General features: G+C 42.1%; 7 protein-coding genes, 1 non-coding gene and 1 pseudogene across 9 annotated transcripts in view; 6 read left to right on the top strand and 3 right to left on the bottom strand.

Annotated features, from left to right (window-relative positions):
* Positions 1-353: 353 nt before the first annotated feature.
* LOC127754579 (uncharacterized) lies at positions 354-13,950 on the top strand (annotated as a pseudogene).
* Positions 13,951-16,038: 2,088 nt separating this feature from the next.
* LOC127754578 (V-type proton ATPase 16 kDa proteolipid subunit) lies at positions 16,039-18,239 on the top strand. The gene is made up of 3 exons (XM_052280155.1): positions 16,039-16,273; positions 16,588-16,873; positions 17,820-18,239. Exons 1-3 carry the CDS (start codon positions 16,195-16,197, stop codon positions 17,950-17,952), a joined length of 498 nt encoding a protein of 165 aa, XP_052136115.1. The 5' UTR covers positions 16,039-16,194; the 3' UTR covers positions 17,953-18,239.
* A 131-nt stretch (positions 18,240-18,370) lies between these two features.
* LOC127754577 (long chain acyl-CoA synthetase 9, chloroplastic-like) lies at positions 18,371-23,985 on the bottom strand. Of its 2 annotated transcripts, none has more exons than XM_052280153.1 (12): positions 23,735-23,985; positions 22,777-23,300; positions 22,256-22,336; positions 21,792-22,064; positions 21,527-21,658; positions 21,263-21,436; positions 20,942-21,171; positions 20,646-20,763; positions 20,034-20,165; positions 19,818-19,952; positions 19,538-19,744; positions 18,371-18,960 (listed from the first exon to the last, which is right to left on the bottom strand). In XM_052280153.1, the coding sequence occupies exons 2-12, from the start codon at positions 23,221-23,223 to the stop codon at positions 18,796-18,798; spliced, it is 2,094 nt and encodes a 697-aa protein (XP_052136113.1). In that variant the 5' UTR covers positions 23,224-23,300; positions 23,735-23,985; the 3' UTR covers positions 18,371-18,795. The 2 variants fall into 2 exon arrangements, with proteins under 2 accessions (XP_052136113.1, XP_052136114.1); XM_052280154.1 differs by having other exon boundaries at positions 23,748-23,985.
* A 1,406-nt stretch (positions 23,986-25,391) lies between these two features.
* LOC127755414 (aldehyde oxidase GLOX-like) lies at positions 25,392-27,361 on the top strand. The gene has a single exon (XM_052281089.1). It carries the CDS (start codon positions 25,507-25,509, stop codon positions 27,235-27,237), a length of 1,731 nt encoding a protein of 576 aa, XP_052137049.1. The 5' UTR covers positions 25,392-25,506; the 3' UTR covers positions 27,238-27,361.
* A 39-nt stretch (positions 27,362-27,400) lies between these two features.
* On the top strand, positions 27,401-29,091 carry LOC127753695 (uncharacterized). The gene has a single exon (XM_052279106.1). The coding sequence runs from the start codon at positions 27,497-27,499 to the stop codon at positions 28,778-28,780; it is 1,284 nt and encodes a 427-aa protein (XP_052135066.1). The 5' UTR covers positions 27,401-27,496; the 3' UTR covers positions 28,781-29,091.
* A 1,956-nt stretch (positions 29,092-31,047) lies between these two features.
* LOC127756126 (small nucleolar RNA U3) lies at positions 31,048-31,270 on the top strand. Its single transcript, XR_008013165.1, has one exon. It is a non-coding gene; the product is annotated as a small nucleolar RNA U3 (small nucleolar RNA).
* Positions 31,271-36,259: 4,989 nt separating this feature from the next.
* LOC127755051 (uncharacterized) lies at positions 36,260-38,801 on the bottom strand. Its single transcript, XM_052280684.1, has 3 exons — positions 38,025-38,801; positions 37,167-37,530; positions 36,260-36,747 (listed from the first exon to the last, which is right to left on the bottom strand). Exons 1-3 carry the CDS (start codon positions 38,677-38,679, stop codon positions 36,471-36,473), a joined length of 1,296 nt encoding a protein of 431 aa, XP_052136644.1. The 5' UTR covers positions 38,680-38,801; the 3' UTR covers positions 36,260-36,470.
* Positions 38,802-50,598: 11,797 nt separating this feature from the next.
* Positions 50,599-52,594, top strand: LOC127754611 (putative auxin transporter-like protein 4). Its single transcript, XM_052280187.1, has 2 exons — positions 50,599-50,972; positions 51,064-52,594. Exons 1-2 carry the CDS (start codon positions 50,775-50,777, stop codon positions 52,306-52,308), a joined length of 1,443 nt encoding a protein of 480 aa, XP_052136147.1. The 5' UTR covers positions 50,599-50,774; the 3' UTR covers positions 52,309-52,594.
* A 3,258-nt stretch (positions 52,595-55,852) lies between these two features.
* Positions 55,853-60,948, bottom strand: part of LOC127754610 (sec1 family domain-containing protein MIP3) — a 7,020-nt gene continuing 1,924 nt past the window's right edge. Inside the window, exons 4-7 of the mRNA XM_052280186.1 lie at positions 59,887-60,396; positions 58,256-59,791; positions 58,106-58,174; positions 55,853-57,162 (exon numbers count right to left, since the gene is read on the bottom strand). Of these exons, the coding sequence (XP_052136146.1) occupies positions 57,034-57,162; positions 58,106-58,174; positions 58,256-59,791; positions 59,887-60,396 (2,244 nt within the window). The 3' untranslated portion in view covers positions 55,853-57,033. The remainder of the gene's footprint in view (positions 57,163-58,105; positions 58,175-58,255; positions 59,792-59,886; positions 60,397-60,948) is intronic.

Genomic DNA, 60,948 nt, shown 5'->3' with positions numbered 1-60,948 from the left:
TATAAACTTTACATCATCAAGAAACTTGTACTAGACACTACTCTTCCAATGCAAACACCACTATTCCATACTTTAATTTAATGTTACTTATCTTACATGATGTTTTGGATGTTGTGTAGATGCAAGACATGGTTTCCTTCTCTTTTCTTATTTATTCACTTGCCACATTATTTTTTTTTAGATGATAACTTATTTAATGCTATGCACGCCATCTGGTCATTGGGTTAGGAATACCATTACACACAATAGCAGCAGACAGTGCCAGTACTCTCTGCCCGGTCAAAGACAGGAAGTATTTATCAGTATACAAGTAACAGCTGCGGTAACAACATTTTTTTTTCTTCTCCCTTCTCCCTTTTCTTCTTGAGATGAAAGTGGTAGCAGTACAGGTAGTACTAGTAGTACTACAATAATCACACATTGAAGAGCAGTAGAAGAGGAGAGGAGAGGAGGGGAGGCAAGAACACCAGCAGCTGAAAGTGAGTCCTGGTTTGAGCTGCCTGGGCGGGAAAGAGAGGAGGCGAACCGCGAAGAAGAAGAAGAAGAAGAGAAGAGAGAAAAAAGGAAGCAAAAAAGGAGGCGGTTTTTGGATTCTTGCTGCGATTTCTACGCACTCGAGGCTCATCTCGTCAAAAGCAGTGGCCTTTTTCCCTCCTCCTCCTCCTTTCTTGGGCATGGTGTCATTCATGGTGATGCTGCTGCTCTGGTACAGTAACCTCCTGCTTTTTTACCTCCTGTGCTTGCTTCTCTCTCATCCTTCTCCGCGTGTGTGCGCTTCGATCTGTGATTGATTTTGTGGGCGAGGTGAGCAATGTGAATCTGCGGCTGTTCTTCCCTCTGATCTTTATCCCAAATAAACTACTAGGAGAAAGGGGAAGAGATAGAATAGTAGTAGCAGTAAAGACAAAAAAAAAACTGAACTTTGGTCTGGTGTTCACATGGTTCTTGTGGTGGTTTTGCTGTTCTCCAGGCGACGGGTTTAATTCGGGGGGTTCTCAGAGGTATTAATTGCTCCCTGTTTCCCCTTCACCTGCGCCGATTTTCTGAATCTCTCTTCTTTGTTCCCTTTCCTGTAGGTTTTTTGCTCTGTATCTTGTGCACTCCACCCGTCGTAGATTTGATTTTGATGAGATTTGATTGCGGGTGCAGTTTTTCCAAAGATTGAAAGGGGGGAGATTTTGATTTGCGCTGCAATCCAGTTTACGCGCGGTGCTCTCTTCGTTTTTGGTGGTTTCTTAATTGTTCTCTCTCTCTTTTGTTTTTGCGTTATGCGAAGTGATTTTGATTTCTTGGCTCGTTTTGAGGCCTCGGAGTTGGGTAAAATCTTCTGCTTTGGCATGCATTTTTGTAGGGTTTTAGGTGCTGCCAGATTTGGTTTTGAAGTTTTAGGAGTATTTACTAGCCACATTTTGATCTTTGATGTGTTCGTTTGATGCAAAGATTTGTCTTAGAAAAGGGTAGGATAGGGTTTGTACTTTTTACGTTTGCTAAAAAAAAAAAACTTTGATATTACCGTGCTTTGCAGCAAGCATATATTATTTTTCTCTTGGTTTCTGGAATCGTACTCAATGCCTTGTTGGATTTTGTGTTCCTTGGTATCTTTGTTTTGAAGTGTTCATTAAGTTATAGACATTGTATATTACAGTGGAAAATCGGATCCTGTGCATTGCTCATATTTTGGTAATTGCAACGTTTTAAAGTTTTACTTTTACTGCCCTAGGACGATTGTAGTTACTGCCTGTTGCTCAGTTTACAACATTACATTATTAAGGAATCCCATTAGTAATATGCAATGTGATGTTTATTGATGAGATTTCTCTCCATTGGTTTGTGTTTCAGACTTCAGTGATCCAAACCATGCTTTTTGATGGTGGCTGGTAGACCAAGTGATCACTATTGATGCTTTGATTGTCTGATGACCGGTGGTTGCAAGATGGATCTCCAAGAGTTGACTCTGGAGGCACAAGTTTGAATGCCCTGGTTCGATGTCATTGCACTCCGGTGATCAGGTTCACCTCAATAGTTAAATTCTGTCTGAATGGGATCCATATCTAAGAAATTTTGAATTCAGTTTTGAGAAAAGAAATTCTGAATTCTGTTTGGCTATTCATCTGCACTTCTGTACTAGAAACATCATGATTTGGTGATAGTTTAGGTGTTTGCGAATTAGACTTGGGGAACAAACTTTTCTTAAGTTGGGATTTCTGATTTTAATAAACATAACGGTTGCTGTTGCCTGTTGGCATCTCTAGCTGAGATGTCATTTTTTCTGCTTTGGACAGATTTATGGAACATGCAGATTTGCAATTTGATCTGTTGCTGTTGGGCCAGCCATTACAGGGTCACTCGTTTGTCACACGCTTGTCAATGAATAAATTTGTAGAAATCAGACATCCAGTAACCAATAGCAATATAGCATGCCAGTTTTAATATTTGGAAATAGACTTGAGTAGTTAAGTTTGTACTTGATTCGTCCTGATTATATGATTTTGTAAGAGACTACTAAGTACTTCCAAACATATGGTTACACAATCTTTAAATGCATCAAACAAGATATAAAGGTTCCCAAGACTTCTAGCGGGTTCTTTATTGGGCCCCTTTTCCCTGATAGGGACAAATGGGCTTTGAGTTAAGCATGGGTTAATGTTCTACTTCGTAAGCAACATAACCTTGTCACAAATGGTTTTATTATGCTTCATGTGGTATTGATGCATTCTTTATGTAGTTAGGTGCCTGGATGAAGTGCAATTGTAATTTGTGGATTTAACAAACTAAGGATAATGTTACGCAAGTAGTGGCATTTGGACATAATATTTAAATTGTAAATGAATGTAGCACTTAACTGTCATGTAATATCTTGTTCTTTTATTGCTGTGTCGAGGAGCGATTTGCTCGCTGAAGTTATAAGTGATTCTCAAATTAATAAATTAATAGCTATCTGACATGGTTCTGGAGTTTTGCTTCAAAGGCTTATGCCTCAATTTTGTTCCTAGATAGTTATATTCCAGAATAGCACACTGCATATAGAAAGAACCACCATTAACATCTGTTACCCCCTCAGTTTTGCATGGTTAACTTGAATGTTTTGATAGTGCTGATCTCTATAGCTCTGTTGAATGTTTTTGACTTGCAGTTTTCCAGAGGATAGAATGTAACATATAGATTTTTTTTCAGAATCCTGTGGTATCTCATTGTTAAGGAAGTTAATTCTTATGTAACAGGTCACATGTTTGATTTCCACTTTGGTGGCTTGAGAGCATACTCTAGTTGTCTGAATCAAGTTCTCTGAAAGAGAGACCGGAGATGAGAGAGGAGGGAGGAATTGCTTCTCCGGTACAATCATTAAATCTCTTACTTTTTCTGTAGACTATTTAAAATTTGAAATTATTGGTAAGTGCTTGCGGAAAATACTCTCATTTTTTCTGTCTGGCAAAACCAGGGCGAAAAGCCTATTCCGAATGGTGCTTCCCCAAATCATAGCCAATCACCTAAAATTTGCTCAAGAATTACAGATAATGAGACTCAAGGAACTGCAACAGCAAAATCTTTAAATGAAAAGCTAGTGTTGGAAACTGTGTCAGATGATTCTTCCACACAGCATTGTCAGTCACCACAGCCAGATGTCTTCACAAATGTCAAAGATGAAGATATGCAAGATTCTGTGAAGAGTTTGAGTGAGAAGCTTGCTTCAGCCCTTTTGACTATCAATGCTAAAGATGACTTGGTGAAGCAGCATACAAAGGTTGCAGAAGAGGCTGTTGCAGGTAATCTTTCTTTTCACTATGATTTTAGACATTTTGCATTATTGTGATCCCATGCATTTATTGAGTCTGTGGCTTCCCTTCATTATTCAAAATTAATTTTATATGTGAGGACATCAATAGAACTAAGTAAGAGGAAACTCATTCAAATAGTTCTTTGGCAAAGTTAAAATAGTAGTATCAACCAATAATTCTGTTTGTCTGCACATGCGTGTTAGTGTGTGTGGAGTGAGTGTGTCGTCTGTCTCCTCAGTTGTACCCTCTCAAGAAAATCATAGTTTTATTTATTCCAATATGGAACCAAATTCATATTGAACTTTATTTTTGACTTACTTGTAGGTTGGGAACAAGCTGAAGCTGAAGTTAGTACCCTGAAGAGGTTACTCGAAGCTTCAACTCAGAAGAATGCCTCTTTGGACGATCAAGTGAACCACCTAGATGATGCTCTCAAAGAATGTGTCAGGCAGCTTCGCCAAGCTAGGGAAGAACAAGAGGAGAAAATTCGTGATGCAGTTGCTAAGAAGACTCAAGAATTGGATTCTCACAAGTCTGAGCTCCAGAACCATATTTATGAGCTAAAGCAGCAGCTGGAAGCCGCTAAATTAGAAGCTGCCACTGTGGCTGTCCAGCATGATCTGCAGGATAAACTTCAGGTTGCAGAGAAGGAAAACAAGGGCCTGAAGATCGAGCTGCTCACGCTAGCCAAGGACTTGAAGAGACTGTCACTGGAAAGAGATCTGAGCAATGAAGCAGCAGAGACAGCAAGTAAACAACATTTGGAAAGTGTGAAAAAGATTGCAAGGGTTGAGGCAGAATGCCGTAAGCTGCGCCATCTGACACGAAGAACTTCCTTGGCCAATGATTCTAGGCCTGCGCCTAACAATGCTTGCATGGAATCTCTCACTGATAGCCAGTCTGACAGTGGGGAGCGTATGCTGACTGTTGACAGTGAAATGAGAAATTCTGATTCATGGGCCTCGGCTCTGATAGCCGAACTTGATCAGTTCAAGAACAGTAGTGCCAGCTCAAGAGATGTTGTAAACAATCATGTTGAGATTGACCTGATGGATGATTTCCTTGAGATGGAAAAGCTGGCTGCATTGTCTGAAGTAGAACGTGTAAGCTCTAGCTTTGGAACAGAAACTGATTCTGACCAGGCTGTGGCTATAGATAAAGCTTCAAAAGTCGAAACTGAAACACTAAAGAGCCAGGTCACAGATTTGCAGGCAAAGGTTGAAAAGCTTGAGACTGAGAAAAGGGATCTTGAAATGGCCCTTGCAGAGGCTAGAGTCCAGCTTGACGTGTCGTGTGATGCCCTGATGGCAGCCAACAACAAGTTGGCAGAATTACAAATGCAGTTCAACTTGGCAAATGAGTCTAAAATTGCTGCTTTGGGACAAGCTGATCAGTTAGATGCTGAGAGAGGATCTTTGGCATTGCAGCTTGAGTCGAAGTCAATAGAAGTTGAGAAACTTCAGGCAGTTGTGGCTTCGTTGGAAGAAAGTACAGATAAGAAAGAGCTGGAGTCACAGTTAGAGTCAACTTCTGTAGAGTTAGCGGATCTTCGCAAGACAGTGGCATCCTTGCAAGAGCAGATTGATGCCGAGAGAACTCTGTCTTTGCAGCACAAAGCATATGCAGACATGGCAGATGCAGATAAAAAGTCACTAGAGGCACAACTGCAGTCCGCACATGCGGATATCGGGAAACTGAGGGGATCTATTGAAACACTGGAGAGCGAGTTGCAAAAAGAGAAAACCATGTATGAAGAACTTGTGGTCCAAATGGAGTCAATGAAGATTGAATCAGAGAAAAAACTTGGCGTGGAATCTGCCAAAGAAGCATTGGAGGCACGGCTCCTGGTAGTGAACTCAGAAATTGCGAAACTGCATGGAACAGTGAACGATCTGGAGTGCGATGCAGCAAAGGAGAAGGCATTTTCTTCGGAACTGAAGATGCAACTAGAGGCAGTGGAAGGCATCCGAAAGATGTTGGAGTCTGAGCTTGAGAGTTCACACCAGGAAACCATGAAGCTCCAGGAGAAGATCTCATTGTTGGAAGTGAGACTTAAGGACCAGACTGCATTGTTGGTAGAATTCACTGCCAAGGCCGAGGATGCAGCGGCGGGAAGGAAGGCAATGGAAGGCCAACTTGAAGGAGCTAAACTGGAAATCACAAAACTTACAAATAGGGTAAGCTTGCTGCAAGGTAAGATTGAGCAGGAGAAGCTGCTGTCAGAGGAGTACGAAGCAAAATGCCGCAAGTTAGAGGCTCAGCTGTCAAGAGACAGTCGGGAGGCAAGGCTTTGGCGACTGGCCAACACAAATGGTGACCTGAAGGTCAAGCAGGTAGTCTTTTTATGCTCTCTCTGCTGCATATAAACTGGAAATTTAACCACCTCACTGTTATAACACTATAGGGCTTAGAGTTGCAAACATCAGGCCAAAAGTACAAGGATTCTATCTCCTATGGTCCAATCTACTTGCTAGTTGCTTCGCTTGAGGTTGTTTGGACATCCAAATGGCCATTTCTTTTGCTAAGTGTATGTTATAAAAATTGCTAAAATATTGAACTTGTAAACTCTTCTAGGGACATCTAACTATTGGTATGTAGTTTTGTGGTCCCTAGACACATTCTATAGTGACATGTAACCGAATGGATCTAGTACTGGTCAATGATCTAAGCACACCCAAAGGATTTACATACCTGTATTTTAGTTTGTGCCTAAGGTCCAATCAGACCTGTCAGTTGAGAAGTTTCTATTAACAATTCGTCTTCTGTAACAGGATAAAGAGCTCTCCAGTGCTGCTGGAAAACTCGCGGAGTGCCAGAAGACGATTGCGAACCTCGGTCGTCAGCTAAAATCGCTGACCGATCTCGACAGTGTAACAGCCGCGCCTGAAAAGCTAGAGTCTGGGGATGCACTTCTGGACTTTAGAGAACCCGATGTTGAGGTGCCACCAGCAGGCTTTGCAAATGGCCTGTACGATTTGGATCTTCCAAAGAGCAATGGAAGCTGCCTGTCACCCATTCCTCATGTTCAGTCGTCTTCCACACATTCGCAAACGTCAGTGTTCTCCGGCGGTTTATCGTCGCTTGGTAGCTACAGGAGCAAAACAAGAAAGTGAAATCTGATGAAAAAGATTTGTGCATAAACTTATTTAACAGTTCGTGGATGTTTGTCAGTTGTCACCTGATGCTTAGATCAGTGTACATTTACAGGAAAATGATGGTTACTTGTGCTTGTTCCGCCTGATGATTTTACTGCTATGAGCTCAGCCTCTCATTTTCTTTACTTTTCAGCGTTCACCAGTTTCTGATGCAAGTCTTGTTGAAAGTTGAGACTGATGTTTGTCATATAGTACCATTCTCACAAGCTAGTCAGTTCGAGCTGAAGATGTACTGAACATATAAGTAGGCAATTCACTGAATGCAAGATAAATAATCTGTCACTGAAGAAATGCAGCTTGAAACTTGTATAGTGCTTTGCTCGAGTTTATAAGCATGGAAACTAAATGCTTGAGATATATAGCTCGAATGTCTGAAAGTGTTGAGAGCTGGTTTTCAGTAACTGTATGTTCCGTACGATTGAATTTACCTCTCTAAGATGCAACCACCTCCACACTACCGTCCAAAACTGCGACATGGAGTACTACATAAGCTGTGGCATGGTTGCACTCTATCGCACCCTCGAATCGTCTCCCATTGTTGAGCAAGCAAAGGTCTTTGTTCTTCTTGAGCTCAGCTGAGCTCATCAGCTTCCATCCATGGGTGTCTTCAGCTCGGCTCCCAAGGTGTACAAGCCGGCGTCGGAGGTCAATCTCGGCGCCGACAGCAACGAGTTCTACATCAGCCCCAACGTCAAAGGTTACAAGCTCTTGCTGAATTTTCTGTCCATTTTCATGTCAAAGAGCTTTTGCATTCAGAATTCAGAATTTCAGTTCTTGGAAGTGATTTGTATGCTTATGTCTGATCATTTTTGTTTTATTGCTTTCTTCAGCTCCACGGGTTGCTGGGCTTCTGGTGAAGATCTTCGCATGGGTTCTTGAGGCGCCGATCATTGGCTCCATCGTGCTCTACATCCTCAAGAGAGACAATCTTGTCAACAAGGTAGATGATCATCACTTCTTCTGCTTGGCACAGTAAAAAAACACAAGTTGAAATGTTAGCTGAAATGCTGTAGATTATAATGGCACTTGAACTGTGATCAGATTGTTTGGATGCTGATTAGTTGCTGAAAATTTCACTGTAGCTTGTCTCGGATGCCGAAATCCCGGAGCCACCACTGTTCACTGCAGCTCACACCTGGCAAGGTCTGTCTTCTGTTCCTTACCTTTTGGGATTTCGGCCCTACCATTTCGAGCCGTTTTTGTACTTTTGTTCACAGTAGAACTCACATTTGAAAATCAAATTTAGATTCAGCTAGAACCTGAAAATACTGCTGCTCCTGCTGCTGTTGCTTCATTGCAGACATCCCTGAGCAGAATGTGAGCCTGACGAAGCCGGACATGTCGCCGGCAGAGCGCGTTCAGGAGGCCGTCGTCTGCCTCCCGGCTCGCCTCGAATCGGTGCTCGCTGACCCGCCATCGCCGGGGTTCAGGCGCTGGACAATCCGGGACTTCACCAGTGCCTACATCTCAGGAGAGATCACTCCTGTCATGGTAAAACATTTAGTACAGTTTTACTGACAGTAATATGTTCGTGTTTAATGGTTTTTGTATCAGTAGTTCAGTACAATGCAATGCATTATGACAATGTGTAGTGCATTGGGGGTGTGAATTACTCACTGAATTTTAGTAGGTTAGAGGTATTTCTTGTTCATGAATGCTACCCAATTAGCTTGTACTGCATTGCTGGCAGGTTGCGAGGAGATTTCTCGCTGCAGTGAAGGAGTGTTCAGGCCCTGATCTGAACATGGCCTTGTTCATCAGCTGCAATCCTCAGGACATCATCAGACAGGCCGAGGCATCCACCCTCAGATACCAGCAAGGTAAACAAAATTAACTACATTTTCAGTGTACATTATGCCAAAGAACCGTATCAACAAATCAAAATCAATGAATCATTCGAGCATTAAACAGTAATTATATCATACTAGCAGTACTCAGCAAGTGCCTCAGTGTCTAGCCTTCATCACCATTGACATTTAGGTTCAGAGAATCTGCAGAAATTAAACTGTCATAACCACCATGTTTACTTCTGTATGCTACTAACAACTTGCATGCTTCCGGCCATGAGTTTTTACTTGTAGTACTGGTGAAGAAGTACTACTATTACTGCCATTGCAGTCTGGAACTGACCAGCTGGATGAACAGTATCAGCAGATGCTTTACAGGAAGGCATTGTCAGAGCCTGCCAATGCACGGACTGGTCTCTGAAAGAGATGTTTCCACAATGAAACAACACGCAGCTTGCAGCAGATTCAGGGCTCGAACTAATCTGACATGGAGCAAAATGTTCAGACTTCGAACAGAAGGGGCTTTCTGATGAAAGATTCCATAGAAATGGCATCGGCATCATCCCCTAATGATCATGCATTGACTAGACTAGCTCTTTGCTTGCTTGATCGAATCTGAAAGCATTGCATGGTCCTGATCCAGCATTGATAGCTCATAGGGACGGTTAGTTGCCACTGCATGTGGTTGCACGCAGAGGCCAATACTACATTCCTTGCAGGGCTTGGCCTGCTGATCTGTTGCAATTGAAGGCATCTCGTTGTGCTGATGCATCTGTTGTTGCAGTATCTCATCGTTTACTCTTTGCATTCATGCAGCTTTTACCTGATCGATTGCATGCACCATTTCATTTCTTGGCTTCTGTTAACTGTTAATTGTTCTTGGATTATGTCAAGTGTTTGACTGTTCTTGATGCTAATTAACTGCAGGAGCTCCTCTCTCTGCCATGGATGGCGTCCTGGTGGCCGTCAAAGACGAGATCGACTGCCTGCCATACCCAACAACAGGTAAGAACATCACAAGATCAGGTATCATCAACGGTGCTAAGGTTGTCGAATCATATATAAGAACAGGAGGTAAAAAGCAATCGGAATCAGGATTTAATCAGCTGCAGGACGGTAGGTAGAGCTGCTGCCGCCATGGAGAGGAGGCCCCGGTACGGTCGGATGATTCTGATGACACTGTTCATCGCCGTACACACTGTCCGTCGATCGTTTGCTTCTTGCAAAATGAGTGCTGACAATTGGCATGTGTGTTTTGGATTGATACTGTTCATCAACAGAAGACGTGATCCGATTTGTTGCAAAAAGAGAGAAATCGGTGCTTTTATTTTTTAAATTAGTTACATTAGGCTGTACTAACTCGTTTTTTGTAGGGGACAAAATAAATTATTGCATTGGCCATGCTATGAAATACTGTTTGCAAATTAAAAACATTTTTTCTGAAGAAAGAGAGTGTATGAATCTGAAGATTCTAACTAATGACAGGACCAAATCTATGTCGACATAGCAAACATTATAAATAAAGACCAGTTCAGATTACTGTCAAAATGAACATTTCCAAAATTTGGCAATACCAAAATTTTGATAGGTTGGCAACATTGCCGAGTTTTGGTATGATAGGCTAAATGTGCTGTCAAAATTTTTTACACATTACCAATATTTGATAACAGACTAAATTCATCCACATGTCTGTCAATTTTACCCCAAAATGGTATGGTTTAAAGTGAGACCAATACGATACTAGGGTGGGCCCTAAATCATATATACTAGTTTTATATTTAGGGGTGGAAATGTTATGTCTGATTGGTTGTACTGTACCCTGAAACTGATCAAAGACGCATATGAACAGGAGGAACGAGATGGCTGCAGAGGATGCGGCCGTGCGTGCAGGACGCGGCGGTGGTGGCGCAGCTGCGGGCGTGCGGCGCGGTGCTCGCCGGCAAGACCAACATGCACGAGCTCGGCGCCGGCACCAGCGGCATCAACCCGCACCATGGGTACGCATCACTTGTCGTCGTCCTGTTCATCATCCGCGCGGTCTCCAAATCACAATTTTTTTACCCTTTTACCAATGGGTTTCTTACCTGGTTTGATGGTTTCAGATCGACAAGGAATCCGTACAACACCGGCAAGGTGGCCGGCGGCTCGTCGGGCGGGTCCGCCGCCGTCGTCTGCGCCGGCCTCTGCCCCGTCGCACTTGGAGCCGACGGAGGCGGTAAACCTACTCAACTCGTACATGCAAATTGGGAATTTTTCTGAACCCTAAAAACATCCTGCTCTGACAATACAAAACATTGTGTTGCTCTGGCTTCTGTTATCTGATCGGATCATCAGTACACGCAAAATGGGTTTTTTTTTTTAATCTGAACAATGAAACTGAAAATGTCTTGCTCTGACAAACAAAACATTGCTGAACTAGCTTGTGTGATACAAAACATTCAGAACATAATGGGAAAGTGATTTCATCCGTCGAGGGGATATCTCCTCGTTTCGATTATGTCACCTAAATAGTTATAATTTTTTTTAAAAAAAAATTGTCAAGATAGATTAATATGAAATATAGGAGTATCACTCTACAAACATGCAAGTTAAAATTCAACTTCTATAGATTGTAACAAAAATAACAAATATAAATACGAATGTATGATAGCTATTTTCAGTTTAATTTGTTCTTTTTGTTGCAACTTATAGGAGTTGAATTTGGTCTTGTATGTTTGTGGAGTGATATATTTCATATTAATCTATGTTGTCAATTTTTTTAAAATTTTTTTATAACTATTTAGATGTCATGCAAACAACGACGGAAGATGAAAATCTATATCCGAACATAATGAATGATGTTTGGATTGAATTCTGCCAAATGTACGACAAGAATATCTGCATGCAGTATTGAGTTATTGTTTTCTTTGTGCATTTTAATCAGGATCTGTTCGCATGCCGGCCGCGCTCTGCGGTGTGGTGGGCTTGAAGCCGACGGCAGGGCGTTTCTCCAAGGATGGGTTCGTCATGCTCCACATATATATACTTTTCATTCTACAAGATCAATCTCAATCACTAGCCAAAGTAGCCATAGCTGCAATGGATGTGCATTGTTCAGATGAACTGACACACCTGACCTGGGCTATTTCTGATCTCAGGCTTCTTCCTCTTAACTGGACCGTCGGGATGCCAGGGATCTTAGCCGCGACAGTGGAGGATGCGCTTATCGCGTTAGTAATCTCTCTTGTTTCAGAAACTAATTTAGCTTTCAGTGATCTTGTTACACTTGATTGTGTATATATGTTGTAATGTACTAAAAGTTTTGTGTTGCTGTTTATCATTCAGCTATGCAGCTATTGCTGATCAGTCCCAACCAAGCCACTTGCAGGCAAATGCTCGAACTTTGTATTTTCTCTTACACGTTTGGATGTTCAGTGAGACTGAATTTGCAGAAGATTTGATATTTTTTGTTTGTTTGCAGCCTGAACTGAATCTTCCCCTGCTGAAAGCTGCAAGCTCGATGCCTACCATCAGACTAGCAAGATATGCAAAGGTGAGTGCTTCAACACTGTAATAAAATCGTGTCATCTGAACCTGAACATTGTACTGATATTCGCCACAAAAACAGTGGTTCAATGACTGTTCTGAAGACATCAGAAGTTGCTGCTACAAAGCTGTCCATACGCTGCGGACTCGATACGGTTGGGAGGTAGTAAGAACAACTCTACGCTTCATCTGATCCTGAAGTTAAACAATGCACTCAGTGACATGATTTTGAGGAAATACACTACAGTTCATGCAATCTGACATTTTATTTATTTATTTTTGCAATTGTTTGTGCTACTATCTGCAAGACTGCTGATGTGACAATTCCTGAGATTGAGGAGATGCGGCTCGCGCATTACGTGACAATGGGTTCAGAATGCACCGCCTCCTTCGATAAGTATCTGAAGAAGCTGTAAGCGTATCATAAATTTTGTCATATGAAATCATTTTTCAGGCTGACATGCGTATGAATTCAAAATGATGATCAATTCATTGTACACTCAAACCATGCTGATGCAGGAGCAAGTCTGAGATTGGTTGGGATGTGAGGATCGCGCTGAGCGCCTACGGGTCGTTCAGCAGCAGAGCTTACCTGAACTCGCAACGTATCCGGTGAGCTATCATATCTACCATTCTTCAGACATTCATTCCACCATCAAACTTAGAACACTATCCACTCTGAACTCGAAATGAATGAACTCTTCTTTTTTTGCAGGAACCGTCAGATGTACTTCCACGACAAGATCTTTGAGACATTCGACGTGATCGTCACACCAATGACAGGGTACCTATGCAATCTTGCATGGAAAAAATCACTCACCACTACTACTGAGTGTAGCAGTGACAGTTTCAGGGCCTAACTGTGTACTTCTTGTACAGAGTGACAGCGCACGAATTGCAGGACAACGCGGGGCACACCGGAGAGCTGGACTACATAAACGGAGGTGATTATAACTCAACCAATCACGAGCAATTAACTGAAGAAAAAAGAGTTCAGTTTCAGAATAATTAAGCTGGCATCTCACTAACTCGTCAGTGTTGCATTGCATTGGATCGATGCAGCTGCGCTGGTGAGGTACTCGATCGCCGGGAACTTCCTGGGGTTGCCGGCGATCACCGTGAAGGTTGGGTACGACAGGGAAGGGCTCCCCGTCGGGCTGCAGTTCATCGGGAGGCCGTGGTCGGAGGCCACGCTGCTGCACCTCGCCTACGCCATGCAGGTCACCGATCTGATGCTGGAAACGAACTGATGTTAATTGTTCTTTCCAAATCCTGCATTGCATGTGGGGAGGGAAATGTGTTTAATTATCTACACAGAAGTGATTATTTTTAATTTTTATATATTTTTTTGCAGGAGGCGTGCGGCAAGAACTACAGGAAGCCCATGGTGTACTACGATCTCCTCAACAAGAACAAATACTAGTTTCAGTTTCAAAAGAACAAATAGTAGCTATATATGTTGTGAGAGTTGAGTGACAGTTTGATTCTGAGAGATTTGGACTAGGGAGAAATTTATCATCGATCATTCTTACCATCCCAAATACAGAATGTGATGGACATTATTATTGTAATTGTTGTTATGTTTGTTGTTGTTGTTGCTGCTGCTTGACATAAGCATGCATGTAAGTCATATGCATGTCGCTGTATATGTTTACTATTATTGAATGTGCCTACTGATTTACTAAACATGATATTTCATTTCTTTTACTCTAAACTACTACTACTTACTACTAGTACAATTGTTTTTCTCACTCAACTCTCCTAAGAATATCGGTGGACACCAAGCTTAGCTTGGTAAAATTCTGTGAAACACAAAGTCGAGTGGAAATGGTGAAGGGCCCATGTGGCCTATGGGCCATGGCCCATCATCCTTCTTGGAGGAAAATTAGACAGCACTTCTGGTTCCCGGACGAGCCTGGTCCACATGTCATTTACTATTGCACCCCTGTCAACTTTAGAATTTACAGTTAGCTCGTTGATATCGTAGCTTTTATGGACTAGTATGTCCTGGGGAGATAAATTTTCTTTCTTATGGACTAATCCAAACCAGAGTAAAGATAAGATTTATCTTCTCCTAAGACAACTGTATATAAAGGGGCAAGGTGAGACATTTGAGATTTGCTTGTACTCAATATCATATCTATAATTAAAAGAGAACTCCACCCTATATCGTTGTCTACTTCTACAATGTTGTTGAGGGCAGAGGAAAAGGCACAGGTATTCTACATTTTCTCACGTCTCTACTGCGGCGGGAGGGACAGAGAATGGATCCGGTGATCTGCTAATAGACGTGTTGGTTTACAACAGTAGCTTCACAATCTGCACATGTTTGTTGTGGGATATATGGGCTCCGGTTGGATGAAGAAATATCTCAATCATCCGTTAAGCACCTTGATTGTACTTGTAGTTTTCATGATCTAGTTGAATTCATGGCTTTTTCAGCACAAAGATTGATATACTTGATATGTTGATTTTGAGATGTTTGGTAGCACTCTAAATCCATAATATGCTATATTAGAAATTTATGGCTTCCTCAATACAAAGATTGGATGACAAAATATCTCCACCACCGTCAAATCTTAGGAGTACAATCTGCATTCATGTCGAGAAGAGTCAGATAGATAGTTCACACTCAACCTGAATGGAGTTATCAACATGGTTAATGCCAGGGTGAATTATGAAAAACTTCGCAAAACCCCACATTGCCTTAATCTTGAAATGGCTTAAATGATGACTAACAAACTATTGTCTTATTATAGTTAGGCGGAAGACAATAGGGGAGATTGAGGAGGAGATGACCTACGAGTGGCTTTGCACTATATTGTTTTTTTCGGCTCCCCCATGGCCCCAAGACATTATCCATGAGACAACCGAACAAACAAGAAGCATCAATACCGGTAGCAGAAGCACAAACCATCGCTCACCCTGCTGACTGCTTTGTACTAGCCGACCGCCACTAGCCGTTGCTACCGTATCCTTCATCTAGACCACCCACGAATTAACTGAAACCACCGTCGTGTATGTCCTATAAAATGGTCTACTTAGGATTATATACAAGTACACATGTTGATCATGAACATGAAATTTTGAATACAACAATGGTATTTGATCAAATTTGGATAACTTTACATTCATACACAAGATATAAAATAATATTGCTATAATATGTTACTCATAAGCATGAAGACAATAATACTAGCGCTACAAAATGTCACTCGATGAAACCACAATTGATGTTAACACATAAATTTCTTCCCTTCCAATTTGAATGCCCTAGATTAACATGGAGAAAATTTTTATCTGCAGACAACACTAAACCGGATCCAAAATTTCCCATACCGAGGCTGTGTTTAGTTCGTGTGCCAATTTTTTTTTTAAGTATACGGACACACATTTAAGCTATTAAATGTATACTAATAACAAAAAAAATTGGTCACGCGATTTACATGCAAACTGTGCAATTTAATATACATTATTAGTATATTATCAAATCATGGCGTAATTAGGCTCAAAAGATTCGTCACGCGATTTACATGTAAACTGTGCAATTAGTTTTTTTCGTCTACATTTAATACTCTATGTATGTGTCCAAACATTTAATGTGACAGAAAAATTGGAAGTTCGAAGAAAAAATTTTGAATCTAAACAAGGCCCGAATGGAAATAATACCGCAATGGGCTGGCAAACTGTCGATTTCAGATAATTTTTTTAGTACGGACAAACTACAGGGACCTAAACGAAAAAGAAAGAAAACCGTGACGTCGCTCGCTTCCAGAGACCTTCAGATCAGATCAGAAATCCCCCCAAAAAAAAACACAACAAAACCAAACCCGACAGATCTTCTCTTCTTCCTCCTCCCTTTCCCATCTTCGACGAGGCGACCCGGCGCGAGAGAAGAAGAGATCGATCGATCGATCAACCGATCTCGCCGGAGAAGGAAGAGGAGCAAAGATGTCGTCGGTGTTCAGCGGCGATGAGACGGCGCCCTTCTTCGGCTTCCTCGGCGCCGCCTCCGCCCTCATCTTCTCATGTAATCTCCGCCATCCCTCTTCCTCTTCCCCCGATCAAGCGATTAGGTGTAGAAAGCTCCAGTTTTTCCAATCAAAGTCGCCATCTTTTTCTTTCCCCCATCTGGCTGATCCTGCGATTTGGTTCGATGGTGATGGAGGTCCACGCCCCTCCGATTCGCGCGATCTGTGACGCCCTGAGTGCGAATTTTCTTCTTCGCGTGGCTAGATTTGACCCGATTGGAGATCGGATTTGTGGGGAAAAAAAAGTTGGGAGCTTTGGATTCTGTTCTTGATGGGGGGATTTGCTTATTTGCTTTCATTCGATCTGTTGCAGGCATGGGTGCGGCGTACGGGACGGCGAAGAGCGGCGTCGGCGTGGCGTCCATGGGCGTGATGCGCCCGGAGCTCGTGATGAAGTCCATCGTGCCCGTGGTCATGGCTGGTGTGCTCGGTATCTACGGCCTCATCATCGCCGTCATCATCAGTACAGGGATCAACCCCAAGGCTAAGCCGTACTACCTCTTTGACGGCTACGCGCATCTGTCGTCCGGGCTCGCCTGTGGCCTCGCCGGTCTCGCTGCCGGAATGGCCATCGGCATCGTCGGTGATGCTGGTGTCAGGTAAAGATGCTGCCTGCTTTGTTGATCTGTGATGTAGTTAGTGTGTATATGCTGTTACTGCTGTGCATTGGTGATTAAGTATGGTTTTATGATGGAAGCTACAGGTTGATTAACAATTCTAGAAGACTTTCTATAGGTTGTTTTGCTACCAAATATGATTAAGGGATCTGTATGTAGTTTTTGTAGCGCTGTCTGTTTGATAACTTGTATTCATTGTGTTCTTGTATTAGCCTAGTAGTTAATCTTGAACTGGTAGTGAGTAGCTGTTACCTACAAGGTTGTGCGTTTCAATGGCTTTAAGGCTGTGGAAATGAAGAACAAAGCTCATATAATCCTTATATGGTATTTCTGGATCCTCCTGTTTGTAAATCCTTGTGGTCTAGATGGTAATAAGTTATAAGTGCCAAGGCTTTATAAATTCTTAGCATTTATTTATGGGGGGTTCTTTCCTCGTGGGCACTTCAATACGTAGCATATACTGAATAATGATGTTGTTCTTGGTACTGCTCTCTGGTATTTTTTGCTGAAGTTTTAACTTTTAACAACTGAAAAAATGTGCTGTGGTGTGAAGAGCAAACAAGTGGTCAAGGTGTTATGCCTTAAATTTTTTCAACGATGTAATGCTGACTAGTTGTGATTTGAATGTAAATAATCTACTTTCACAATTTTAGCACTTAACTGGAATATGATTCCATTCATGATGGCAAGTGTGTTATTGTATAATCGTACATATTGTTTCTTAGAAATTTTGACGTTAGAAGGTTAATTTTGGGATGATTTATTAGATTGTGATGTTACTATGATATCATATGATCGAAATGTGCTTCACTGCTTTTTTGGTGTTCACCTAGGTGTTCATGACTACCCTTTGTGTTGAGGGCTTGAGGCTACTCCTAAGCTGCCTACTTTGGATTACAATTCTGATATCTCTTGTTGGTGTTTGCAGGGCAAATGCACAGCAACCAAAGCTTTTCGTGGGCATGATCCTCATCCTCATTTTCGCAGAAGCGCTTGCCCTGTATGGTCTCATTGTGGGCATCATCCTCTCATCCCGTGCCGGCCAATCTCGTGCAGATTAGGCACTTTGCGGTACCATACCGCTGTTATTCCACTGGCTATATTCTTGAGAAAACCTGAAACTTACTTGGGAGCTCTAGTTTAATGTATTAAAAGATCGATTTGTAGCTTAAGGAAGGTGGCACTTCCAGTCCTTTTTGTTTCTTTTGTGGTGGTTCATGCAAAGTTTTTTGGGTTAGGCTGGATTTGCTGCTCCTGAGCAAACGGATTTAATCTCATTCGTGGTGAATAAAAAACACGGCATTGTAGCAAAATAAAATCATTACAATATATTATGTTCATCCCTTCACTCTAATGTATTGGATTGCAAAAATCATCAATGCTCCTTTTTGTTATGAGTTCAAGTCATCATTATATCATCCGACTTGTGTGATAAGCTCATGTGTTCATTGAGATGAGTAGGCTAATTACTCTCAGATGTTGCTCTAAGAAAGGTGATCTTTTCCTCTTGAATGGCCGTTCTGTACAATCGCACCAAATTTCGTACGCTGCTAGTGCTCAACCAATCTGTAACTATTGTTGACTCAATTCATTACCCTATTGCAGCATCTCTTGTACCGAAAATCTCAGATAACCTCTCAAAGAGCTAAGAAAATCTCAGGTAATTTACAAGAAACAAGGCCAATACCACAGAATTCCAAATCTACCTGTTCCCCATTTCAGGAATGCTTCTTCCAAATGCATTGACCTACATCTGTTTCATCGCTACCCACTGATGCCATTGCAAAAACAGTGGTTTTTGGATGTTTCGAAACTAGGAAAGAAAATTTTGTTATTGCCACGAGACAGAACTCGTGCTGTTGATTTTTCTTCAGTATCAGAAAAACAGAATGCAGCGGCAACTTTTAGCTGTATAACGCCGCAAGGTCATCCTCGTACGCCTTCTTGATGGCCTCCCTCTTGAGCTTGAGGGCAGCCGTGACGAGTCCTGACTCTGGGGTCCATGGCTCCGGCACCAGCTTGACTTTGGCTGGGATCTCAAACTTCTCCAGCCGCGCTTGCTTGGCAGCCTTAAGAACAAACACACGTCAGTACGATCCAATTGTCATAAGACTTGCATGTCTTGCATTGATATTACTTAATAAGCTTGCTAGATTCAATTTGTTTTGAGATTGTTACGGTGCGTGCAATGTGGGGTTGCATTGCATACTGAGAGTGAAAAATTGGTATTTGGCATCGACCATTCGGACCGTACACATGATAACTGGTTGAGCTCATGAATGTACATCCTTTTTGCACGCAAAATATGGAGATATCGTCGCAGGTTATGATCATATCAAATTGCATATTAGTGTATGGGTTATATTCTCTGTTTACTGGAAGATTATAATGTGTTCTTTTCCTGATTCTACTGATAACCTATGAGGTCCAACATATCCTCCGTTGTTCTCATATTGGTACGGCAATACCACATTGCCACTCTCAAAAGAGAGAAAAATAGAAGAGATCATGTTTTGCTGAATCATCCAGGGAATGCAATCATTAGTAAAGTAGTACTAGTTAATTTTGATGGAAATATTGAGGGTTAATGGATTGCTAGATTAATCAGATATATCTAATTAATTAAAACGCAGGGAGAATACACACCTTTGCTAAACATTGAAGGACCTCTTTGACAGTCTCTTGCTTCTCACACAAATCTGAAACATCCGAATACGTGATGCCTTGTTGTGAGGCCCAGCTTTTCAGTTCACTGTGTGCAACTACAACAAGTGCAACGCAGTAGTTGTGGAAGGGGTCAGCATGGATCATGATGTTGTCAACATATGGGCACACACTCAAAGCAGCCTCCACCTGTGGTTTTATAATAGTTAGATTACAATAGCTGACTGCCGCTAATTTGGCTGGAAAAGGAAGCTTAGCTTACCTTTCCTAAAGATACATATTCACCATGTTGAAGCTTGACTATGTCCTTCTTACGGTCAATAATTTCAAGGCAACCATCTGGATGCAAACGTCCAATGTCACCAGAATAGAACCACCGCATGCCTCTTTCATCATCCTTCAATAAATTGGTGTTGTTAAAGAAAAGTTATCATGGGCTTCACAGCACAGATTGCTTTGGCATATTATCGTAACATACCTTGTAGACTTCATTTGTTTTTGCCTCATTCTTAAAGTAGCCTTTTGTCACGTTTGGACCTCCAATAACTATTTCACCCCGAGGCATTGGTGAATCATTAGTTAAATATCCACCTTCAGCCCAATCTATCAACTATCATATACAATTCATATTACGTTAGGAAAGAATAAGATCTGAGGGATAAGATATTAATCTTCTGAATCTCAACATGAAGGAGAAAACCAAAATAAACTGGATGGGCATAATACACTAAATTTCAAAATAGATGTTCTTTTTTGAGTGAAGCGTGCAAAAGATTACATGCATAGCTTTGTGTAAACTAGCTATCCACAATGTCACTGGACTGGCTGTAAGGCTAGTGGTCAAGTAAAGCTATCCGCAATTCCACGCCTCATGTCAAAAATTTGAACACAAAAGTTTATCTGTGATCTCTAATACGAAGAAAAACAATATCTTTTTGCACTTAGCGGAAATCTTTCGTACATATGAATATATGGAAATGAGGATACAATTTATATCACAGTGATAACATGCATGGCAACAATAACTTTACTATGGAAATGAGGATACAATACACCCTACCAAAATAATAAAACATATTTTTTAATGTACCTTAATGTATGAGCAAGGCAATGGAGCACCAACACGGCCAACAGAATTGTCATCATACTCGGAAAATGTCCCGCCAGCACATGTTTCAGTAAGACCATATCCTTGCCCTATTGGAGCCCTGCAACAGCACAACCCAAAACCTGTCAATTGTTTTGGTTTAAAATGCAGTATGCAAGTTAGATTTGAATATTGTGAAGTTCAATCACAGTAAACACAAGTGGACCAAAAACAATAACTTGATATTAACAAAAGAGACTTGAGAATGGCTTATAAAATAATGAAGAGTACTATCTCACCCAAGGCATATATTGATAAATCTCTGAGTATCTCCAGACAGAGGTGCTCCACCTGAAAGTATAAATCGAATCCTTCCTCCCAAGATCGCACGCACCTTCTGAAAGACAAGCATATCCCACAAATGCTTCTCTAATCCCCATGCACCAAACCAACTTCCATTGATAGCAGCTAACCGACGGCTATAGGCAATATCAAATAGTTTCTTTGCTGCACCACCCTTTGCATCAACCTAATTCATCTCATCATGAAAAAAACAAATGGTCAAGATGGCAAGAAGGCCAGAAAGAAACAATGGATAATATCATTGTAAAGAACAATACATTTTTTCTAACACCATCACGAACACGATCAAGTATAGCAGGTACTGCAGTCATAAGTGTTGGCTTCAGAGCTGAAGCATCGCCCTGAGTCCCCTTCTTTATTTTATTTGATGTATCAGTCAGGGTCAGTGGTGATCCATACCCTATAGAAGCCCCAACAGCAGACATAACTGTCTACAAATCACATTTGCATAAAGTGCATCAGCATCAACAAAACCAACATGTGGAATAGACTGAGATTTCAATATGTCATCTGACACCTACCTCAGCTGCTAATTCAAGAATGTGTGCTAATGGGAGGTATGCCAAGTAGACATCCTTCTTGCCAAGTGCAGGCACAATGGTCATAACAGCTGATACAACAGCCAGGACATTGCGATGGCTCATCATGACTCCCTGTGGAAAAAAAAGTACAAATGAGAGGAGTTGTAAGCAGATGATCTGAGAAAAGACATCCATTAGTAATATCCATATCGTGAAGTAATCCAACATGGGCACTACAAAAAAATCAACTAATCTTTGAACAAACCTTGGGCATTCCAGTGCTGCCACTTGTATACATTATCACCGCAGTATCTGACGGAAGAGGCAGCTTTGCTTCTACAGGTGTTTCCAATCCTAACCTCTCTACCTCCTCAAATGACTCAACCCTCCAGCTGGTGCATTTTTGAGCTAAGGATACTTCACTAGAGACGCCTTCCTCGTTTACGTAGATGACATGTTTCACAGTATCAAGTTGCCCACTTATGTCAACAAGTTTTTTCAGTTCTTTCCTTCCACATATCACGGTAGTTACCTCAGTCTAAAGAGTCAAAACAGCAGCAAAGTTAGAGATCATATCACGACGCAGATACAGTAGGAATAAATTGTTATGTCCAAACTGTTCAAGATAACCAACAAAATTCACTTTGGTTGAGGTTTTGTTACCATAATGATGGACAGGATGAGAAAAAATTCAAGTGACTTTTCGTCAAAAAAAGAAAGTCAACTGACCTCGTTTAGTGAGTGACATAACGCTCCCTCGCCCAAGGAGGAATAAATGGTGACAACCGTAATACTTTGTCTGAAGCATGCCTTTCAAATAGAAAAGAATGGTTAGACAACTTGCAAATGATTCACGGAGCTAACTGCTAGCATAACATGAAGAACATAAGCGAAATACAACAGTATAATTGATTTCTCAACTAAGTGAGAATATCAATATGGTTAAGCTGAAGCAGTTCAATGTTCAACAAAATCAGTTTTTCATGAGAGAATGTAAATGACTTCTTATATACTCAGCTGTGTCAATAATTTGATCATTTTTGTCTTGTCATATCTATCTAGATAGCACATAGTTCCTTTTGTTCTCATGAGCGCATTTCACTTTATATATGCAAGGATGGTGATGGAACATTGTGAAAAGGACAGGTTGAGACACTTCAAGAACAGTCCGCATCATGTAAATTCAAACCTTTTATGTACACACAAAAAAACTATGGAAGTTATAGGAGCGCGTGGGTAGAGAAAGCTACCTGCAATGCAATCTGCCACTCGGCCTGTGTATCGGCGAAAATAGCAACACGCTCATCCCTCTGGTGCCCAATTCGCACTAAACCAGATGAGAAGTTGCAGACAGTCTTGAATGCATCAGCATAGCTTTTCCACTCATACTGCCCCAAATGAAGCTTCTCAAAGGACCTCCCATCGCGGGCTGCCTCCATTTCCCTCGAAATGAGCTTTCTGGTGCCAAGGAGTGGCATGTAGACATACTGCTCGCAGGACTGCTCAAACAGCTCCGCAAGCGTGGAAACCCCTTCCCAGTGCGTTTCGACGGGCCGCTCGAACTTGTGGTTACGGATCGCATAGCCGGGCTCTCCGCCCACATCAACCGGCACTCCCCTTTTCTTTTCACCCTTCCTCTTGGTGAACAGCAGAGATGCCAGAAAAGGGATAGCGAAGCCGATGAAATAAGGATTCATATTTCCCAGCCTTACACAAAGCTACTAGTCCGCGGAGTGTCGGCACTGATCTGCAATTGACTTTTCAAGTGATAAACCTGAAATGATAATGTAGCTACATTATCAGATATTTATCGCGTATTAACAGACACAGATACATAAAAGGGGAAGGCATTGCTATCCAGTGGTCTACAATCAATTAGAATTAGAATCCTCCCCCCAAACAAACGAGTTTTGAATTCCTCCCCAGATGCAGAAAATGTTACTAGTCGGACTCCTCTCCTCTGGAGCAACTCGTTCGCAGCGAGCGGAGCTATTCAAATCTAACGTAGTAGTCCACTCCATCCTACAAGATCCTCTAGTCGAGAAAAACCCACTGCGGCATTGCTCTACAAGATCCTACTAGTTGCCTTGCAGAGACACCACCAAATCAAACCAGCGGACGGATCAGACCCCACCCCCGCCTACTGGATGCTGCTGCGGAAGCTTCTAGAAGGTAATGCAGGGAACTAGTATTAGTAGCAGTAGCTACCTGTGTCACTCACCGGCGGAGGAGGCGGCCTCCGGGAGAGGCAGAGGAGGAGGAGAGCGCAATGGCAGGTAGGTGGCGGGTGGGGGGCGGAGAGAAATAGGGGGGGGAGGCGGAGGAAGAGGACGGCGGCGCGGGCGGAGAATCCAACGAGGGGGGGTGGGTGACGACGGCGAGAGCGTCAGCGGGAGCGTTGGCGCCGTACGTCGGTGGTGGCGGTGCGTGGGTGGGTGGGCTTTGTGATGTTGTTGCTGGGCTTTGGGGGGGCTTTGGTTTTGGGATCTCCGGCGGCGATCGCGATCTGTGGGAGGAGACGATTGCAAATTGGAAGTGGGCCCCGCTCTCTTCTATCTGCTTTAATTATAATTAATTAAAGTTTGAACTCAAGAAAAAAAACTATAAATGGTGCAAATTGCCTATAACATTGTTTTTTTTATATCCTTTCAATTACGACAAACCATCACAACATACTACATAATGAGCAGCTCTGTAAACATAAACATCTATCACCAACACAAATCATATGGATCGCTATTGCCAAGGCAGCCACGTTTGGCTATAACCTATGGCAGGAGCGTTCATTTGGTTTTACGGTTGTTTAAAGAAAACCGCCCGCATCCATTGCTTATCAATGGAGGAGAGCCGATCATCCTTGGTGGGCAAGGATTTTGAGGCGGTTATGTGCGGCTTGCCTTAAAAGCTATGTTTTTTTCCCTTTGTACCAAATGCCTCTCGTGCCTTAGCAAAGTAGGAGTAGAATTTTTCTTACTTAAGATTTAAACGTGTCCTTAAGAAACCATGTGGAGAGGAAACCATCGATATGAGAATTTATAGTTCAAACTGGATTAGATGTGTATCGATAAAACAATTGAGACACAAGGTGCTTTTTTAGTTACAAGTTTAGTAGCAAATGTGTTCGACCCGATTATTGAAGCGGGCCCAATAAAACAAACACAATGGCAAGAAACTCGACTAATAGAGTGACAAAGGGTGTGTTTAGTTCACGCCAAAATTGAAAGTTTGGTTGAAATTGGAACGATGTGACGGAAAAGTTAGAAGTTTGTGTGTGTAGAAAAATTTTGATGTGATGAAAAAGTTGAAAGTTTAAAGAAAAAGTTTCGAACTAAACAAGAGCAAACATCAAATCCCTTTATCTTATTGTTCTTATCACCGGTCTCCTAACTGCAATTTCTACCTACTAGAAACCACAAATCCCTTTCATCAATAGGGCGTGATGTCAAGAGATTGGCTCTCTCTTTTCCGATGCTAACTCCAAACCAACCAAAGGAAATCCTGCTGGAAATGCCACTGCCTCCAAGAAAATTATCCCATGAGAAAAATAAACTAACGTAAACGACAATAATTAAATATCATCGAATTGTGTCATTGGCCTTGTTTAGATTCTAACTTTTTCGTCACATCGTTCCAATTTCTTTAAACTTTTAATTTTAGCGTGGAACCAAACACAACCATTATTTGCTCGTCTTCTTGTTTTAGTACTTAGACCATGATGTGAAAACACAAATATAGTTTTCGATCAGATTAACATAGGTGTAGCAATTAAACAGAGCGGAGCCACAAAACTATTTGATAACCTAAACTGAATTTTAAAGTTTGAAGGTTTAACCATCAAATGTGAATTCCCTTCAACCTCCTCAAACCAAACTTGTACCAAAAAACTCACCACACTTTTGTACAAACCCTTGTGCATCACATCACAGCAATGCCATGCATCAGACAGCTTAAAGATCAATCTACATGCATGCAGAGCAACCATGCCAAAGGCATCACCTTTCCTCTCCCTCCTCCTCCTCCTCCTGATCACCATCTACATTGCCCATGGCGCCGCCGGTGACGCCATCGGCGGCGACCCATGGCAGGAGCCCGAGGTGGCCCAGCAGCCAGCCGTCGTCCTCGCCGGCGAGTGGCAGCTCCTGCACCAGAACACCGGCGTCTCGGCGATGCACATGCAGCTGCTCCCCGGCGACTACGTCCTCATGTTCGACCGCACCGACTCCGGCCCCTCCAACATCTCCCTCGACGCGCTCTCGCCGTGCGCCGCCGCGGCGACCACCGCCCTCGCCGGCGGCGGCGGCGGCGCCGTTGACTGCACCGCGCACTCGGTGCTGCTCGACCTCCGGTCGAACGCCCTGCGGCCGTACCCGCTCGCCACCAACCCATGGTGTTCGTCCGCGGCGCTGCTCCCCAATGGCACGCTGCTGCAGACCGGTGGGTTCTCCAATGGCGAGCGCATCGCGCGCCTCTTCTCGCCGTCGACGGGGTGGGTCGATCTCCCGTCGTTCTTGGCCGTCCGGCGGTGGTACGCCACCGACATCCTCCTCGCCGACGGCCGCGTGCTCATCCTCGGCGGCCGGCGGCAGTTCAACTTCGAGTTCTTCCCCCACGACGACGCGCCGGCGCCGCAGCCGACCTTGTTCCCGTTCTTGGAGGAGACGACCGACATGGACGCCGAGGACAACCTCTACCCGTTCCTCCACCTCCTCCCCGACGCCACCGTCTTCGTCTTCGCCAACGACCGCGCCGTCGTATTCGACCCCTACAACCGCGCCCCGCTCCGCCGCCTCCCCGCCATCCCCGGCGGCGTGCCGAGGAACTACCCTTCGTCGGGATCCTCCGTCCTCCTCCCGCTCCGGCCGGACTCGCCGTCGCACGCCGAGGTGCTAGTCTGCGGCGGCGCGCCGCGCGGCGCGTACCGCCTCGCCCTCCGCAACGGCACGTTCGCCCCGGCCGACCGGACCTGCGGCCGGATCGCGCCGACCGACGCGAACCCGGTGTGGGCGATGGAGGAGATGCCGCTGCCGCGCGCCATGGGCGACATGGTGCTGCTCCCCACCGGCGACGTGCTCATCGTCAACGGCGCGGCGGCCGGCACGGCGGGGTGGGAGCTCGGGCGCGAGCCGGTCACCTACCCGGTGCTGTACAAGCCGGACATGCAGCTCGGCGCGCGGTTCGAGGTGCTCGCCGCGTCAACCATCCCGAGGATGTACCACTCGTCGGCGACGCTGGACACGCTCGGCCGCGTGCTCGTCGGCGGCAGCAACCCGCACGTCGGCTACGTGTTCGACAACGTGACGTACCCGACAGAGCTCAGCCTGGAGGCGTTCCTACCACCATACTTCGACGCGCGGCTCGACGGCGTGCGGCCGCGGCTGGTGGCGGCGCCGGCGGAGGTCGGGTACGGGGAGGCGGCGGCGGTGAGGTTCGAGGTGCCCGGCGGCGCGGTCTCCGGTGGCCCCGAGGAGGTGCGCGTGGCGGCCGTGGCGCCGGCGTTCGCGACGCACTCCTTCGGGATGAACCAGAGGGTGGTGTCCCTGGCCGTGGGCACCGTCGCGCAGCTGGCCGCCGGGCTGTACGAGGCGCAGGTGGCCGCGCCGCCGTCGCCGTCGGTGGCGCCGCCGGGGTACTACCTCTGGTTCGTGCTCCACGCCGGCGTGCCCAGCACCGCGGCATGGGTGCGCATGCGGCCGCTCGGTGCAGCGACGTGATGACGACGACGACGTCGACGTGTGAACCAGTCACCTGCCACGTCTCACTATTTTTCTCTCTCAAAAAAAATGAAAAGAAAAAGAAATGGTCAACTACCACCTACTAGTAGTACTAGTAATAACACCTCGGGCTTGTGGTTTATTTACAAAAGAGCCCCTGGAGAAGTAGGCGAGACTCAGAAAGGTCCCTCGATTCGAGAGCTGTGGAGAGAGATCGCCCAAATCTCATCTCGCCTTCCTCTCTCTCTTGCCGCCGGCGATGCCTCCGTCCCCGTCCGCCGCCGGGGCGGCCTCGCCGTCGAACTCGTCGGCGGCGTCCGCATCCGACCCCACCCCGTCGTGGTGGGAGTCGGTCTCGCAGGCGAGGTCCCGCATCCTGGCGCTTTCGTCCATCCTCCCGGCGCCGGCCGATTCCGACGTCGCGGCGCTCGCCGACTCCGACCGCCCGGCGCGCGCGCTGCTCCGGTCGTCCGCCGCGTACGCCGCGCTGTCCGCGGCGCTCCGGTCGGGGGGCGGCGCCGACGACCCGGCCTGCCACTGGCTCTACGATACGCTGCTGTCCCCGGACCCCGACCTCCGCCTCGCCGCGCTCGCGTTCCTCCCGCTCCTCTCGTCGCTCTACCTCCTCCGCCTGCCGCCCGCGCTCCCCTCCTCGCTCTCCGGCTTCGAGGCCGTCCTCCTCGCCGTCTACTCCTCCGAGGCCAAGAATCGCCAGGGCAAGCCCGTCCTTGTCCAGGTACCCGACCTCTCCGTCCCTTCCCTCTACCACACGCCGCTGTCCAGCCCTAGCTCGAAGTCCCCTCGCCGGCCGCAGCCGCCGCCGATCCCCCCACCCGCGGGGAATGTTGTGGTCGGGGTGCTATCGCCGCCGCTTGAGCCACAGGCGGCGGTGAAGTCGACCAAGCGCGCGGGGATTATCGGAGTTGCCTTCGAGGCGTACTATGCCAAGATTTCGCAGATGCCGCCTGCATCGAAGGTGGATTCTTGCAACGCCGTGGCGGCGTGGGCGGGGCAGTACTGCAAGTGCCGATTTGAGCTTGATGAGGAGTTGGAAGAGGAGGAGGCTGATTCATTGGGGTCCGTTTCGCCATTGTCATCGGAGGCCGAGAACGGGAAGGCCTTGGAGGAGGAAATGGCAAAGATGCGCGTCAACGGAGACACCAATGGTCGGAATTGTGGCGAGAGAGAGGGGAGGGTGCCACTTCCATGGGAGCTTCTACAGCCAGTGATGAGAGTTCTTGGTCACTGCCTGTTAGCTCCGCTGAATCCGACGGAGGTGCGGGATGCCGCCGCAGAAGCTGTGCGGGTTGTCTATGCCCGCGCGTGTCATGAGCTTGTGCCACAGGCTATCTTGGCGTCCCGTAGCTTGATCGAGCTCGACAAAAGCGCACGCAAGGCTACCAAGGAGGCAGCTGCAGCAGCTTCTGGGGCAATCGTGTCAGTAGGCACAGCTGGTAGCACCGCGTCGAGCTCTAGACCCAGCTCCAAGCCAAACACACCAGGCAAACAGCGGAAGCCTGATGTACTGCTCCTGTCGAAATGATTCTGATTGCATTACATCTTGTAAGATTTTCTGCAGTGGTGATAAAAGAGTTCATTTTTCTCATGAGTTTGTCACTGGAATTTCATTGAAGTCTACTAAACCTTGCAATGCGTAAAGGTCGACTCTTGTGGCTTGGAAAAGCATTGGTTTAGTATGTAGCCAGTTCTGTATTGTAAGTTATCTTGTCTTATGTTATTGTTTTTGCATATAGCTGATGAATTAATATATTTCACATTTATGTGTGCGGTTGATGAAAAGAACATGGTGTAGTGTGCTATCTACTACTAGTAATGGATTTTAGCAGGCGATTATGTATTGTCTTTTTTTATGCATTTCTTACTGAACATATATTAATTTGATGTTCCTTACTACAACTACTATCTTATGGAATTCTCAGCAGCATAAATTGCAATGATTTGTGTCTTGATGTGTCCCTTGGTTTTGAAAGAGTCCATTAATTGATATTTCATATAGTCACATACCTAAGTTGATGTTTATTTAACCAAATATGGTTAGAATGAAAAGCGATTAAAGAGTCACTTGTGATCGTCCCTGTCATTGTTTGCCTTAATGTTCTACCGAAAAAGGGAAAAGAAAGGAAATGAATAGAAAGAAGCAATATTGACAATGGAAAGCATCAAAGACCTACTAATTGCCTGTTTGCTTTGAGCCTTTGATCATATGAACTGCAATAAGTTTATTTCTTTACTATAATAACAGCGGCTATTTATTTGGTTTTTGCTGTATGTATGGAGTTCATTAGTAGTCGGGCTAGTGCTAAACTGCTAATGCATTCCAGGCGCAGGGCATTGCTGTTGATCTGTTCTTTCTCACTAGGTGATATTGCTGTAGAGTTGTAGAAAGGGTTTGCCCCCTTCAATATCTCTCTGTTTTTAAGAGGAGTTCCCAGTTAGTAATTTGAGATGTGCAAACGATGTTACTGATTCTTAGACTTAAGCTCAAGTAATACAAGTGAAATGCGTTAGGATGCGATGTTCAGTTCACCGAAATATTCTTGACATCTGTATTTGAGCTTAGGAAATGGAATATGGTATAATATTAACATTATGATTGCTGGCGCTGACTAAGCATGTACTCTTTTATGTTTGTTGTGTCATGAGCATTTGGATTGTTGGGCTTGGATGCAGGCATGCCAATTTGCGTCTCTGGTGCTCAATATGCAGAAACCTGAACATGTTCGGTAGAGTTACTTGTTGCATATAGTTCACTAACTAATAATACTATGTGGTATGACTGTTGTTTGGTTTGATTCCAACAACAAAGTATTTGAACAATTCATTTGGCCTCATTTTCCACCGTTGATTATATCTTTTGTATGAAGGTGTGCTCTTTTTTCCTCTCCTAGTCTCAGGGTATGGGTAACAACACTGATGAAATATAGTTATCTGCATGATTGCCATTTCATAGTTCACACTGAATTCAAATATGCAGTTGGAGGCTTGGAGCAGGTTAATAGTGCTCCCCCAAGGCAGCTTGTGAGCTGTGACAGTTTGGATAGAATTATTCTGCATCTTTGACAGTTGTCATATGTAACTTCTTTTTTTGCATAACCATGGATCTGAATTGCTGCTCACAACTGAACTTCTGGTGTTGTTGATCTGTTACATAAGTTTCCAAAGTTGCATCCTTTACATACAGCAGGTCGTTCTACTACTCCCACAGTATCATGTCATCCACAATTAAAAAAAATTGGCAAAGGCAACTGAATATTCTCATGTTCTAGGTAACCTGCAATCCTGCATGTTTCTTGAGAGCAAAAGCATGGGATAGTTCATGAATGTTTTGGAGTACACACCGGCCAGGAAACAAACTGGCAAAGCATTATGCTTCTCTCGTAACCTTTGATTTAGTATAACAGCAGACATGGAAGTTATCTGCTACTAGTTTCTACTCGAAAATATGCATTGTTGAACCTGAAATAGTATTATTTTCCCATAAGTAATCTGCAGCTCAAATCTCTATATTGTTTTTATCCAAAAAAAAAACTCTATATTGCTTGGAGTTGTTTAATTGGAACCATACAACATTGCTTTCAAGCTTAATCTCAGAATAAACAGTGCAGACAGCACACGTGGTTCGGTGGGAATGTGATTGTGGACTTCAATAACTCGCAGATGATTTAGATGGGCTGGGCCCATTATGCTACCAGTGAAATGTATGCAGGTCAAGCGCTGTCGATTAGTACCACCTCGCCAGTTTTGGTGGAGCGGGAACTACTTATAAACTGGAGCTTGGAGGTTTGGGGCACGACCTTACTTGAACAGGATCTGTTCTATAGGCTCGTACCGTTGAATCCTTTACCAATAAGGAGGCAAGCACTCAAGTCTGGTTGATGAGTCCATGACCTCTGGGCCAGAGCGTGATTAACGGCTTGGATGGATCTCTGTCAGGAACCATCTGACGGCTGTAGAGGATCGTTCCTGACTGGTGGTACCAGTGCAGGGTGGCCCAGAGGTGGTCTGACAGACCCCCAATTATTTTTTTGTCTTTCTTTCTCCATCGTTTGTATTCTACTTTCGATAATTTTTCATCTTTTGCATTCTTACTTTCAAGAATTTGTTTATCACCAATTCACATACAGACGCCTACCTTTTCTTTTGCTGGATAAAAACACAAACTTTCTATGCTTACTTAGGCCGTGTTTAGTTCTTTCTATTAAACGTACACTAATAACAAAACAAATTAAAGATTTCACATGTAAACTACGAGACAAATTTATTAAGCCTAAATAATTCGTCATTAGCAAATGTTTACTATAGTATCATATTGTCAGATCATGGCGCAATTAGTCTCAAAAGATTCGTCTCGTAATTTGCATGTAAACTGTGCAATTGGTTTTTTCCATCTACATTTAATGCTTCATACATGTGTCTAAACATTTGATATGACATTTTTGACCAAAATTTTTTGGGATCTAAACACACCCTTAAAAGAGCTGCGTAAAAATATTGTTTTAGAGGAAAACCACCTACTCCTTCTGTCCTATAAAATACTAACTTCTGGGGATGAATCTGAACAAACATATGTCCAGATTCATTCCTTAGAAATTATCTTTTTTGGACGGATGTTGTACGTATGATCATGACGTCTTGTTTGCACAATATATTAATTATCACTAATTAATTACTAATAATTAAAATTAGCGAAGATTGGCGAATGATAAGCCTCATCCAGCCAAATTTTCCTGCAGAGCTCATCCAACTTCTTCGTGCAATTTTTCAACACGTTCATGCAATGATCATTTTTTTAAGAAGGGTACAACTCAGGACGCACACTAACACACACCACACTCACACCACAACACATGCACACACATGCGTGCGCGTCCCTAACACATGCAATGATGATTTGGATGTGATCTTCCAGCTTCCTGAATATCAATATGTTCAACAGTGCAAATGTGCTATCATCATCAGTTTCTTTATGTTTCCTGATCACTGCTTTACATTACTCTCCAATAACCTTGACGATTTTCGTCAGAAAAAGGCCATGCAACATCGTGTACTAGATTGGGCCCAGCCCATCAGTTTCTGACAGATTGGGCCTTGACCGCCGTGTCTGGCCCATTATGCGGACAACTAGCCCAGCCCATTTAATCTTGACCGCTACAAATTGTAGCGACCCAAGTCAGGGTTCACCATACCGCCGGTAACTGCGCGGTTACCGTGGTTATCGAGCTTACCGCGAGGGTACGGTAACATAAATACCGCGGTAACCTCCTTAAATTCAAATAAATTTAAAAAATAATTTGAATTTTTGATGAATTTTGCACGGTTTTGTACGGTTTTTCACGGTTACCGCTGTTACCGCACGGTAACCGTGCTTACCGCCGGGGCGTGGTAACCCCGGCCTCGGCGGTTTGGGAAACCTGGACCCAACTCGATCACCATCTCTCTCTCTCTCTCAAAAAAAAAAAAAATCGATCGCCACCACGTCGCTTCAACCCCACAACCCTCGGAAACCCTAACCCCATCATCCGCAGCCTCGTAGCCCTACCGCCATGGCCGACCCACCCTCCTCCTCCTCCTCCTCCTGCTGCTTCATGTTCAGCTCCAATGATAGGTTTTATGCCCCGCCTCACCTCCGGCGCCTCTTGCGGCAGCAGCAGCAGATGTAGGGGCAGCTGCCGTCTTCTCCATCACCGGCAACGCACAAGGAAGCGGAGGATGGACGGGTGGAGGCCGGTGTCTCCCCGTCGAAGCCGTCGGTGTCGGCGCTGCCGGCAGAGGTGGTTACTGCTCCGGTGATGTCGGCACACCGAGAGATATGATGTTGCCGTAAGCAGTTCCGCGACAGGAGAGGTGCAAATTTTTTTTAAAAAAAAATCTTACGGGTTGCACCTCGATTTTGTTATGATTGGGAAAGGTTGTGTTTACGAAGAAATATGTATTGTATCTTTACTACTAGTAAAATTGCCACTCCTTCCATTCTAAAATGTACACGTTTTTCAAATACTTTTTGAAAAACTTATATAAATCATATGTTTTGAAATGGGTAGTGTTCCTTAGTTGAGGTTCCTTAGTGTTCATTAGCGCATGATTAATTAAATTAATTAAAAACTTAAAAAATAGATTAATATGATTTTTTTAAAATAACTTTTTTATAGAAACTTTTTTTTAAAAAATACTACTCCCGTCCCAAATTAGATGCCATTTAACTTTTTTCTTCTAACGTTGAACATTCGTCTTATTTAAAAAAATTAGTGAAAATATAAAAAAGATAAGTCATATTTAAAAGTACTTTTGATAATAAAGCAAGTCACAAACAAAATAAATAATAATTTCATAATCTTTTGAATAATACTAATGTTCAACGTTAGAAAAAAACTTAAATCATCTTTTGAATAAGACTAATGTTCAACGTTAGAAAAAAACTTAAATCATACTTAAAAGTACTTTTGATAATAAAGCAAGTCATAAATAAAATAAATAATAATTTCATAATCTTTTGAATAAGACAAATGATTAAACGTTACAAATAAAAACTTAAAGCAACAAGTATTTTAGGACGGAGGTAGTAATGTTTAACTGTTTGAAAAACGTATGCATGAAAAACGAGGGAGTGAAGTTGGAAATGTGTTGCAAAAACACAATCTAGGTAGTTCAAGCAAATCTGAGGGGACATACAGTTAATTTATGATATCCGATACTTAACAATACCGTGGGTCACCGAAATTCCGTAACGAATTTTGGCATATTTTGCTACTAATGTTTTTTTCAGCCGGTAGAACATTCACCATGACCCACCGAAATTTTGGAGGTTTCTTCCGAATGTTAACCCTGATACCGTCTGCTCAGGTTGATTACCTGCATCAGTTGTGCTTGAGGTTCTTGTACTGCTGTTGAAATGACAAATCACTGGCGCATTGTAAAACCACCACGCCTTCTTGATAATATATCATTTGGATTTTGGAGCTTTCAATAATTTAGAACTGTACTTGCTTTGGGGGGGGGGGGGGGGATGTTGACCTTTTAGAGCAAGTTTAATAGTATAGCCCACTGTTAATTATAATTTATCTATAGCCAATCTATACAATAGTTGCTTGCTATACTATTAATATATGGTCCCACCAGTCATACACACACTGCGTCTTAGAGTTCATGCTGTAGCTGGCTACAGATATGTAGTCCGCTGCTTTCTCTCTCATCTTTTATCTCATTAAAATATGTTTATAGCTGGCTAATAAGCTGCTATTGTACATGCTCTTATATGTAGCATTTCTTCAGTAGTTCTTATAGCAATAACGTACTTCCTCCGTTTCATAATGTAAGTCGTATTTATATAGATGTTAATGAATCTAGACATATGAATATGTTGTTAATGAATTTAGACACACATATATCTAGATTCATTAATATCCATATGAATGTGCGCAATGTTAGAAAGACTTGCATTATGAAACGAAGGAAGTAACAACTTATAAGGACAAAATGCTGTTACATTGCTATAAGAAATACTGAAGAAACACATTTCAGTTATATGGTTACAATTTATGCTACCGTTTGTTTCTGAAGCAGAGTTTGATTTTTCAGCAATCGGCCGGCGTGCTCCATGGATGGTGATTGTGTTTAGTCAGGCTCTGGTGAGAGGAGGATCTTGCTGGCCTCATCATCATTGAGCGTTGCTGACATTTTTGTGTTGCGATCTTTCTGGCCCTCAGTTTTTATTCTGTAACACCGTATACATGAGCAAGACAGTCACTCCACCTATCTATTTTATCTAATTATCTATATTTGTGTGATAAAAAATTTATAACACAGCCTATATATATATATACAAATTATTGCAAATTTTCCCGTGGATCTGAGACTCCTTTTGATTCGACACGTGTCATGCCACGTCACTCTAGAATGTGGTTGACCTGGCAATTTTAGACTTTTAATGGTACATTTATAGCCTCAAAATCTGTTTTTTCTTAGATTAAGAGTTGGGCTAATATGCTGTACTCCTCATCTGACCAAATTTCCCAACTCACAAGGATGTCGATTTTTTTTTTCACCACTAGGAATTTTGATACCCACTGGTATCCAATGTAGCCTGCAATACCAGGCATCTTAGCTCAATAATCCATGGCAATATGGTAATTTTGTGAGTTGTGACAAACAATTGTACGGCAAAAGACAACTAGTTAAGCACTAGCTGATGCAAGTTCCTGAACCAATTGATGTGAAATTGCAGATAACTAGGTAAGACAATCAATTTTAGATCTACTGCAGACTTGACTTCTTTAAACAAATCATGGCACATCCTGACATAGCGTTCGAAGCACGTTGTTTGCTGAATCCAAACGAACAAAAACAGGCAACTTGAGGACACTGATCTTCTTTAAGCTTTCGTGCCAAATGACATTCTTGCTGTAAAATTGTCTGTTGACGTTTGTCCAGTTTTGCAGTGAACAGATCAGAGGCCACGATAATGCTAGATTAACAAATTGTTGATGAACAATCTTGAATCTGGTGAATGTGTGCTCTCTTTGTTTGGAATCATTTTGTGCAACTTGTCGTCCACAAGCAGACAACCTCAGAATATGATTGACTAAAATACAGGTATAATCACCATCGCCTCTACTGCTTAGCTCTTAACCTATATTGGTTAGAGGAATTTATATTTGTAGAGCTGCACAATTAAGAAGCAGCATTTGCTAGGGATCTGTACTATACTTGCATTTAGTAATATATTGAGTTGGATGTAGCTGGATGCAGGGTAGGAATAGTATAACATTTAGCAGTTCATTGCTTCTTCCAAAGTAGCTGTTTGTTCTTAGCCTTTTGTCTAAGTAGATGCTTCTTCCAAGAACCCAAAGTGTTCATGGGTGTAAGCATCTGATGTTTGCTCAGCACACATGGACAAAAACTCTGCATTGACAATGGTTTTGTACTTCTGTTAGATCTTGGAAGCAAGCAAAATCACTGTTTTTGGTGTCTATCTCATGGCCTTGTTCCCATCTTGTACCTGCTTTTGAAACATGTCAAATTTGAATGACACTTGAGAGCAACTGTGACACAAGAGAAAGATTTGCACTTTGCAGGCAGTTTTTTTTTTTCCATTTTTGCATTATGATCTGACTTGATGAACATGAAGTAAGTAAACATACTACAACCTACAACAGAGAAAGAAACTAGATTAAGAACAGTGGCAAAATCAAGCTATTCTACTGGTTTTCTTTGATCTAGTAGCCACTGTATATGACAACAAAGCAAGGAAGTATAGCTCTGGGACTGAACACGAACAGTTCATCCAAATCTGAGTAGACCCCTTCTGAGCAGGGGCTGACAGAGTCACAGTCATGATACTCTGAAGAATTGCTGCTGTGGAGCTTCTTCACTCTGCCGGCGACCACCCTGCACACCAGCATCGCCCTCTTCTCGCCGTCCGGCGAAACCTCCGCCGTGTCGTGCGCCCGCCCGCTCGTTGCCATCGTCGTGATCCTCCCATTGCCATCCACCCTGATGAATTTTTTTTTTGTTCATCAATCAAACCAAACAACTTATAATTCAACAAAATGTTCTTCATAAATCTTTTAAATGACACCCATTGTCTCACTGACGTGTGGGATCGGATCCATATTGTCAGTAAAATACACATTAACCTATTACGAAATACTCCATCCATCCTATGATACTGTTGACTTTTCATATAACATCTGAACATTCATCTAAGAATTATATAGATATTATGTATTTTGTTTTGCTATCAAAAAAACTATAATCTTAACTTATACTTTTATATATCTATACTAAATTTTTAAATAATATGAACAGTCAAACGTTATATAAAAATTAAAGATATCAAGCATTTTGAAACGGAGGTAGTATGAATTTGTGAAAAAAAGAATTATGGGCTCTGAACATCTTGGTCGAGTTACCTGAATCCGTCTTTGATGATGCTGCAGAGCTTGCAGTGCAGCGGCGGCGGCGACGAGGAGGCGCAGCAGAGGGCGGTGCCGCCGGCGAGGCCGAGGGAGCAGGCGAAGGTGGTGCAGTGGAACCTGAGGAGCTCGTTGCCGTCGGCGACGCACCTGGGGTTCCTCCCGGCCTCGTCGCCGGCGCTCCTCGCCTTCTCCTTCACCGCCTCCTTGTGCTGCTCGAACCTCTTGATGGTCTTGTCCGAGCTCTGCACCTTGAGTATCCTCTCGATCCTGCACACCGGCGCGTTCTTCTTCAGCCAGCTCGACTGGAAGATGATCTCCACGATGTTCCTGCTCGTGTCGTCCGCCCCGAGCTCTGAAACTGCAATCCCAATCGAATCAATGGATGGATTGTTAGTTTTTAGATGAGAAGATTCAGTGGGATGTGGATTTTCTATCCCTCGAGGGACATCCTCTCGTTATTTCCATGTTATTCTAAATAGTTATTAATATTTTTTAAAAAATTAACAACATAGATTAATACGAAATATATCATTCCACAAACATGAAAAATCAAATTCATTTACTACAAGTTGCAAAAAAAAATCAAATTAAACTAAAAATAGTTAATGTACACTCGCAGCTATATTAGCTATATTTGTTATTTTTATTATAACTTATAGAAGTTAAATTTAAACTTGTATATTAGTGGAGTGATATATTTCATATTAATTAATGTTGCCAATTTTTTTTAAATTTTTTTATGACTATTTAGGTGGCATGCACAAAACGAGCTGATATACTGTCGAGGAATGAAATCACTTTCCCGATTCTGTGGGAAATTTTGATGGTTTTGAGATGGTGATGCGATGATACCTGCGTGTCTGGTTGATCTATGGAGCTCGAGGGAGTCGGGCTTGACGAACACCTCGTCGCAGTCGGGGCAGGAGAAGACGACGGCGGCGAGGGTGCGCGGGTCGAGCACCGAGTGGCAGTGGAGGTAGCAGCCGGAGAGCTTCCTGATCTGCATCGCCCTGAACGAGCCGCCGATGGATGACAGCGGCGAGGACAGCGCCGACGGCGGCGAGGTTGCCGACGAGCTGGTGGTGGTGGTGGTGGTGGTCGCGGTGGCGGATGTCGCCGCCGTCATCACAGAGTTGAACGACGACGACGCGGAGACAGCCGCCGCGGAGTCGCCGTGGTACCCGGGACCCATCAGCGACCTGCTCGACGTGCTCCCTCCGCCGCCGCCATCGCCGCCGCCGCCGCCGCCGCTCCGGCGGCGCCGGCCTCTCCCCCTGCTCGACACCGAGCTCTCCTTGGTGCTGCAGATCGATCCGGCACACGTGATGCTCCTGCTGATGCTGCTCCTCCTCTTCTCCTTCTTGCCACCATTCTTGCCTTCTGCTGCAGACACTGGTTGGCTTCTGGAGGAAGAAGACGAGGAGTAGAACGCCATGGATCCCCAGCTTCCAACCCTGCTCATCTTCTTGCCACCCTTGTCTTTCTCCTTGGCTGCACTAGCTTCCATTGGAGAAGAAGAAGAAGAAGAAGGTGTTTGATGAAATGAGGGGAGTGAGTGTGTTGTCACTATGCCTAGCTAAGCTAAAAACTTGTTGTTTTTGAGCAAGACAGCTTAAGCTTTAGGCTCCATTACCCCATGATTAGTTTAACACTAATGACCTTAATGAAGCTTTTGGTTGTAATGTAATGTAAATGTGGTGTGGTGGTGTTGGGTGGTGTGGGAATGAATGAAAAGACACACAAATGCAACACAAATGCCAAGGAGAAAAAAGGGGATCTTTATGTGCGGTTGCAGCATGGGCGATTGGGCATGCAGAAGCTATGCCATCATGCTCCCAATCCTGACCTTCTGATGAGACCATGTGATGTGATCACCTGTTTCTTTCCTTCTCTGCATTTTATTAGCCATGGATTAGAGGAGAGTAGAAAGATCACCTGTTAATTGAATACTTCTACATTTGTGGCAAGAATGCACTAAAATACTATTTCTGAATATTTCTCTCCCTCTCTCTCTAAGTTTTGTATGACTGAATTTCTGCAATGTCATTGTTTGCTTTTCAGCTTATAAGCCATTGTCAGAATTTGAATTTTGAAATTGACTTTGTGGCTTTCTCATTGTAGTTTCTTTCTAGCATTTTCTTTTAAACCACGAATAGCACAGATATTAAAGTTTTGCCCACAAACTATTTTGTGGTTGCTTATACGCTGTTCTATGGTTTAACGATCAAACTTCTGTACATCATTCTGAATGTGACAGTTCCGAAATTCAGCAGGAAGAATGCTTGCAATGCAAGATGCTGTTGTGATCTCGATGGCATGATTGGTGCAGGTTGATGTGGATTAGTTTGGATTAATCCCAGCATCCGTTCTTAGCGGTTACTGTGCAGTCAAAAGAGTGCAAATTAAAGATGTATATTAGAGAGAGTCAAGTAATAATGCAGTGTAGATAAGATCTTCAGTTTCGCCTAAAAAGCCCTGCTGCTGCACTGCTCACAATCATTAGCACTTCTGTACGGAGATTTCTTCTTTGGAAGATCATTAGCATCGCAGATTCAGAAACGGCTAATCTGTAGTATAGCTTTGTCATTCATAGCTAGTCTTGTCAGTCTCTGCGTGATTTGGTTCGGATTGGCGCACGCGATGATGATTGGAAAGTGATTTGGAAAAAAATTTGGAAGAAATAATTCCACTGTGATACGATCGTCGTGTGCAGATTTTGTGGGGAGAGATCCCGGCCGTCCACAGATCAGGAACGGACGGAGACCAGCAGACATGATCCGCGATGCGAGGCAGCGTCGATCAATCTCGGCCGTTCATCACAAGAAACAGACGGTCCGCATACTTCCAGCAGGTTCTGCGTCATGCACCCCTTTCTGGCCCCACCTGTCAGCGTCAGACGCCACGGCCCGTTCTTGTGACACGTGTCGTGTTGACGCACAACCGAACTCGACGGTTTTTGATGATTTGATCCTATTGTTTGGCTTATTCGTGAAATATGCCGAATAACATATTTACAACCGAAAACTAATTTATGAATAAAACTTTTATATACGTGTTATTAGTGATCTAAAAGCAATGCCTAAATAATAAACTTCGATGAGTGAACCAGATTCAAATTTAAGTTTGAAAATTCAAAATTTAGCTGATAAGCATAAGCATAAACGAAAATACGAGGCCAAAAATCAGTGGGTAACCCACGGGCCACGAATTGACCTGTTGTTTACTTAGTATTAATTAATCTATAAGTGGGTTCACGGGTCGAACCACTTGCATCCTCAGGTACGGCAAGCTGCCACGATATATGGGAACCCGTGGGTCACTCACTTATTTGACCTATAAATAGGTTCGCATGTCGGTCCATTTACATCCCTAGCTGCCACATGCACCCGTGAATTGTATCCGTTATTATATATTTATTTTTTATCTACGAATTTGGACATTACACTTATCTAGATTAATAGGAGTAGCTTAAAAATATTATATTTTAGAATGAAGGAAGTATTATTTTAGAACATTGAAGACTTTTAAGTTGTGATGTTTTGACGAACTAAATAGTTATATTTATAATAAAAGTATTCTGATAATATGACATCTTCTACATATTGTAACTTTTCTTTCTAAAAAAGTATAAGCTATTAAAGTTGGTACTCTACATGAACTGTGTCTGGTGTAAGTAAAAGGAACGGGGAGGGAGTATATTGTAATTTAATGTATAAATGCCTTTGACAATTGACATTTTTTCCCCTTCATGCCAACTTTAATTTGAGAAGAGGGACAAAGTTTCAAAGAAAAACTAAAGTTTTTGGCATATGTTATTCGTCCTCCTATAAAGAAAAGCCACTCGCTCGCATGTACGCAACAAAGAACATTTGAACATGCATGAGCGCGCGCTTCCAGGTTCCAGCGATTAGTATACGCTAATTGCATGTTAGTATAGTTCATCACATCTGAGACCCAGATCAGAGAGGAACTATTAATTTGGACCAGATACTATTCACTACTATAGTACTCCGTAGTGGTTAATCATGCATATACCTGCGCTCTGACAATACAAATCATGTTGTATTTGAACGTGTATGCAATAATGCATATACTGGCAATTCCACGACGAGATACAATCATGCTGTATTTGAATGTTTGGAGCGTGAGAAATCTCTCTTACTATTTTTTTTTACGAAAACTATACTATTTTAGTGAAATTACTGTATTTCAAATAGGATGAAAGAACATTGAGTTCATTTAAAATTATAGACAACATTGTCCAATTTTACTAACGCATTAAAAATTTATATTTGTACTGTAAATTGCCAAAGGGCTGGTTTGGTTTGAGGTCTAAATTAGGCTTACCAATATTTGGCAATTTTAATAGTGTTTAGTGTCTATTTGGTTTGAAGCCAAATTTTGGCATGCCTAAGAAAATAGGCCATTTCAATAATGAACTCAAACTATTTTGGCTTCAATCCAAACATAACTTTGCCTTACCAAAATTAGTCATGCTAAAACCTGCCAAAATTTGGCACTGACAAAATTTGGTAAGACCTATTTAGGCCACAAACCAAACCAACCCAAAGTGACAAAAACTGTTTTTTATGTACAAGTTTATGGGCCTTCTCCAAATCCGGCCCAGTTATATGTACATGGGCTGGTTAGTTATTTTGAACATTGGCCAACTTTGTGGGCTTCCTAATTTTTTGCTGGTAGTCTCCTTCCATTCACGAATGATTTTGTAGGGAGTTTGTCAACATGGATGCCATCTCCAATGTTGTGTATATCTTGTAAACATCGTATATATGTTTCTTGATGAAAGCAGTAATGTTTTCAATGGCGTGTATATATTGTAATCATCGTATGTTGCTTGATGAAAGTAGTAGTTCTTTTTAATCAAGTCTGAATAATTGAGCTAATTACCAAAAGAGAAAGAAATATGAAAAATACCATCACATATAATAGAGATACTACATGAGTTACACAATACGAACCTTATGTCGATGACACATTATACAATGGTATTTTAGACTCTGTTTTTTGCGATGGTATTCGGAGTATTGAGCAAAAGAGATGCCATCAGATTCAGGCATTCAGCTAGCCACCTTGGTCAACGAGCACGCTCCAGAAATGAGCCGCACATCGATATCGAATGGGTTAATTGCATTTAGATATCCAGTCACTAGCGACTGTAGCTAGGAGCCATGATTAAGCATATGATACATGCACGCAATGCAAAGTAATTAATGGAAGAGAGCCACACATGACAAGAACAAAGCAGAAGCACATGCGGATGTGTCGACCGATCTTATGGTGACAGAGACATGAGAATTTAATCAGCATTATTGCTCGACACACATATATCATCATTTCAAGACGATTGTCAATTCTGAATGTTTTAAAAGCCTAATGTAAATTTACATCAATGTTCAGATCATCATTTAAATCATTTTATTTACAAATGCCCTAGCTAAATTAATAATGGTTCGTGGGTACTTACCATCTATGGATCAATGGCTCATACACATGAACAAGGTATTCAGAAGATTGGGAGGTAGATCGTTCAAAAAAAAAGAATATTGGGAGGTTATTTGGCAATACTAGGACTAGGAAGTTCAAAAGCATAGTAGTTCTAGGGTATAAGAACCACGTTCAAGTCGTTTGTTGGTAGTGTCAGGCACCATCTAGTGAAGCTCTAATGACTCCTGTGGTGTCATGAAAACCGTAGACTTATCCTCCTCCACGTGTCTAACAAAAGTGTCTCAGAATAAATGTGTTGTAATATAATTAATATCTAAAAACTACGACTACCTCTGCTTTTAAATAAAGGGTGATGCTCCGGTGCACTCTACTTGCAGTATTCTACTACAAGTAGAATTAATCTTGACCGTTTATTTAAAAGGGCAGGTAAGTAATCTTCTAATATAGTTTAGGGGCAATTTTGGCATGGGATGTTTTGTTCGGTTCGCATCGCATCAGTTTCGGTGGACGGGCACGGTAGGCACCACAGGCGATTGCTGCAGCATGGTGTCGTCGTCTCTCGCCGGCAAGGGCCACAGCGCGGTGTACACCACCGACGGGGCATGGTTCGAGGTGCCATTGGTGTACCTTGGCACGGTGGTTTTCGGCGAGCTCCTCGCCATGTCTCAAGAGGAATTTGGCTTCACCGGCGATGATGGTAGGATCACGTTGACGTGCGATGCATCAGTGATGGAGTACGTCATGTGCTTGATTAGCAGAGATGCCTCTGAAGAGGTCGAGAGGGCGTTCTTGAGCTCCATGGCAAGTTCTTGCCATAGTGTCGGAGGAATCAGCCGTTAGTTTTCCACAGTGTCGGAGAATGGCGAGCTGCTCGGGATCGGATGCCACGGCCGGCCGAGGTAGGTCTCCACGCTACTGCCGGCGGGGGCACCGCGGAGGAGGTCGGTGTCAGCGTAGATGCTGCAGTCCTGGAACGAGAAGCCTGTGGCGCGGGACTGGGCGGTGATGGTGTTCTGCTGGCCGCGGAGGGGGAGGCGTGCGACGATGTCGCAGTGCTGGAAGACGGCGGTGGCGTCGCCGAAGATGAGTTAGATACTGATAAATTATGATAATACCCCTGCACGAATTATTATCCCTGAACGGATATACCCTTGCACATTTCTACTACCACTAACTCTGGTGGGAGTAGAAATAGATCACAACCCTACAATTAAATATGATGAACGGCTCAGATTGCTTTCTACTTCAAGTAGAAAGCACCGGAGCGGGACTCTTAAATATATGATATGTTTGACTCCTGATGATAATAAATTAATTTGATTATTCATCTTATTAAAAATACTACTATATCCATCCTGAAATATATAATATAACTTAGCTATATGTATCTGCATAAAAGTATGTCCGTATACATAGCTAGAATTGCTATATTTTAAGACGGAGGGAGTATGTAAATATCACTTATTTTATCATTAAATATACTTCAAATATGACTTATTCATATTTATATTAACTTTTTAATAAGATGAATAGTCAAAAGTCAACAATTTGTATTTTAAAACATATGTAGTAGTCCCTCCATCACACAAAGAATTTATTGTTACCTTTTTCATTTGTCCCATAATGCCTTCATTTTTAAGACAGTTAATACATCAAAGTTTGGAAAAGTGAAACACAAATACATTAGAGATTTAAAAAAGCGAGGAACAAATGTATTGGAGTTCGAAAAAAATGGAGAGCATTTTAGTCTTTTGACTTTATATTGGTATGTGTGAGATAGGAAAATAATGAAGTTTTTTTTTTTACAGAGGTAGTAGAACCATATTACTATAGTATAGCCATATTAATATAAGGCCGATCGATATACACATAATCATTTAAAAGGCGATCGATCTCACGGTCAGTCAAGGTGCAATGGCCCTTTCATCGATCAGGCCCATATGGCCATATGCATAATGCATAATGCTGGTTAGCCCAAAAGTGATGAATTCAACATGAGCTAGCTAGCCAGCCAGCTCTGCCTTCACGTACTCAAGCCAGCTGAAAGACTCCTGCCATCTCTCTCTCTAGATCGATCTCAACATGTGTAATGATCATGCCAAAATTGAAATTAAAGGAAACTTGCAAATATACCTATTACACAACAGTTGATCTATCATCTGTGAACGTCCTTTTGATGAGATGGTCCGAAAGATAGAGAAATTGGGGCACCTCTATGCATATGCATATGCATGGTCCCGGCAGATTCAGAGATGAAAAAGTCTCAGAAATAAAGGTAGCTAGGCCACCATGAGATCGAGGGCGGCCATGATGAGAGAGATTAAGCTTAAGGGTACCATTATATTATATTGCACCTTTAGTTTCTTTAGTAACCAACAGCTAACTGCAGCTCCAAAGGTAATCATGAGATCACACAGAGTTGGAAGCTACCAAGCAAGTAAGCTCAGTTGATTGATTATTCTTCACTCCGTTCCAAAATATAGCAACGTAATACAGGATGGGATACATCTCGATACTAAGAATCCCTATTCAGATTTATATTACTAGAATATGTCTCATTTTGTATTAGGTCGTTATATATTTTTAAACAGATGGAGTAACGTTCATGTATGAAGCATAGGTCGTTTGTGCAATATATATGTATGCACATATATGAAGCCAATTACACACCGGCCTAGCTAGCTATTCGGTAGACATTGTTGTTTCCCCCTTTTTTCTGATTGCTGATTATAATATATATTCCAATAATTAAGTTAGCTTGGCAGTTTGGTGCAAGTCAAAAAAGTTGGCTGATCTTCATGAATAGGCTAGAAATATTCCAGACATTAGTTAGGTTGGCACTCTCAACACAATGCAACTTCATTTTCATTCTACTGTGTGTTGGGCTGGCCTTTTTATAGTTTTTGATATACTCGATTTGTAATTCACTTGGTTAATCAGTCTCCTAAGAATAGTAGAATCGTAGAGCTATTTTTAGATCTTTATTATTATTAAATATCATTCAATGTAGAAATATATACGTAGCAATTACTCCCTCCATTATAAAATATAAAGATTTCTAGGTTGTTTACAAATACTAAGTTAGGTAAAAAAAATCCTTTTTAATCACTTTAGTTATCAATTTTTGAATTTCGAATTGCTTAGATTTCCTTTCCAAGCATTTGATTGGCTTTAGAAACATTGAAATGATGAGAATAAATGGAAATTTTATATTGTGGTATAAAATTTGAATCCTAGAAGTACATATATTTATTTTTGGAACTGAGGGAATACTATATATATTTTGTTAATTCATATAATAAATCATCTACGTACATTGGCTTATGTGATCTGATGACACGCATATTAATCATACATTACTACTTTGCAACTAGTGTTACATCAACAGGATTTGCTTTTTCCCTAATTATTGTTTTCCGAGAAGCATGTTTCAACAAGTGAGAGCTCATCATCATAATCAAGACCTACCAACTTCTTGGTGCATGACTGCACGTTCTGGGAAGTGATATTTGATTTGAATTTGCCCCAAGACTAGTACTTCATTGATCTTCTATTGTTACTTAATATGAGTATATCCAAAGTGAAATTCCGATTCCAAATTAATCACTAGTACTACTGGAGTAGTACACTATATTTCCCCTTGTTTATTGAATCATATAGAAATTAAAGGAGGAAAAAAAAGAGGAGCACTATTAAAAAAAGTTGGCTAGGCCTACCTCCTTGATTCCTTGTAGAACCTTGTCAATCATAACTTGTGAACGCACACTTTAATTTAATTTTGATATTTTTGAGTCCCCACACATCACATTTTTTTCCCCACTTTCCTGACACTTTTATGTGATTCACAAAGAAGTTCTCCTGTATCAAGCAAAGAACACTGATGATTATTCTGAGCCGGATGCATTGATATATGATGGATTAAAAAAAATGCATTGATGCATTTATGAGTCAGAAGAGACTATTTTGATGGGAATAGTACCATGATAACGACTCAAAAATATATAATGTCTATTGAAAAATAGACATACCAAGACGACTAACTACAATTATCATAATAGACCTACATATACTTCATGTATATAGAACGGTTTGATGACCCGGCAAATGTGTGGTAATACACTATATATGACTTTAATTGCTTAATTTGATCATGATATTTCTTTATATGGTTATATATTTACCTTATGTTAATTTCCTTTTATATATACTACTATGTCATTAATTAGTATTATGCCCCGTTCTAATTAATTTCATTTGTTTTATTTTTATGGTCCCTTCTGTGTTTGATTCATCTTGAACATGATTTCTCCACGAGTGGGCAATGGTGCTCCACATTATTGTGCTACACGTGTGACAACTAATTAGTTATGCCACTGCTCTCTCTGATCTGCTTGCCGACCATATGTATACAGCAGCTGAGAGAGATGGAGAGATAGAACCCCCTCCATGTATTACACTATGTCACTAACAATAAAAATATGGAAAAAAATATTTGTATGAAATCTGATCTTGTCTAAAGCCGCAGTAAAGCAATTAATTGATCGAGTATAGTATTGAGGAAATTAAAATTATTTTCGACAGTACGTGTGTGTATATATAATATGTGCTTCCATACTAGCAAATTACACTACGCACAACTATATGTATGCAATATTTTGTTGATTATATAAACAGCTAGCTAGCATTGCATGACTCTTTCTTTATATACAGATGAAAACCGCTCATATACTTCGTCCGTTTCACAATGTAAAACTTTCTAGCATTATCCATATTCTTTTAGATATTAATGAATCTAGACATATGTATGTCTTTATATTCATTAACATCTATATGTATGTAGACAATGTTAAAAAGTCTTACATTCTGAAACGGAGGGAGTACATACTTATTCCTATGAACATATATACACGTACATTTTATCCCTATGAACACTTTCGAAAACTAAAATAAATATTTACTAATTGCGCACAAGACCACTGAACACATCGTTATTAATCATGCTGCTAAATAATATTAATATTGTCTTCTAAAATAGTTATTACTCCATCTGTCCCAAAATGACTTAATTTACTGCGTTCAATATTTGTTAAAAAAGAATTAATTTTTATCCCCTACCCTTGTCCATATAAATCGTGGAGTTTTATCCATTCAACATATATCCTTTAGCTACCCATTTGGCAATACTACTTTCCTACAAATAATACTTCCTCCGTTTCACAATGTAAGACTTTTTAGCATTGTCCATATTTATTTAGATGTTAATGAATCTAGACATATGTATGTGTTTAAATTCATTAACATCTATATGTATATGGATAATGCTAGAAAGTCTTACATTATGAAACGGAGGGAGTACTAAATAAGAGACACTTTGGTGTTTTTCTTCACTAGTAAATTTTCTTAGATTGCTTAGAGAAATCAAGTCTTTTTAGACGTATAGGGAGTATTAATTCCTTTCTGAGTAATGACCAAATTACTGTAGATATTACAATACTCCCTTATTTCATAATACTTTACTAATTTTGATTGGCTTTGTTTTATTTTGTCCACCGCTGACTTATAAATAAATTCAAGAGTATTCAAAACCTACCATATTATTGAAGTATGTTAGACAATAAATATATCCGTTCATCATAACAAACGATTTGAAAATTCGTCAAACTAATTAAAAGTAAAACAGTGACAATCAAAATTATATTGATAGGTATAGTGAAACAGAGAAATGGAGTATTAGCCGTTCCGTATTATAATTAGTCGTTTAAGGTTCAAGTTTGACGAAGATCATAGAAAACGCAGCAACATTTATAACATCGAATAAGTTTCATTAAATCCAATATTTCCGTTGTATATTTGTCTTGTGTTGAGAATGCTGCTATATTTTTCTATATAAACTTGTTAAAAATTAATGAAACTTAATTTAGGATAAATCGAAAACTTCTTTTTCTTACACAAAATCTAAAACGTCTTACAATATTCATAAAAGAGGGAGTATCGAAAAACTAATTAAGTGCGTATTTTTCGTGTTAATTAACTAATTAAGGATAGAAGTGGCCTCTGTGCGCATGCATATCTTTTGCAATCAATCGAGATGATGGCCGATCAGTGTAACTAGCTGTCGTGTTGAGATCTTCTATATATCGTCGGCCAATGATAAGGGGACATCCGGACATGCATGGATCGTTGATCATTGGCCAACTTTGCATGCATGGGCCACGTCTCCTAGTACTAAGCTCCAACCGCATCGATCGATCTGGCTAGCTATCTGCTATAGAGATCACCAAGGCCGGCCCTGGGGCAGTACGAACGGTGCGACTGTAATGGGCCTCCAAAATATATATACTATGGTATTAGGCTTGATGGGCTTAGAGAAAAGACAGAAAACCGATTGTATTTTAAACTTGTTAGTGTGAAATTCGTTAATGACAATGAGTTTTTAAATATTATCTTGTTTTTTTATGGTGAATGGGGGCCTTTATTTTTTTTCCGTACCGGGCCACCAAAAAGTTAAGGCCGGCCCTGGAGATCACAGCAATATAGATGATCAGAAATGATTATTCAGAAGATATACATACATAATATGTACTTCCATGTCTTTGACGACTCTCTGTCTCACTGCCTAGCCAAGCCATGCAGTAGTAGATTCAGAGAGATATAGCAAAGATCTAAATAAACTAGACAAAACTCTAACCCTTTTTATATATATGTATGACAAAAAGTTTTAGTGAGGTCTTTATAAGAGCTCTCATAATTCTGGTACCGGTAGTGGAGACTCGAGCCCTTGCCGTCCTTATATTAGATCATCACCTGGAGCCATGCATGCAGACATAATATATACACTAAACTCCGATCTTTTCATACATGAATATATTAGTAGAAAATCATAGCTCGTAGTACTAAGAACATGTAATATTCCATATTATGTTTATTTATTTTGGAGCACAATGATCAATCAGAATATTTATATATACAATAGATCTCTCCTACGTATCTAAACCTAATTGGTACTTGCTAAAAACTGGTCGTACGTACGTTAAAAAAAGATCTGACCATTTTAGATGGATCATATTAACATGATCTATATGCATTTAACTTTTCAGGTCATGTTAAAAACTTATCTATTCTACATCTACATGTTGTGGGAGTTTATACTTCATGATGAATGCTTTTTTTTTTTGATAATGGGAATTTATAAAACCCGGCTTCAAACTGGATACAACGGGGTTTTTATTGATTCCAAAGACTAAGCAAAATGTCGGTAAGCTACAACTAAGATTACAAAACTGAGTACAACTCAATATTTATTAATTCAGAATTATGAAACCATTCAGTTTTGCTATATAATTGTCGATAAATTTTCTTCTAAAAATTTAACATATATAATTATAGTACGATCATGATATAATTACATTGTAATTTACATATAACTATAATATAACTTGTACGCAACTTTCACAAAAAAATTTGAATTGTTAGATTTGTTTCAAGATTCTTACCGGCAAGGAAGGAAAAAAAATCAAATTGTGCATACATGTGAGAGGATTCGGTTGACCTCCATTTCACGAAAATAGCATGCTACGAAGAGATTTTTAAAAGTTACATACAAGTGACATTGTAGTTATAGTGTAATTACAATTTGATTGTACCATAATTACATCTGTCAAATTTCTAGAAGAAAAGTTGTCGACAAATGTATATGTGACCTCAAAAAATTAAAAAAAATATTTCAAATGTCAATAACAATAGCTGTGCGACACACGGTTTTACGACTATGAAATACAAGAAAGAAGAGATCGGGAATAACAAATAAGCTCAGATATATGTGTAGTTGTTATCACTTGTTTATATCAGTGGCATGGCCGCTCGTGTGCTGCTAGCTGCATGCCCCATCCATATATTGCATACATACACACATGCTAGCTACTCTCATCACTCTAAATTCTAAAATACACACGACAAGACAGTACAAATCGACGAGCGTCTTCTTTATAAATCAATAGCCAGCCTGCACCACAGCCTGTGCCCATCCAATTAACTACAAGACCCCAGTTCATCCAGTGGATCGATCGATCAGAGCTAGCTAGATCGAGAGATCACAATTCAGAAGCAAACCAATCAAGCATCGATCGATCGATCGACATGGCGTCGGAGAAGGTGGAGACGATCGTGGCGGGCAACTACGTCGAGATGGAGCGTGAAGGCGCCGCCACCGCCGGCGACGGCGTCGGCGGCGCCGCGGCGGCGTCGGGCAGGCGGCGCGGCAAGCTCGCCGTCTCCAGCCTCTTCTGGCACGGCGGCTCCGTCTACGACGCCTGGTTCAGCTGCGCCTCCAACCAGGTTCAATCCGTCGTCATATGACATGACATGACACTCTCATGGCGATCACTACGATCGATCTTGACGTCATCAATGGCGTGATTCTGTGCAGGTGGCGCAGGTGCTGCTGACGCTGCCCTACTCCTTCTCGCAGCTGGGCATGGCGTCCGGGGTGGCGTTCCAGGTGTTCTACGGGCTGATGGGGTCGTGGACGGCCTACCTCATCAGCGTGCTCTACGTCGAGTACCGGACGCGGCGGGAGCGCGACAAGGTGGACTTCCGCAACCATGTCATCCAGTGGTTCGAGGTGCTCGACGGCCTCCTCGGCCGCCATTGGCGCAACGCCGGCCTCATCTTCAACTGCACCTTCCTCCTCTTCGGCTCTGTCATCCAGCTCATCGCCTGCGCCAGCAACATCTACTACATCAACGACCGCCTCGACAAGCGGACATGGACCTACATCTTCGGGGCTTGCTGCGCCACCACGGTGTTCGTCCCGTCCTTCCACAACTACCGCGTCTGGTCCTTCCTCGGCCTCCTCATGACGTCCTACACCGCGTGGTACCTCACCGTCGCCGCCGTCGTGCACGGCAAGGTGGATGGGGCGGCGCCGCGCGCCGGGCCGAGCAAGACGATGGTGCTCTACTTCACCGGCGCCACCAACATCCTCTACACGTTCGGCGGCCACGCCGTGACGGTGGAGATCATGCACGCCATGTGGAGGCCGCGGCGGTTCAAGATGATCTACCTCGCCGCGACGGCGTACGTGCTGACGCTGACGCTGCCGTCGGCGGCGGCGATGTACTGGGCGTTCGGGGACGCGCTGCTGGACCACTCCAACGCCTTCGCGCTGCTGCCGCGGACGCCGTGGCGCGACGCCGCGGTGGTGCTCATGCTCATCCACCAGTTCATCACCTTCGGCTTCGCCTGCACGCCGCTCTACTTCGTGTGGGAGAAGGCCATCGGCGTCCACGGCGGCGCCGGCGTGCTCCGCCGCGCGGCGGCGAGGCTCCCCGTCGTGCTCCCCATCTGGTTCCTCGCCGTCATCTTCCCCTTCTTCGGCCCCATCAACTCCACCGTCGGATCCTTCCTCGTCAGCTTCACCGTCTACATCATCCCGGCGATGGCGCACATGGCGACGTTCGCGCCGGCGGCCGCCAGGGAGAACGCCGTCGAGCCGCCGCCGCGCGCGCTCGGCGGCTGGCCGGGGACGTTCGCCGCCAACTGCTTCGTCGTCGCGTGGGTGCTCGTCGTCGGCTTCGGCTTCGGCGGATGGGCGAGCACGGTCAACTTCGTTCGCCAAGTTGACACCTTTGGCCTCTTCACCAAGTGCTACCAGTGCCCTCCAAGACACTAGAATTTTAATTTTTTTTACCATGGTTAATTTCTTGATGAGGAGTTAATTAATCCTGCTACCTACTGTTGCATAATTGCATTGATGCACAGAGAGAGAAGAAAAAAAAAGTTGAGAGATTGCATGCGAGCTTCATCATCTATCTTAATCTTCCATGGCGATCGAGCTCATGGCATTGTTGATTATGATTAGTGTCTGTGAGGAGAGAGATTAATTCCTGTATGTATGTATGTATGTGTGTATGTGTGTATGATTGATGATGATATATGATGGATCGAATTGAACTATATGTATCTCTCTGAATCATAGGTGTGATGCATGTTCAGTTAGGTTTTTTTTTGTTGGCGTTTCATTTCTTTCCTAATTAATTTGATAGAAATGGATATAGCTTCTGTGATGCAATGTTGTGCATGCCTCTGTCTTTTAAACAAGTATTGGAGATTCAGATTCCTACTAGTAAGTGAACAAGTATTATTGCAAGCAAGTTTTCAACTTTTCATGCCGTGGCAGTACTCAATTTAGAAGTGCACATAAGTTTGGGTGTATCAAATCAAATGGTCCTACCAATACACCAATGCTAATGGCCTCCTTTGATCCTTTACAATGCAGAGACATCCAATGGTGCTGATGATGCTGTTAACTGATGATCATACCCACATCCCTCAAGGACAATCACACTTGAAGAATCACATGACTGACAGAGAGGGCAAAAAGCTTAATCTGCATGCAGTCTGCAAGCTTTGCAGATCAGAGGAAGAACCTGCATGCAGGCCTGCATTTGCATCCATGCATGCAATGGTCCACCTTTTGTCCCAGAAAAGGTGATACTGAATTCTAATTACAAAAGGGTAAAGGAAGATAAGTATACATCAACTGAAGCTGATGCTACAAAGCTGTGGTCCATGTCCTTACTGTGATGTGAAGAAAGGACTAGCTTGGAGACCATATGTGTGCATCTAGTCCCATAAAGTCATATATGATATATGATATATGCATGCATGGATGCAGCCACAGGACAAAGGAGGTCCAGGACTGAATAAACAAAGTAGTAATTCTCAGCTTCTCATATGGTTGCATCATAAGGGCTCTGTAGTTTGGATCTGTGGTAAGGTTTGAGGATAAGTTAATAAGAATCCTAATGCATTGAGCCAGCTAACTGGGCAGTTAAAGATGTTGCAAGGTCAGAAATTTCCAGTTTTTCAGACGTGTTAAAAATGTTGCAGTTAAAAATGTTGCAACAATTATTCCAAAAAAAAAATGTTGCAACATCTGAAATCTGCAATGCAATGCAATGTATTGGATCATGCACCATCAGCAATGTGTTAAATTTTTTTTAACATTTTTAACACATTGCATTGAAAATTTCAGGTTTATGTTAACTGCTCCCAAGATTTCAGGAAATTTGCAGGTGGGGAACATGAGATGACATGAAACACATTGCATTGCATAGAAACGGTATAATATCTCAAACTCTACTGTTCTAATAGAAGAAAAAAAAATATCCACAATGAAACAAAGCAAGAGGCATTATTGAGTTAAGTAGCTTCAAGTGTCTGAATTGTTCTTCGGTCAGAGCATGGACAGCTTCCATGGGCACTTGTCAGACAAACACCTCTCTCTCTCTCTGCAGAAACGCTAACAGCTAGATGACAACGGATTGTGGGAGGAAGACGAACACCAAACAGGAAAACACTCCACGGCATGAGCTGCCTTCCATCACCACAACTGTTTCGATCGGATGGGTTCTGAACTCTGAACATTTCTGAAGAAAAACGAACAAGGAGTTGCTGCCAAATTAATCACCCCTAGCTTAGCTCGTCTCTACCTTGAGCTCAACTGTTTGTTCAGCTAGACTCCAGATGCCTTGGATCATGTGCCGTGGCGGTACGTTCCAGCCTCGGTAGCCGCGCCGTCTCCTCGGCGTCTGTAGCGGCCGTCGTCGCCCGCCTTCTTCTCCGTCTCCGGTGGGCCGTCCGGGGACAGTGATCATATTCAGCAAGCTGGATGCATGCAATGCCAGTGCAGTGCAAAACAGCAAAAGTTCAGAGATGCAGCAAGAGCCTACAATTTTCAGACTTCACCTCCTTGTCCTGATGCCTGAACACACTGTCAACAGGAAAATTCCTTTCTGGTGATGGTGATCAGTGTTCTGTTGCTTGTGCAGTGCAGGATGATTGAGTTGCAGTAGCCATGGATAAGATGTGGGGTTTAGCTCTGAAAACTCTGAAGTTATGTGTTAACCGTTTCAGATTAGTATAGGCTGCTATATGATCCTAGTAATAATTAGGGAAATCTTTAGTCTTTACCATCCTTTAAAAAAAAGTATCGGAAGATATTATATTTTTCTAATGAAAAACTTGGTACCTATAGATACTAGGTATCTTGAGGTATAAAAATTTTTAGTGTAAAATTTCTCTACTAATTAACAAAGACTTTTTCAAGTAAGGTAAAATTTCTCCACTAATTAACCTTGCCAGAGAGAATGCTACTGCTGCAAGACTAAGAAATTAGTAGAAGAATTATCATCAGTTGATTCTTATCTCAATCAAAATGACAATCAGAAAGCTTGTTAGACCAAATAACTTGGTAATCTGCTAAATAACCTTTTTCTCTCTCTTTCTGTTTGAGAAAGAACATCATGTTAGCTGACAGAAGGAGACATTGCAAGAAACAAAAGAATGGAAAAGAACAGAATGCATCAACGAAATCACAGGATACATAGCCCAGTTGCAGAGAACGACAACAGGAGGCAGCAAGAGCAAGATGCTTTATAAATTGCAAGAACTGAACACTGCAGCAGGAACAAGCAGACATCCCTGCATGCATCTTCAGTGCATCCATCCACGAGCACGGATTATTCAGATCCTGACATGTCTGCCGTTCCATGGACACACAAAGAACAGGTTAAATATTTTGATTAGCCCAGCACTAACTAACCACAGCTGTTGAGCTTAAGCCTGGCAGGTACAGTACATGCCAAGCAATGCTACAAGCACTAGCATTTTCAGGCCAGAGACTGCAGGGTGATTAAGCAACACTCCCAGTGTCTCTACAAGTCTAATGTCAGAATTCAGATCTAGGAGAAGCTCCCTTTTTTCTCAAGTACGTGTCAGTGTGTGTGTGATCATCTTTTTTCTTTTCTGTGACAATAATTGAGAAGGGTCCAATCTGCAATATGTGAACCCCAAGATTCCTCAGGTAAATGGCAAATAGGAAAGCTTAATGGTAGAAGTGGTTCAAAGTTCAAACCCAACATGCATACAGACTTGTCATTTCCAACCATGCCACTAACATCCAAAGACCCACATATTGAACAATACCACTGTAAAGCATATATTAAACAATATCACTGATACAGCTCAGGATAACAAAATGTAACACAAAGGAATTTGTTTTGTCCCGTTATTCTTGGAATACTGGGCCAGAACTATTTATGGATTATTCGCGCCACACTTTCAAAAGTATTACTTAGGCTACTTATTCTAAGATATACTTGTTAGGTTTATAAAATATAATTATTTGATTCATTTCCTATAAACAAATCGATCATCCATCATCCTACATCCGCATTTCATCTAGAAAGAATTGGCATCGCGCCACCCCAATGTTGACTAAGTAGAGCTCAAGTTTTACTTGATGGCTTGCATATCCATGTTTCTTAGGTTCAAAGGAACAAGAATGTTCAACAAAATTGGAGCCCTTTTGATCTACCATGAATGAACTTCAAATGCATCACTATATCCAAGCTGACAGCCATCACAAACCTCCTTAAGCTGCATGGCTCACCAATAATGCCACTGAAAAGCTGAACTTCTCCATGTCCCTCGAGCATTGGAAGATCACATCTGACAGACAAATCAAAACCACTGACCAATTCTGATATGGCAACTTCTATTGTTGCCTCCACTCCTCTACAAACAATTCCAAAAGACATTTATGTATCTTGGATTATGAAAGCTGCCATTAATGTTTTACCAGAAAATGTAGCCTACTAAAAAGAAAGGCCAATTACACACATTATGATATGTTTATTTTTTTTTCTGGAACATAACAAACTATTCCTAATTTTATTTGCCTTTTTTTGGGGGTTGTGATATTACTCACAAGTCACAACATAGTGCATGTACACTTCAGTTCACTGAACTGAGTAATGATGTTCTTTCAGTTACAATGCTGTACCTAATTTGACAGTTCTCCTGACCAGTGAACACCAAAGATTTTCGAATCAACAGCAAACAATTTACATAGATTAAATTTACATATGGCTTCTGAACGGAAGAGCAGCTACTTCTAGGAGCAAGAGAACTTAAGACAGAATTACACCTTGTGTTGAGTGTTTACTGTGTAGTCAGCAGGGTCACTTCATATTTGACTTCACTTGCAAATACAGTGACTGATCCAAAGCAGTAGACTCCAGCTTTTGAGCAAAGCATGAATGAATGTCCAGAAGATGATTCTCAAAAGTCATTGTTTTCAATGGCTGTCCTACAAAAGACGAACTGTATCGCTGCATTGAGTTGCGATTAAAAATCTGAAGAGCTTATGAATTGAATTGCCTATGCTTGCTGTTGGTATCATCACCAAGATACAATCTTTAGAGTTTCAGTATCTGAACTGCCACGTTTGGAGAAAGAACTTCCGGAGAAATGATCTGGATCATTCTTAAGATGTCCAAGGCAGATGCATTGGTGTTAACTGGACTGAGCTTCTCAACTATTATGCTTGAGACTAACTAAAGCTGGATGAGCCCAACATCAACTCAAACATGTCATCTGGGGTAAGAAGGGTTGTTCCCCCAAGAATAAGCTCCACATCAGGTCTGCTGCTGTCTGATATTGCCTTCATGACTTCCCGGACCTTGCATAGAAAAGATCATTTAATTTGTTAAAGATTTACTTTTTCACACTGCGATATATACTTTGCCAACACATAAGCACAAATTGCACAGAGAAAAGGAACAATCATAGATGGGAAAAGTTGCAGATAGTCCAAATACTCTCTCCATCCCAAATTGATCCTATAATGTTTGTGTACCAAGACCTAGGATAATTTAAACCGCATTGATTAAGACGCCATGCACAATATGCACATATTCTCCCACAGTGCATGCATTGATTAAAACATAATGCACAAATATACACATTCTCCCGTGTTGTATTAATTGCACTCCGATGAAATCCGTGTCCATGCGGTTATAAGATGATCAATTTGAGAAATTTTAGTTTCTATTATATGATGATCAATTTGGGGAGGGAGTAACAAGCACTGGATAATCAGTTAAAAAATATTGGATAATCCACACCCAACGGATATTGATATACCAATACAACCATCCATATCCCTTTCCATATCTCCTCCAATATAGAAAGGTTCCTTACCATTCTAACAAATGTTTTGGCGGCAGATTGGATCAGACATTATATGTACCTTCTTTACAAAGAGAACTTTTTGCAAGTTCCTTTTAGTTCTATTGTGGTTTGTAATCTCTTGTTTGGATGAGTGCAATTTTATGCGCTTTTCAAAGTGCACTAACTAAAACCTCATGTTTTCTACATGGGAATGTAACCTGATATTTTGAAGATAGGAATCGTGTACCAACTGATGGTTCTGAAAGTGCCACACTACCAGTACACTAGCAAAACATAGAAAATATAGGTCAAATTTGAGGATTCTTACTGTAGTTTTAAACAAAATAAACAAATATTTATATTTAAACACCAAACAGTATAATAGAAACACAGCTTCAATAATGCCATACTGGTATGATTGAATACTTGAAACCAAAGAATATGGACCATACCTCAAGGGCATTGATGCCTCCCACAACAAAAACGATGAGAATGCTTTGGTCGCCAAAGCTTGGTTTAGACTGCAGATAGTATTGAGTGTGAGAAAGGATAGCTACAGAGTGGTGGCAAAGGAACCAAGGAAGTACAAACTAATAACTCACCTGTCCTAGCCCAAACCTCCCCAGTCCACTTTTAAATAAACGTCCAACAGCTGATGAGTGATATTCAAGGCCAGGAATGTCATACCTTGCCAAGACAGCTAATAGCAACTTATAGAGCAAGCCTTTTCTTGAGTATATGTCAGTCTCAAATCTGCTCAGTGCTGCTAGGCCTTCTCCAAGAGTTTGGTTCCTTAACCTCATACTGGACAAATTGTGAAAGAACTTAAAAAGCTGGTCAACTCTGTCTCGTACTTCCAACTTAAGTTGCATGTCCCCATAAGCTTCATCCTTCTGATCATCAGTATTATCATCATCATCACCCCAGCTATCCCATTGGTCATCAAAATCATCAGTACTCTTAGAAGCTTCGATGGAGTCATTACTTTTGTCACCATCTTTAGTTCTAGCTTTAGCTTCAAGCTCATTCTCCAAGCCAACAAGAAATCTGAGCTTCACAGATGATGGCCTGTCAAGGATAGAGTCCACCACAATATCTTTCAAAGACCGCTCGTCTTCCCAAGAGAATGGACCACCAGCAATCGATGTAGGAAAATTTTCACCAGCCAAGATATACCCGATAATTGTTAGAAGCAAAACATCCTGGAAACTTAGAAGGCCCTGAGAGGACTCAGTTTTATTAGCTTGCTTGTGAGATTCAACTGAAGTGCTAGTGTTGATAAAATCACGAAGCTCACTGGCAAGACTTTGAGTTGTCTCTGCAGATGTTACACTTAATATTCTCTCTGCACTTGTAAAGGCATCCCAGCGAGAACTTTGAGGCTCCTGGAGAGCCATTTCAGCAGCCAGTGCCAATTGGATAACCCCTCTGTTTCTTACTAAGGATAACTGGTCTCGAGAGAGCATTTGAACCATAGAATGAAGCTCTGAAACAGAGGCAGCTCCTTGCCGACCTTTGGATGGGAAGGATAACTTCTCATGTTGTAAAGCTTCCATAAGCCATTTCTTAATCAACATTAACCCATCTTTTGCTCCTCTGTCGAGTAATGATTCCAAGTAGCACACTCCAGCATAATTGGATAGGAATGAACCATTTAAACTACCATGTTGACTGCTGAGTTTGTCATCATGAGCTTTATCCGCGTAATCAGGTAGCCAGGTTACTTCAGATTCAACTTCAGCAGAGTTCCATCCAGACACAAATGACATGATACTTTCGGGTAACATACTGGTCCTACTCTTAGGTTCTTCCTTGCTGAAGACCTTTTCAAAAGGGACCTTTATATCTAGTGGGATACGTTTAACAGTAGCTTCAGAATGCTTGCTTGGAGTTTGTGGATTTTTGGACACAAAATAGGATGAAGTCCCTTCCTTGCGTGTCAAGGAGGACAGCATCCTATCAAGAAATGAGTCACCGTGGAAACAAGGAGTAAGGAGATCAAGTGTACGATCTACGATCAGCAGGCCAGCAGATCTCTTATTACGACCAACATCATATAGACTTGACATATCCATCATCAGCTTCCCGATGACCTTTGATGTATCTCCAAGTGAAAATATATCGAGCTTTAGGTCCATCTACACATGTTTTGTAATACGGATCACTAAGTGGTTATATGAATGAAAAATAAGAAGCCACTAGTAAGAAATATGTTCTTATGATAAATCTTTACCTTACTGGCCAGATGGTAAAGGAACTGGGCAGTCAATGTCACTCCGGGGGGAATCTCATCACCATCAAAAGATCTACCAGTAGATATGGGAGGTAGCCCTGGACTAAGGGAATCTTCATGATGGTTTGATAAACATGATTCAGCCATTGTGCCTTCAGATGGCAAAACAAAAGTCCTAGAGGAAATAGGAGAGAAAATCATCGGAAAGTGAGTCACAGTTACAGATAATCTTTTTCCTTTAGTTTCTAGCTGGCTTGACTCATCAGCAAACAAATCCTTTTTTGTTGGGCTAGATTCAGAATTAGAGCCATAATGCACCCCAGATTCCCAATTGGAGTATCTACCACCATCTGATGTGAAATCTTTTCCTGTGTAAAAAGTGGTATCTTTGTGCTCATCTGACTTTTCATACTTCTTCAGAAGTTCCTCATGGTCCTGAGTAAGTAATGTCTCATACTCCCGGAAGGCATCTGGTCCAAATGGGGAATCAACATATGCTGAGTGACCAACCTGCAATATATCACAAATGATTCAAATCCTGCTTGCAGAACTTAGGATGATTTTGCTTTCAATAAAAAAACTCTTAAGTTTTGCAAAAAGAAAAAAAAAATCTTATAATATGGGTTGAAGCAAGATTGCTGTTTATCAACATTTGGTTGAGCACCACAGAAGTTACCACAGGTTGCAAACAAAACAAAGTCCACAAATTAGCTCATACTAATACACTCATATGTGTTCAGCTATACTATGTCAACAAATAATTCAAGATGACATTAAGATTATTCATACAATAAATAATGGTTTAGATAAGCTTCCAAATGGACAACATGCAACAATACAAACTACATACATGAGTGTTGAGACCATCCCCTGGAGAAAGGATAAATCAAACAATCCAGATATGGTATATGATACCTTCATGATAATATGGAAACTAACATGGACTATGTACCTTTTTCAAAGGAAATTAAATAGGAACTTAAGCCCCAGGCAAAAAATAAAATAAAATAAAATCTAAAGCCATTTTGATGTGAACAGAAGATAATTGTAGGAAAATAATGG

The sequence above is a fragment of the Oryza glaberrima genome, chromosome 11 (genome assembly GCF_000147395.1).
Source record: "Oryza glaberrima chromosome 11, OglaRS2, whole genome shotgun sequence".
In the NCBI taxonomy this organism is placed as follows: Eukaryota; Viridiplantae; Streptophyta; class Magnoliopsida; order Poales; family Poaceae; genus Oryza; species Oryza glaberrima.
This window is presented reverse-complemented; position numbering and strand designations above follow the sequence as displayed.

Coding starts and splice junctions, on each gene's coding strand:
- LOC127754578 (XM_052280155.1), top strand. CDS start 16,195: ATGTCGTCGGTGTTCAGCGGCGATGAGACGGCGCCCTTCTTCGGCTTC. Junction 16,274..16,587: donor CTCCGCCCTCATCTTCTCAT/GTAATCTCCGCC, acceptor GATCTGTTGCAG/GCATGGGTGCGGCGTACGGG. Junction 16,874..17,819: donor GTCGGTGATGCTGGTGTCAG/GTAAAGATGCTG, acceptor TGGTGTTTGCAG/GGCAAATGCACAGCAACCAA.
- LOC127754577 (XM_052280153.1), bottom strand. CDS start 23,223: ATGAATCCTTATTTCATCGGCTTCGCTATCCCTTTTCTGGCATCTCTG. Junction 22,065..22,255: donor TATGTCACTCACTAAACGAG/GTCAGTTGACTT, acceptor TTGACTCTTTAG/ACTGAGGTAACTACCGTGAT. Junction 19,953..20,033: donor AAACAAATGAAGTCTACAAG/GTATGTTACGAT, acceptor AATTTATTGAAG/GATGATGAAAGAGGCATGCG.
- LOC127755414 (XM_052281089.1), top strand. CDS start 25,507: ATGCCAAAGGCATCACCTTTCCTCTCCCTCCTCCTCCTCCTCCTGATC.
- LOC127753695 (XM_052279106.1), top strand. CDS start 27,497: ATGCCTCCGTCCCCGTCCGCCGCCGGGGCGGCCTCGCCGTCGAACTCG.
- LOC127755051 (XM_052280684.1), bottom strand. CDS start 38,679: ATGGAAGCTAGTGCAGCCAAGGAGAAAGACAAGGGTGGCAAGAAGATG. Junction 37,531..38,024: donor TAGATCAACCAGACACGCAG/GTATCATCGCAT, acceptor TTGGGATTGCAG/TTTCAGAGCTCGGGGCGGAC. Junction 36,748..37,166: donor ATCATCAAAGACGGATTCAG/GTAACTCGACCA, acceptor AAAATTCATCAG/GGTGGATGGCAATGGGAGGA.
- LOC127754611 (XM_052280187.1), top strand. CDS start 50,775: ATGGCGTCGGAGAAGGTGGAGACGATCGTGGCGGGCAACTACGTCGAG. Junction 50,973..51,063: donor TCAGCTGCGCCTCCAACCAG/GTTCAATCCGTC, acceptor GATTCTGTGCAG/GTGGCGCAGGTGCTGCTGAC.